This window comes from Amblyomma maculatum, chromosome 10 (genome assembly GCF_055883805.1).
Source record: "Amblyomma maculatum isolate TAMU_Amacu chromosome 10, ASM5588380v1, whole genome shotgun sequence".
NCBI lineage: Eukaryota > Metazoa > Arthropoda > Arachnida > Ixodida > Ixodidae > Amblyomma > Amblyomma maculatum.
Genome location: NC_139353.1, coordinates 1,018,367 through 1,090,455, shown reverse-complemented (window position 1 = coordinate 1,090,455; position 72,089 = coordinate 1,018,367). Strand labels below are relative to the sequence as shown.

Genomic DNA, 72,089 nt, shown 5'->3' with positions numbered 1-72,089 from the left:
ATAAGGGACAAGGCGGTGAACGTCATCACCAATATGGACAAGATAGTCAAAGTAGCCGAGGAGTTCTATACTGATCTCTACAGCAGCCAAAGTAGTCAGGACCGTAACGAGATTGGCGGCACAGGGAAAAACAGTCAGACGTTCCACCAGTGACGAAGGACGAGGTCAAGAAAGCATTAGAATCTATGAAAAGGGGGAAATCAGCTGGAGAGGATCAGATAACTACAGATTTGCTAAAGGACGGGGGGGGGGGGGGATATCGTGCTAGAAAAACTGGCCACCCTGTATACACAGTGCCTGGTGTCATCGACGGTACCGGAACCATGGAAGACTGCAAACATTATCCTCCAGAATGTTCAATCACCTTCTTTGCACCAATGGCTCCGCGCCAGCAATATATGGCCTCCCAAAAATTCATAAGACCGGAATTCCGTTACGACCCATAGTTGACTATACAAGATCGCCCCTTTACAAACTATTAGGGTACCTACACAAGATCCTTGCGACTTTGGTTGGAAAGACCGACACATATATTCGCAACACTGCTGATTTCATAAACAAGGTTGCCGGCACCGTTTCGGAGAACGTCGACGTACTGGTATCATTTGACGTGTGCTCCCTATTCACAAGCATTCCTGTCGGGCTTGCTATCGACACGTGTAGAGACCTTCTGTCAAAGGACGCATATTTCCAAGACCGTACACCATTTGATGTCACTGAGCTCTGCAACCTCTTAACCTTCTGCTTATAAGCAATACGTACTTCACGTATAATGGATCCATATATAAGCAAACATTCGGAACCGCTACGGGGGCATCCATCTCTGTTACTACGGCCAACCTGGTGATGGAGGCAATCGAAGGGAAAGCTTTGCAGACATTCCGACCTCAACCTAAAGTGTCCTTGAGGTATGTAGACGATTGCTTCTGCATTCTCAACAAGCAGCAACTACAACGTTTTTAGGATCACCTGAACAGTATAGAGGCCTCCATCGAATTCACTGTAGAAGAAGAAGCCAACGGAAGCATTTCATTTCTGGATGCCCTAGTGACATGCTCGCCGTCCGGCCTAAAGTTTAGCGTCTACAAAAAGCCCACCCACTCAGGAAGGTACCTCGACTTCAAATCGGCGCACCCATTAGCTCACAAACGCTCAGTAGTAGCATCACTCGTAAATCGGGCAGTACGCACGTGTTCCGATGAGCATATGCTCAAACAGGAATTGGAAGTTATATAACAACAGGCCTGCAACAGAACGGATATCCGAAAAAGTTTATTCAAAGGATAACCAGACGACAGATCGAAAAGCATTCCCAGCCGGAGCCCATACAAAATTCCAAGTCGTCATCTCGACCAAAACGCGCGCCCATCCCGTACATCCCAGGAATAAGAGAAGCCTTGGCACGTGTTTTCAAGAAGCACAATCTACATATTGCCCACGTGCCAACCAGCAAACTACGCGGCGATCTCGTCAATGTAAAAGACGCTTTGCCCCGTTCAAAGTTCCCGGGTATCATATATAAGATACCGTGTGACGATTGCAGCTCTGTCTACATCGGCGAGACTGGAAATCTGCCCAGGCGACTAAAAGAGCACCGCAATGATGTCGCCAAGAGCCTGACAGCGTCAAACGCTGTGGCAGAGCATGCGAAAATGGAAGGCCACGAAATTGCTTGGGATGACGTGGAAATCGTCGCTACCGAAAGAAACCTGTCAGCACGACTGCACCTGGAATCTTTTATTATCTAGTCAACGGCAAACACTATCAACAGAACAAAGGAAAACCTTCCCCCGGCTTACGCAAAATCATTACATCGCCTTTTTAAAGCTATTTAAGAGCCTCTTCTATCGCCTGGTTCTTCATTGTGAACAAGGAATCCGTAGGGGTTCCGAAACGACAACCATCTATTTTGAGAGTGGTCAGTGACCCTACAGATTTTTCAAGGAAAGGTGTTAGGCAAGGAGACACAATCTCCCCAGTACTATTCACAGCTTGCTTAGAGGAAGTATTCAGAGACTTGGAATGGGAGCAGTTAGGGATAAGGGTAGATGGAGAATACCTCAGTAATCTGCGATTTGCTGATGACATTGCCTTGCTAAGCAACTCGGGGGATGAACTGCAAATAATGATTGATGACCCAGACAGGAAAAGTAGAAAGATAGGCTTGAAAATCAATATGCAGAAGACTAAGGTAATGTTCAACAGCCTCGGGAAGGAACAGCAGTTTACATTAGGTAGCGAAGTACTGGAAGTAGTAGCCGATTATGTCTACTTAGGACAGGTAGTAACCGCAGATCCAGACCATGAAAAGGAAATAACAAGAAGAATAAGATTGGGATGGAGCGCATTTGGCAAGCACTCGTAGATTATGACTAGCAGCTTACCGGTATCCCTCAAGAGGAAAGTATACAACAGTTGCATCTTGCCTGTACTCACCTATGGTGCTGAAACGCGGAGGCTAACCAAGAAAGTTCTACTTAGGTTGAGGACAACCCAGAGGGCTATGGAACGCAAAATGGTAGGGGTATACATTAAGAGATTGAAAGCGTGCAGAGTGGGTCAGAGAAATAACTCATGTTAAGAAGAAGAAATGGGCATGGGCGGGACATGTAGTGCGAAGAGAGAATAACCGATGGTCACTATAGGGTAACAAACTGGATTCCAAGAGAAGGAAAGCGTAGCAGGGGGCGGCAGAAAGTTAGGTGGGCGGATGAGGTTAAGAAGCTCGCGGGGGTCAAGTGGATGCAGCTAGCACAGAACCGGGTTAAGTGGAGAAATATGGGAGAGGCCTTCGCCCTGCAGTGGGTATGGTCAGGCTGCTGCTGCTGCTGATGATGATAACATTGTCCCTTTCAACAAACTATTTGACCAGATTTGCATCTCTTTATAAATCAACGATAAAAATGGGTGATTCATTTTTCTTTTAAATTTTTCCAATTACATGTCGCCACTCATCATATGACATCAGATTGCAGAATAGGCTTGCATTACTAAAGTGCAGAACTAACTATTAGTTTTTGTATGTTCAGATTTATTGTGCCAAAGTTTCTAAATACCTCTCTCCTTCACCAAGTGAATATTATGTATTTTTCTGGCATTCGGAAAAGCTTTATTCAGCAATTATGCTACAGTGATATCAAGTGTTTGTACGTACTGTGCCACTCTCTGTTATAGCCTCACGGTCTTCTGCGTCTATTATTGTTGCCAGTTATGAGACATGTTTCTGTCAACCTTGTTCTGTAGATGCACTTGTATTTCTTTTTGTTTTGTTTTGTTTTTGCCATGTGCCGTAACCTAACAGGGGGTTCAGTTGCTTTTATAAGCTCAACTCTCCCTCACCTGAACACCACCCGACCCTACCTTACCGTACCAAATCAACTCTTGCCTTCGAACTGCAAGCTATCCTAAGTTCCATAGAAGAGTTACCTGCCGACCCTACGTTTAAACAAGTACACATAATGACTCACTCCAAAGAAGCCCTAAATCGTTTAAAGAAAGTCCACGGGACTCTTAGGGTCGCACAGACTATACATGCTGCTTGTCACCGTTACTCAGTGACTATAATCATTCACTTTGCTCAAGACAACACAAATTTGATTACCATTGCAGCAGACGTGCTTCCTCATGCAGCAGATGTGTCGCGACCTATTCATGATTCCTTGCCACCGGATCCACTTCTGACCCATTTGACATCATCAGCATCCCTCAGGCAGCATACACGTGCTCTAATTCCCCCGTGTACGTATTCTCTTCCCCCCAATCTAACAAGGAGGGACGAGGTATCTCTGAGACGGCTGAGAGTCGGAGTGGCCATTACACCGGCCGTTCGACATCAGTTGCGAAGTCCTACAATTCCTGTTCCCGACAAATGCTCACACTGCGAAGAACCCGCTTGCGACACCACTGCCCGGCATCTAATATGGACATGCCCAGGATCATCGCATATGCGCAACACCATTCTACAAAAAGCTGGACTTTCACTGACTAATGACTCTAATTTCCACTTATGAATAACGAACAGCATTTATGCACGCAGTTTATGTGACTTCTTGTACATGGCTGCACTCCACACATTTCTGTGACTCCACCACCATCTTTTACGCCGTGTGGCAAACTCAGCGCAATAAAAAAATAAATAATAGTTGCAATGTGGCAGTGAAACTGCTTTGTCACGCTGCAATGTGCGGATTCCTGAAATTCTAAAATTAATAATTTTTAGATATCTTCTTTCTCCGTAAGGGTCGCGGACGAAGTACTGATGCAGGTTTTTCGTATACTCGACAAACGTACACGTGCTCAATGAATGCGCGATGAAGCATGTATAGTATGTCAACGAATCCTCCGGGGAACATCTGTACACCGCAGCTGTACGATTATACTTTTTTATCCAGCTACAGCATGAAGTTCAGGAATCTGTGGCAATCAATTAATACACAATTTCGCTGTATTAGGGTAATCATGGGCCTTAGTCACAAAGTAAATAAGACACCTTCGACAACTTTAGAAATTTCTGTACTCCTCGCGTCACTTCGTGACACGGGATGTTTTTCGCTGCACCTTTGCAAGAGCTTTTACGTTGCTATTGCGTATCTTTGCTTATTTTCGGTCATGGCTTCACCTATGTCTTCTAATCATCTGTCATGTTTAATGTTTTATCCTGGTCGCTATTTTACCACGTTTCCGGGCATGTTTTTTTTTCTTTTTTATCGAATCTGTTTCTTTTTTACTGCGCAGTCTTTTATAACCCCTCCGCGCAAACGGACGCTATCGATGTCTGCACTGGCCACGTCCATGACTGCTTGTCATGCGTCCCGTTTCTCCACTCGAGCAGCCGCTGCGTCATGAAACATTCCGTTACCTCTTACAGGCCGCCGAGTGCACTGTACGTGACCACAGTACCGATCAAGGAGGACAACAGACAGTCCCTGTGTCCACGGCGGTGATGAAATGCGCCTTAAACAGCACATTCAAGTCCTCAACGATGGTCCAACCTTTTTGCATTGCACCATAATTTAACCGAAACCGCAGGTGAATATTTTTGCAGTCATTAGTCGAATAGAAAAACGTCCTGCATTGAGCACCTTTTAACAGTTAGCCCTGCTCGCTGCATTTTTGCAGACGTGAGGCTCTATAGTGCAGTCCCTGCTGTTTTGCCAGCTGCTGGTTTGGCCGAATTAGTAAGTCAGCGTGAATGCGCCGTCATAAATAAGCTCGCAAGCGCAATAAAGAAGCATTCACTCCTTAACAAACCGAGTTCGCCGTGAAAATGCCGGTCCTAAATGTTTAGACTGTCTTCACTGAGTACAGAGGGTGTGATGACTGTGTAAGAAGCATGCTTAATGGGCACATGCAGTTGACATATTCAAGCACTTCAGCGGCTAACAAGTGCTTGTCTTCTGTGCTGCCTAACCAAGTTCATTACCCTACAAGCCATATAACGTTCGGATCTATTAGGTACCTGAACTAACCCTATAGCCCAACGGGCGAGTTGGTGGAACATATTGGATGGAAAAACAGCGCGACAGACTCCATCCACGCTGTCGCGCTGTTTTTCCATCCAATATGTTCCACCAACTCGCCCGTTTGGCTATAGTGCTGAACTTAATTTCTTCTACTTCGGGCTCTATTATTTGTCCTCACCCCCATCTGGATAACTCGGCCGTTTTGGCTTCGCTAATAGCTGTATGTGTGTGCAAAGCTCGTGTTGCGTCGTGGTATGCAAGGCAAGGCCTGTGTCCACCGGATCTTCAGGTGATGTGTGGATTCCTGCAGCCGTCCAAGGGTCATGCCCGCCGCATGTACAAGATCTTTTCATCTGAGTGGTGGCATCAAAGTCGGTTCTTGAAGGACAGTCTTCGAGTTGCTTGTGAGAAATGCGGCGGACATCACGGCCACCCACGTATGTTCCAGGACTGGTGTGCAACGTCTGGAAAGTATACGGAGTTCCTGTACGTGGGCCACGGTAAGACGCCAACTACCAACGAGGACGAGAACTGCGCCACAGCCAGGAAAGGTGATCATTATAGGTGAAACACCAGTTCCAAAAAGGCACCAAGGTCTTCTAGAAATGGGACCGCAGTTCTGCGTGCAGCCGCATCTGCGAAAAGAGGAGAAGGTGACGCTCGCCCGGTCGATTTCTCGTCTTGCACAGGATGTGTTCCAACCGAGATGTGTTGAGGAGTGTACGGCAGTTTTGTCAACCACTCAGGTCGAGAACTATAGGCAGGGATACGGTTCTCTGGTTAATTTCCTGCATTCGAACAATTTGAGGCTGATGACAGCTGATAAAGAAGGTTGTTTCGTGGTCCTACCGAAAAGCATGTTTTCTTCTAAGGTGATGGAAGCGGTGCAGAAGAATTTTGTTCCCGTTTCGGCAACACTAGGAAAGGAAAAAGGCAGAGCTCCGCGCTTGTTGGAACGTTTGAACCTGGAACGTCTTAAAGCAGGTTTCAATAAGGCGAAAGGCCTGAATTTGAAAATTTTCTTTTCGGCAAAGACGCACAAAGAAGGCATGCCGTTTCGAGCTATTGTGACCGAGAGGAGTACATGGCAGTATGAAATTTCAGGGTATCTGCAGACACATTTGGCGTCGTTGACTATTAATGACCCATTCAGAGTTCGGAACTCTGAGGTAAATTTTCTTCGGGATGATAATCCAAGGTCGTGCACGGTGTTCAGTGTAGATGTGGTAGATTTGTTTTATTTTCTTCCCCATAATGAATTGATGAATGCTGTTTTAAAATGTATAACTCTGTATAATGATAAAGAACAGTTTATTAGACGGTGTGGTATTTCTGTATCTAGTTTCCTCGAGCTGCTCTCTTTGTACCTGAAGGCTATATTCGTTGAATGGGAAGGAGGGTTCAATACCCAAAGAGAGGGTGTTTTGCATCGGGTCTAGGGTAACGCCTGTGTTAAGTGATATTTTTTTGTCCTTTGTTGATCGTGAGCAGGACATGTAGTGCGAAGAGAGGATAGCCGATGGTCGCTTAGGGTAACAAACTGGATTCCAAGGGAAGGAAAGCGTAGCAGGGGGCGGCAGAAAGTTAGGTGGGCGGATGAGATTAAGAAGTTCGCAGGGGTCAAGTGGATGCAGCTAGCACAGAACCTGGTTAAGTGGAGAAATATGGGAGAGGCCTTCGCCCTGCAGTGGGCATAGTCAGGCTGATGATGATGATGATCGTGGCATTGAAAATCACACGTCGGGCATGGCTCTGCGCATATTTCGTTATGTTGATGACTTCCTAATTTTTGTTGAAAAAACTAACTTTTCAAGGCGCATGACTGATATATTTGAATTGTTTAAAGAAAATGCTCTTGGGGGTCTAACTTTCACCACTGAGGTCACCAGTGATAGCAAGCTACAGTTTTTGGATCTACGTTTGATTGTTGAGACGGGCCATATCTGCTGGGAATACCTACCTAGGGTAGAGAAACGATTGTTAAATTTTAAATCGCATCACTCTAAGATAGTAAAACAGGAATTGTGATCTCATCTCTGATGTCTGCTTTATCAAAATCTTGTAAGCATATGGTACTCGTCAGCTTCAATGATCAGATTGGAAGACTCAAGGCATCTGGCTACCTGGATGATATTTTATTGTTGAGTTGTAACAAGATAGCCAAAAAGCTTAAAAGTCCAGCCGTAGTAAATTGTGCGGAAAAAGTAAAGGAAAGGAAAAAGTTTGCCGTTCTACCTTATGTACACCGCCTGTCACACAATCTTAAAAATGTGGCAAAACGATATAGCATAGAGGTTGTTTTTTCTACACCTAAAAAGCTTAAAAGTGTTTGTGCTATTTTGGAAGGAAAAACTGAGCATCAGAATGAACATGAACCAACATCTAGGGTTAAGCATGAAACTAAGTGTGTGCCGTGTGCTGAAGGTGTAGTCTATAAAATCCCACTATCATGTGGACAAGTTTACATTGGGCAGACGGGGCGTTGCATTAATACACGTTTGAAAGAGCATGCAAATGACTTAGACGTTAACAAATCTACTAATCTCGTTGACCACGTACGTGACTGCGAATCTTGTTATCCTTCACTGCACTATTCTGATATCCTTTATAAGCACTCGGCCCGCTTAACACCTGAAATAATGGAGGCCTACCAAATGAGGAAAAAAACTAGGTTGTGTGTTAGTAAGCCATCCATTTATCTACATGAAAGTGAGATTGCGTGCCTGCATCCCACGTAGCAACACGTGTTCGTGCTTGTCCTTTTTTCCATATCTTGTGTTCCTCTCTTTAATAAACTTTCAGTTGTGAGTCAGCGCTCGTCTTATGTTCCTTTGCTGTGGTGTTCGTCTGTCGCGCTGTTTTTCCATCCTATACCTGAACTAGTTCCGCGTACCTCCTAACGTTACACAGACATTAGTTGGTTTCGGCCAAGTTACCTTATAAAGAATGACGAAGAAAGACATATGATGCACATTCTTTTGCACATCGATTGGCCTGAAGTACAGCTTTGTTCCAGTGGAAGATAAGAGAGGATGAAATTCTGCTGAGCCTTCAAGTTTTGATCACGACATTACATTGTAGGCAGACATCTCAAGCAACGGCGCTGCGGTGCGATGAGCCTGAGGTTGTCATCACTGGCCAATGTTTCGGAGGCAAAGAAGGGCTAGCTAATGTGTCCCATCATCTGAAACAACAGAAGACATCCGTGGCCGGTTCACTTTCGAAGAGCACAAGTTTCACAAGAACAAGGATGATTTCCAACTATGGATGCATAGCCCCACTATACTATTCCCTCCTTTCTTACAAAGAAGCCCGCTTTTGCAAGGAATTGAGACCGACTAAAGACCGGCTGAAGGAGCTATTCTGACTATCAGTTCTTCAGCCTGCTCGTTTTCTCACTTCAGAAAAAAAAATGAAAAGAGCAGACAGCGTGGAGATAAAAGTGAAAGAAAAGTAATGTCTTCAGAGCGCTTGTTGGTAGTCAGCCTGAGTATAGAGTGATAGCAGCCTACAATACTAAGATCAGAACTCATTAGTTACATAATGTCCCTCATATCCACGCTGACAATGTGTCAAGACTTGCGGCCGACTTTGGCTCCTCGCCACACATAGTTTTAGAGAGTGAAGACAGATACTGTGCGTCTACGCTTAAAGCTAAGATTGTGCGCCCCCTAAATCAAACCGTCAAATCGGGTGCGCCCTTGCTAAACCATGTAAAATCACGCTTAACAGACATTTCGCTCGTATAACTAGGTCGAAAACAGCATTCCATTCTTTTTCTTTACCTGAATTATGCGCAAACTGTCACCGTCCGGTATCGAAGTGTCCACCCCGACCGCAGAGCCAGTGGTTCATCGTTCCTCCTTGCGCTTACTCGATCGTCGTGCAATCGAACAGTCCATCGGCAAGTCATCATCTGCGGGGACATGTGTCTTCCTCTGGTCTAACCAGGGCGGCAAGTACACTTCATGATGAAGCTTGTCTATAGATGTCTCTGTGCATCTGGAACTCGAAGTGCGCGAAGAAGGCGGGGTGGGTGAATGCTTAAACTTGGCTCGCCTGGGGAGAACGCTACGACGACGACGGCGCTTCTCTTCTATCCTGGGCTGCGCAAAGCGGAGGAGAAAAGTCCGCGGCACTGCCTGATTATATCGCCGCTGCCGAAACCGCTCTCCTTCGCGTCTCGGCGGCGAATCACCTTCGTTTTCAGGGCGATCAGGCCGTTCGTATCAGGGCAAGGCAAAATAAACATCAAGACTCGTGTTCCTTTTCAAGCCCGATTACCTGTTGGCTTTCGTGTCACAAAGATAGCGACTCGCTTCGGCAAGTTTACTTGAGGCGGGGTTTGTGGCGTGGCACTGTTGTGATGTCTGGGACCCCCGCCCCTTTTTCATGTGTCTGTGTGCTCACAGGTGTGTTTATGCCTTTTATGTGCACTTACAGGCGCACTAATATCGAATCTGGCTGTGATCTGATGCGTTTTCTTCATTACCGCACGCACGCAGCCCTGATTTTTTTCTGGACCGAGTTATCTGTAAAGTGTACTTTTGGATGTCTTTCAATTGTCCAACCTCCTCTTCGTCTTAACCCATGTTTAGGCAGCGGACAAATGAGCATGTTGTTTGGAACCGAACGCAGCAGTTGTCGACGTTAAAGGATTGCCCTCGTGAGGGAATGCCTAAGGAGTGCATTTATACACGCGGTTGACGTTGATATCATCGCCCTTGTATTAGAAGGATATGCGGCACTACATTTTTGTCTGTCTTTTTCTGAGGGATGGGTGCTATAGATGGATGCCTCATAGCGGATGCTGTGTTATAAATGTTCAGCAGCTTTGCAAAACAGCCACGGGTTCATTTCGAGGCGGGGCTTGTACGCTGGTAGGCGCGCAGGAAGGTTCATTTGTTGAGAGCTATACTGTTATTCGTGCCACAGCATCGTCTAAATTTCCGCTCATAAACAAAAGAGGGTTTCAAAATTTCTAGCACTCAAAAATTGGGTTAGTGAGAGGTGAAATACTCTTTTCAATAAACTGTAAGTTAGCTGAAGCAAGAATCATAAAGTTAGGTGAAATTTGCTGCATACACTTGGACATTAGATATATTTCGTGTTCCTGATGGTGGTTAGACATATGGCAACCTTGGGTTACTCTGCAGCCCTTCTCCATCTGACGAATCTCTCACAACAGCCTTATCTAGGCATTCTTTGACCGCCTTCATATCAATATTTCGGTCTCTCTTGCCCGTTCATTTCCCCATCATAATAAAGGGAGTTCTTACTCCTTAGCACCGATACCCAAGTCTAGCATACGGCTACAGACGAAAGCTCAGTGTAGCCATGCCGTTATGCACAGCTTACAAAGGAGCGTCGCAATTTATCTACAAATTCGTCCTGGTCCGAGGTCTCCATCCTTCCCCTCCATGCCTCAGTTTTCTTTGTTTATGGTGCAAGTTCTTTGTGCATATATATTCTACAGTAAAAGGCGATGTGCTTGTGTCGTTACTATATTTAAGTTATGGCAGTCACGTGACTGAGCTAATTCCCGCTAATGTGCACAGCCGATGATACGCGGACAGTAGTTCTATTTTGCAAGAAAATAACGCCCCGGGAAAATGATGCGTTGTACTTGGCAATCTGATGCTGCCATGACGCTCGATTTCAAGATCGGCGTATCCGTTGCAAGGAAACCGAGCTCAGAGCATATTTTGTTACCTGCCTAAAGATAGAGCTGCTGAAAAACAACTATATCGGTGCTACCCGTACGGATAACCGCACATATTTGTTTATTCTGCACCTGCGTTAAAGAAAATACCATTTTAACAAGGAACAGGCGCATGTAAGAGACCAAAGTTTTAGCGCATACAGTTTAACGGTGAGATCGCAACAAGAGTTTGCTTCTTAAATATGGCGTCTTTATATTAAAGAGGAAATTTCTGTATACGACTAAAACGACCTGGCAGAGTTATGAATATCTGCTTGTTCTTTTTCTCCAAAACAGACGCTTACAAGCCCATGTTTTCTTTTATGGAACGATGAGCGCTCGGAATAAATTTGCCATTTGTGTACTTGAATTAAATCAATTGATGAGAGCAGTGTAAAAATATTTTTGTTCACTCTAGGCGATGCAGAAGTACAATGTGTGCTCATTTTTTTAATTATGCACATTTTGATAACAACAATAATAATACTTAAGCTTCTCTGTGCTTTCATTTTGCTTACTGAAAAGTCCTTTCCAGGCATGGGCGTGCAGTATACTCCTGAATGAATAAACAAGTTTTGTTACCATTTAACTTCTGTTCACATCAAAATCCATGCCAATCCTCTTTCTTCACATCTGCCCCATTCCACACTATATAGTTATGTAGGCAACGGGCATGTGCTGCAAGCCGCCGCGACCGCCTATTCCATCGCCACCTGAGCAGCGGCAAGAGCATTGTGGGATTTATCCGGCGCAGCAGACTGGGTAGCATAGCGCCAAAGCGAAGACATCGCAGAAAGCGTGCGACTAAATGGATCCTTCGGCACCGATTTATGCCTATTGTGTTTTTTTTTCCCAGTTATTTTATTGTTCAGAAAAAAAAAAAATTAAATGACGGGAGCGCTTTTTTTCAAGCGCGACGTTTGGTGAAGGAGGTGATATCAGCTCCTCTGGAAACACAGCAAATTTCACGCCTCCGGCGATCAGCGCGCGGCCGCAATCCCTCTTAATAAACGCTAGCATTAGGTGGGCTTACAGTTCTGCTTGTTTCTATGGGGTGTTTGCGCCTGGCTATAGGGTGGCCAGCGCCGTACGCGGGTCAGTTACCAAATGGCGACGCGGCATGATTTCGACGTTTCAACGGTGCAGTACCCGAACTTTCTATTCATGGTCGTCTTTTTAAGCAGTGATTTCGAACATGTCTCTGAAAGCAACCTAAACCGTGTTTCTGCTCAGTCGGAAGTCTGGGATGGGGATACTGAGGACACAAAATCATGCTGCGCCGCGTACCTGGCCGCGTATACACGCATAGGCCGCGATCCCGAAGTTGCCGCGTATTTAGCATATTTCTAGCACTATAATTCTATGACTTTGTGACGACGCCACAATACTCCCGGCGTCCTGAGGCAAGAACACCATAAATTCTACGGTTTTAGCGTAGTTAAACTGATCGAGTAGCACGAGCGAAAGCTTTTTCGCGGAGATTGAAGTTGACGACGTGCAATGAACGGCGCCAGAGTGTGTTGTATTCTGCACGCGGCCGGCTGCAGCGACAGCTACGGGACTTCATACCCGCTTCCCAGGAGAAACTCCTTGGTTCCAATCTACTCAGTTTTGACTGCCTTTTCCCCCTTGTGCTCGGCGCTTAACTTGACGCAAAATTCGCGGTTGGTTTTACCTTAAGTCTAGTCCAGCGCACTAAAAAAAATATGTGAACATGGTGTAGCTGTTGTACTACTCATCAAGACCGAACCAGCCAAGTCTGGCGTGTTTATGCAAGTATAAAAAATGTTCATCGGCGGAATTGTTTGACATATAGAGAGAATAGTATGCAAATGAAGAAAGCAGTTGCTAATTTATATCTGGCTTAGGTGAAACGAAATATTCCAAGTTGTCACATAGCTAACTCCAGCTGGACTAAGGCTGTAATAATTTTTTATTTACATGCATCCACCACTAAAGATATTTTAACTTTGCAGTAGACGGGTGATCATCATTTGGGACGATTTTTGTACTACTCTATCAATAAATAAAATAGTTATGCTTTTTCAAGCAGGGCAAAATAACCAGGCACGAGGGAAAACCTTCGTAAACTACTTTTTATTTTCGCAATTTCCTGGCGTGGCCCAAAGGTTTACCAACTGTTAATTTAGAGCACGCATGACGGGCTCAATAGCATGCTTCAGGTAAGATCTGTTAAAAGTCTTCCAAAAACGTTTACTGCTGCAAAGAAGTTTACTGCTTCAGCGGCTGCGTAGAGCGCTCGCACTTCCCCTTGGGTTCTATTCATAAGGATCCATATCCACTTCGGATCCATTTACACTGCTCTAAGTTACTTTGGGTGGGTGACAAAAGCCGAGGTGTTGAAGCATACACTACCTAGCCATCTTATTTCAACATGGCCTGCGTGACTCAGCCACCGGTTAGCCGGTGCGTGCCGGGAGTATCGATGAATGTCGTCAACGGCGGGAGATGCTATCCTGGAATTTCTGTGACCGGCCGGTGCGTTCGTCTGATGCTGCAGTCATGCTGAGTTCCGGCCAGATGAAACAGAAAATGAACAATTGACACTTATGGAATAGTGCCTTGTGCAATAATGTCCTATATAGTGACCTCAGCGAAAGTTGCTCTCATAAACAATTATTATAAATCTAATTTGTTATAATATTTATTACACATATTATCGGAAGCGAAATCTTACGAGATGCATGTTAAAAAAAGAGTATATTGTAGCGCTTTTTCTCTAAATAATAAGTTGACAACCAATTTATTGGGCATCGTTGTCTTTAAGTGGAACATGTTCTTTCATACTTTCACAAATCTGAGAAGACTGCTTCGAAGTAGTGTTTCTTCGCCAGGCATCTCGGTGAAGTTTTGCCGCAAAGATCGTCTGCTTGTTGCCCAACGGCTACCATTGCTGCATGGGTATTCAGTTTTACGTTTCCTTCTCTATAAACACAGTGGTTGGAACTCCCACGAAAGGGTGACAAAGCGAAACAGTTTCAGTTGGTTTTTGGTATTCAAGGGCCGCTCATCTTCACCTGGATTACAAGAGTAATAGCGCACAGCGACACTCGCACGCGCACCGCTGCTAATCTGTTTATACCTGTTAGGTGTCTGTTTCTGGTTGGTTTCATCTTGTTAATTCGAGCAACAAAGCAAAGAAAAAGATTTTTCTAGCTGCGGCACTTGTTAGCAGCTAAGCTGCGGCCGGAGAAAATGAAGAGACCAGGAAGGGGAAAGAAAGAAATGGGCGAAAAGAAGAAAGGACAAGGGTCGGGTACTAATAAAGCGTAGAAAATATATAATAACTGTAAAGATAGCGTATATCTCACATCAGTTGTGCAGCTTACACACTTTTAGGCTACTCAAGACGCTTTGTGGGCAAAAGAGTGTGTAGCGCGGCTGCTTCCTTCGTAGAATGCCATGCCGCGTCCACATACCAGAGTGGAGGAGTGGCGCTGCGATCTCCGGTTCGAGGCTGTTTTCCTCCTCGCCACGAAAATGGTCTATAGAAAACTAGGTTATGATCCCTCAGGCCGTCGTTTCTCTCAAACTAGACGTTCTTACTCTGATTGCGTAACCGAAACCAAACAATAAAATTTACAATGGTTATCACGATTGCTACCATATTTGAGTTTTTACCTAAGAAAGCCCCCATTATATCGAAAAAAACTTTACGAGTTGGTCAGTCTGCATGGCAAGGTGAACCTGCGTGTATGTACTAGGAAACTGGAGAATACGACACCTATGACGTTGTTAAACCCGCAAATAAATTACTTAAAAAATAATACCTTCAACGATAGGGCGTGACACTGCGAGAGAAGGATTTTGTGTCATGTACTAATCTTAATGGTATTTATTTTTTTATAAATAAATATGGTTACCTCAGTTCTGCCAAACGGTACCTTCTCTAATATGTTCGCTCTGTGTCTATGAATCTATCGCTCGCTAGTCAATCTCTTCAATGTACCTGGATTATGTGAGGCATATATGAAGTGTTTTGTCTTTCGCTGACTGACGTGCGCCAATCTAAACAACCAGCTTGAAAACGCTTGGTTGCTGTTCAATCTTTATGTCATTGCCGCATCCCACTTTGACAGTAATACATTCGCGAGAACCATAACGCTATTGTAAACTACCTGGCGTTACTTTGGGCTCGCTGCGTATTGGTTTTATCGCTAGCCTCAGAATCTGGAGGACTCGACTTTTACCCCTGAGTACCAACCTGGCACTGAAGGGTACAAGCCTCTTACCGAAGGAGTCTCAAAGCCTCGGCATGGGGGCTTGGGAGAAGGAAATGTCAAAGAATTGAAACATAATGGGTCGATCAGGTTACTCTTCGTTACCTACAATGTATTTAGTGAGGAAACCGCTAAAATGATCAGGACAATCTCATACTTTAACAAACTAAAGGAACATGCAAGCTGTCATAAAGCCTACTTGACGGGAGACCATATACGCACTATTAGTTACGATATTGGGACCACTTTAGGACGATGCAAAAGTTGAAAGTTATTACTGACATCCTGCTTCACGCCGAGTAGCCGCGAGCCACTGTCAGGTAGCGGCGAATGATTCTTGTAATGAAATAGCAGCTTTTAGAGCAAATATAACAGAGCGCTAACCAAGATGTTGCTCTAGTCACGACTACGCGCATTGTTTTCGTTTATAATAAACATTCTTTATTGTTCTTTCATTTGCAAAAATATAATATATATAGAAAAATGAGAATGACAAAAAGCTCCTTTCGGTCAAAAATATGAACAATAATTCAACGACAACACGTCGTTGCGTCCATTCTTATCGCACATTTTGTAACGATGAAAAAGCATTTGCTCAAACACTGCGCCACTCGAAAGCAATCAACAAGAAGCAAGAAAATACCCACAAACATCAGCTGGCACATTGAAGAACTAGACTTGGTATACCATTTTATGAGTTTTGCAAACAAATAGAAAAGAAACTAGGGAATAAGCATCGTTTTGGGAATACACCGGTATAGATTTCTTACTAAACTGGTTGTCCAGTATTTGTTTATTGCTTCGGGCCCGGTCTTCCTACATAAGTTTTGAACATTCTCACAGGTATACACGCACGCTCACAGGATGAACCATTAACAAGCAGCCAAACACAGTGACACATATATGAGCTGAGCCTTTATCGGGTACACTTATGTAACCATAACAAGAAATCAAAATAAAAAGAATCAGTTTTCACGTTAGCGGTGCGAACTCTTCTGAGCACTGCTGCAAAGATGTCTCGGTCTAAACTCTTTTCACGAGCAAACAGCTTCCGTGTAATTTGCGTGCACGAGTATTCTACTTTGTCTGGCTGAAGAAAAATAAACGCATCTTCCGGTACAATAGACGACAATTGCTCATTGAGACTCCTGTAAATGAACAGTTTTTATGGAATGATTCAGCTGTTTTATAAAAAGCATATATTGCATAATTGTCCTCGCACGCGCAGTTACGTTCGTTTATTCTGTATTCGACCCACGCGCTATTGTTGGTGGTCAGTTCTCTGGCTGCTCGGTTGTCTCCGTAGCTCTCGAGGGACGACAGATTTCGATATGTCATGTGCGATTACGAAAGTAAGGAAATGTGGTGACTCAGGTGACGAAAGTATACAGAAAGTAGTTTTGCTTGGAGCTATGAATTAGCTGCGCATAGGTTGAATGAACATAATACTCTTCCTTCCTTCTCTGGTCCTGTGCAACAGGCCGTGAATAGTCCAGATGTCTCAGCGCATCTGCAATTTATTCTTCAAAAATGCTTTATCAAAAACACAAGGCAATGGAAAAGTAATAATTTTGGTAGAGCTCATTGACACGAAGGCTGGGGCTACCAAGCGGATGTTTTTACTAAAACTGCTTTGTTTGTTTCTTTTCACCGTGCATCAAAATTCTAAAAAAACTCATTGAGCTTAACAGAAAAACCCGCTCTCAGTTGATCCTTCACCCTCACTCATTCATTTCATTCATTCTTATAATACAGAACGACAATACATATAACGTGCAGGATAGTCTCCAAGCGTTTGCCGGAAAACAGGGCAAAAAACTGCAGGCGGAGCATAACAACACAGCCTTCCTTTTGCATAAAAAAAATGAAATGTGTATCGAAATCCACGACCAGCGTGGTCTTTCCAAATGCGTGATCTTTCCAAATTCATGCTCATTCTGACCAAACGCACACGAAGACCTCCCTAGGATGCACTTTGTACAGTTCCTTCACCGGTGTGGAAATAGGGCCGTATGGCTGGAATGCGTAACCGAGTGGCTTATAGAAAGCACATCACCGCCACATTAACTGCAAACAGTCATCTGATCTAAGGTGTCCACATGCGGTGAATTCACCGGCTTAGCAATTATCGGAACGAAGTAAGCAGTGGAAATAATTCTTGTGACGCATAAGAAAGGAAATTTCAGCTGCCCCTGCGTGCTGCCTGAAACGCTAGTTGCCCTGGAAACGTCGAGCAAGTGTGTGTGCGGTTGTATATATATATATATATTAGACGCACTTTATAAGCTGTCACGACTCTTATTTATCTTTAACTGCGCTATTTCTCCCGTGCTTTCTGTTCCTTAAATAAAATTTTGAGCTGCCATGTTTCAGGCGACTGATGACGGAGTCAGAACAGAGAGTAGGATACTATCCATGTGGCAGATTTTCTAAGAACATGCTTGTTACCTTTGTTAGCCTTATTTTTTGAACAAATTAACTATTTATTTTCGAATGCCTTCTTGCAAAGAGTGAGCCTTGTTAACGTATGCACTTCTGCGCAACGTTCAAGATCTCGGCAGCAAAAGCATGCCACTGCTGTCAGAAAGCACACAACAAGAAAACGCTGGATGGAAAAAAAAAAAAACGCGAAATCATCCTCTAATTTAATCGTCATGCGCTTGTTACGTAAATTTTTTTGATGAATTTATATCATATCTTTTCTGTTTTTGAAGATACACAAACTTTTAGGACGGACTAGATTGTACATAAAACATGTGTGTTATTGAGCGTCGCGCATGTCTCGTGTGTCAATGGCACATGTTGATCAAGTTGCACACGTTCAGCTAATGTATGGCACGACTGAAGAATCCACTCTGCATGCACATGACCGTCTGTCGGTGAGGCTGCGCCAGGTTTCACTAGTATGAAAATGTTGTAAGAGAAAGCGCCAGAAAGTCAGAACAATGCGAGACAGTACAAGCAAGTGTTGCATAAATAGCAGTCGCTTAAGCTAAATAGCGTGAATTTCTTACAGAAATTCTAAGGCACTATAACATGACCCGACGGTTATGTCCTCAAAGAAAGAAACAAAAATTGTTGCTCTTTCTTTCACAACATTTGCCAAATAACAGCTTACAAAGCACCTTCTTAGAAGACGTTTGCCAAATAACAGCCTGCAAAGCACCGTCTTAGAAATATTCTTTCATTTTCGTTGGGATATCTGCTCCGGTCACACACCGCCGTCAGAAGATCCGGCTCCTGGGACAGTGGGCCGAACAACGCAATGTTCTTTCGGAGATGTCGTCGTCTGGGAAGAGTCCATGGATGACGTTCACAGCGGAAGCAAGACACAAATGTTTTCGCAGCATGTCTAAATGTTCTGGAAGCGCACGAAACACTGTTGGAGAAAGCTGCCTATCTACCTCGATGCTTGCTCTGCTGCGAATTTAGCACTAGCGTCAGCACTTTGAAGCACTTAATTGCAAAGAGAATCTCCGGTGCCTTGAACAAAGTGCCACTGTCTGCGAGAAGCACTGCGGCTCCTGCATTCGGTACACGTAACTTCATGGCGTCGGTGCGTCGCTGAGCTGGAGGCTCTCGCCGTCAGACTCGAGTATCATACCAACCAGGTCTGGTGGCATCAGGAGAGGGTCGTCGCCGAAATCAAGGCTCGACTCCAGAGAGTCGATGCTCTGAACCGAGTCGACCTCGGACACACTCTCTTCCGATTCGTTAGCTTCCCTCAGCACTTGCGTCAGTGCAGCAATGTAGTTGACCGCGAGCCTAAGAGTGGTGATCTTGGTCAGCTTGCTGTTGTCGCCGTTTTTGTCGGTCTGAATGCAGCTCTCCGGCAGCGCAGGAACAGCGGCCCGGAGTTCTTCGAAGGCCCTGTTGATCTCCTGCATGCGGCATCGTTCGCGAGCGTTGGCGGTCTTCCTCCGGTACTTGGACAGGGGCGGGGGCTTCTGCTTGGGCTTGGGCTCCTTCTTGTGGCTTTGCTTCTGCTGTATTCGCCGCTGCTCAGTCTCGATGCGAGCCTGAACCGACCGCGGCCTTAGGTTATAGTCTGGGTTTAGCCGACACGATCTCTGCGGACGTCCCGTAGACTGGGTCACCGGAGATGGCATCTTTACGGGGCTTTCCGAGACTGCGCCGACTGTGTCCACGGCTGGAACGGGCTGCGCCGTCGTCTGGAATGACAGAATGCCAGCTGGTGGCTGATGTGGAGCCGCTGTCGCATGAAGAGCACCATCTGTGGCGCTGAACGCTGGATATTCGATCGGTGAAGAGAAGCTGAGCTCCGACGGGAAGTTGAGCTCGAGAAAGGACTCGAGCGCTACGCTGTCGACATCCATGGTTGTCAGCTCTTTAGGACCGTCTTGTTTTGGTGGCGTTAACCTGCGAACTTTGAAAGAAGCACACGAAAAAAAACTCGTGAGTGGAGTCACTCAGCATGAACAAAGAAGCTGTGTTCGGTACATTAAGAAAATAGCGGAATAACACTGTTTTGAGGTTTGCGCAAGAAGTGGATAAACGTGTATGATCCTTAGCATCAAGTCCTAGTATAATGAAAAAAATAAACTATGGCGGATTGGAGTGAACATTCATTGAACGCGTAAACCAAATAAGTTCATCACCCTTTTGCTATTTTTTGTATACTGCTTATCATCATAACGTGTCCAATAATCGCCTAACTAACTTCCCTAAGCTCAGGATCATAACTGGCCAATCCAGTTTACCGTGGCCCTCAGTCACACAAACTGAAACTTTTCGCCCCTTCAGAGCGTCTGCAGTCCAAGCCGTCAGGGCTATAAATTCAAATTCAAATTCAAATGCAGTTTATTTCCCGTCAGAAAACAAATCAACGGAGGAGGCTCGAGCAAAAAGTGAAACATTTTCACTTGATTGCGCTCAAGCCCCCTAAAAAATGAACAGGCTAAAAAGCCTCCATTTAGCATTTTCCCAATCTAGAGGCCTTCACTGCATGCCTGAAACCTCTTGGTGACCCTGGAAGGACAAAACAGCGAGCAATGAAGCTGCAGCACTTGTTCTCGAAAACGTTGCCTCATAATGATTCCGCAGAGTACTACGAACTCGCCGTACTATTATGTTTGCCCACAGCAAAATAAGTTTCGGCAGTCGTATTTTCGTCTCGCGTGCCAGGTGTCCAAACGGGTATAACGTCCTTCGCTGAAACTCCGTGCAGAGACACCCGCCTCTGAGAGGGTGGAGCGACGGCTTCTCGACGCAAGATAGAGTGAGGCCACAGCCCACGTGTCGGGACGGCGAGACCGTGGGGGTGACCCCGGCGGCAGCATCGGCGCAAGTCCTGTCGCAGGGGCGCCGCTGGCGTCCCACGCCGTCCGCCACGCCGGCGCCTCGGAATCAATCGTTGGCGCCCGCCCTTCTGGCCAGCGAAACCCTTCATGTATCATTATTTTTATTTTTCGAAACGCGAGATTCCAATTCGCCGTTTCTGACTGACCGACGTGTGCTCCCGTCAGCCAAACGCGACTCTCTTCTATTCAGCTGTCGCGAACTCGCCGGTGAGGCGTAACGAGGCCGGGAAAGAAGATCCACTTCTGTGCGTAAATCTTGCATACAACAATGGGTTTCGAGCGGACAGTGCAGAGTAAACCCCAATGTTTTCCGACAAAACTGCGGATTGGTCAGCAAGGTAAGTCGTGATTGCACACAACATGACCTCAGGACATAAGCACCTTACACATGGTACAATAATGATATGTCACGGCACATTGCTCCTTTGTCTATACGTTCTTGACATCACACGGTATTGAAACTGATTAAAATTCGGAAAAAGTGCGATTTTAAGGTTGGAGCTTGAGAGCAACCTCATTATTACATGTAATAATAAAACGTACGTTAATTGTGGTGAAAAAGAAATCGGAGTAAGATGGGAATCGAATACGGCAACCTTGGGTCTCCAGTCAGATAAGATAAGATCAGAGCCCAGCATGTCGAGGCTGATTTGTTGGACTTGGTTGAACGGAGGTCTCTGTGCCTTGTGATAAATGAAAAGTAACACTAAAAGAACAGTTAGTGTCTGCGAAGTGGTTAACACTTAAAGCTAGAAGAGCTAGGAGATAACCGGCTCTTTCAAAATTGACAAAAATCCGAGCATGAGTCAGGATTGGATCGTAAACCATTTATTTGGTCGTCCTGAACACGTTCGAGGAGAAACATACTACATGGTGCTAGACCATGGCTGGCGGTGACCTCATTGGCCCGCTCGATGGCCCGTACTTGAATATTTGGGTCCGAGCTGTCCAGCACGGCCACGCACCACTCGGGAGAAAGGATCTGTGTTAATTCTGCCCCGGGCGGACCATTTGCGCAGTTCCAGAGTATGTGGCCACACGGGGCCCTTTCGCCACATTTGTTGCAGTTTGGGTTGTACTCGCCACGGCACATGAGGTCAAGCACCACCGGACTTAGAAGAGAGGAGTCAGGAGAAACTTTTTTGTGCTGAAACTGCTAGCACCTTGGAACAGGTATTAGTCGTTTTTTTGCAGCCATGAAGCATGATTGAGTAATTATTCGCTCTAGGCCTTTTAAAAACAGAAAATAGGAATCCAAATACTACAGCAACTACAAGTAAGGCGCCTGTTCTGGGATCGATTCGTTCTGCATTGTCGCCAGTGGAGGAACTTCGTAAACGCCCCAGGAACGTAGGAAGGGCTTCTTTCTCCTCTTCGCTGTTACCCTCATGCCCACGTCAAGGCGTCTTCTAATTTACATGCAGTGCGCAGTGTGCCCTCCCAGATCTCTTATTCTCGACGTCGTTCATGGAGGCGGGCTTGCAGCCCTTGCGGGGAACGAAAAGAAAGAAAAAATGGGCCGTCGATCCACTCGCCCCATATTCTCTTCCAGTGCATTGCATTTTGTCTAGCTTGCACCATTAGGGGCTTTTTTTTGTATTTCTCCCCGACGCTTGAAGATTCTTCCATCGAGACTTATTGGCTTCCTCGTTCTGCTTGAATCTTCGCTTTCATTCACTTGTATTAAAGTCGTCCGCTACGTTTTCGGGGTGCCTAATTTTCGGTGTGCGTACACTGTAAAAAATGTGTGTGAAATTACAGGTATTTTTAAAGAAACTTTCTGTGCCAGTACAGAGAATATCTGTTCTACTTCATTGACCGAAATACGTTCACGAAAAAAACAGTGATTTTCTCTTTTCCTGCCGAAAGTTTGAATGGAAGGCAAACAATTACATATATTTTTGCCGTGTTTTATTTTCTACCGCAAACTGATTTTTTTTTAATAGTAGGTAAATTTTGAATATAAAGCGAAATGGTATGACAACCTTGGAGACGCTGTTCGATGATCGGCTGCGTAGCAATTTTGATTCGAAAGCAGATAACTAGTGGCGCCACATTGAGGTACGTTTTTGGTTGGCTACAGTGTCATCTGCTACGCCTTGTTCTACTTGCATCTTTCCGGAGGCTAGGTAACGGCTGTTGCGAGGACAACCTTATGGGTGCCATCGAGTATTGCCGAGAGATATTCGTGAGATGTAGTTGGCTTTAGCCTTAAAATAGTGTTCCTTGAAGAAATTGGCGCCTAATGCAATTTTATTGCTGTTACAGACAGAAAACGGGAAATGAAAGACAAGTAAAAAAAGAAAGACATCTTTGCATCATTATTTACACTCCGACAGGAAAAAAAACATAAATAATAAACAAAAACGCGGTATAACAGAAACGTTTTGCCAATTTACAAAAATGTTCTATGATAATTGTAACAGAAAAAACTGTAAAATCACAGAAAAATTAAAAAAAAAACTGAAAACATAGCAGAACAGAAAATTTTTGGCAGGACAGCTGCCAGAAAATTTCTGTATTTTTCAACAAAATTTTTTTACAGTGTATAGTAAGATGGTTTTGCAGTACCAAAGCTCGCCGCAGTTTAGGTTTAAACAATTCATCGCACCAAAGAAGCAAGGTATGGCGCGGAAATGTCCCAATATAGCAATACTAATAGCACGCGCACTACACTGCATCAAACTAGTTTTGCTGATAAACAATTGTATTTGTTGTTGTATTTTGTGTTACAACTTGTATTTAACATTTTTCAATTTTGCTAATCCTGTTCTTTTTGCATATATTATGTATTCGGCCCTCCTGCTTGGGCCTACTGTAGGCCTGCAGTATGTTCTAAATAAAAAAAAGTTAAAAAATATATAGCTAACCTTGTCAGTCATTGAGTCAGTTTGATACTTCAGACACTGTTACAACAAAAGAGGGAACAGGAAAGGCCTGCGTACAAGTAAGCATTACAAGAAGATTTTGAGCGCAATAAGGGATATAGTAAGACAAAATATGCACCAGTGATGTAATTGAAGTGCTTCATCTCTCACAGTCGAGCATGGGACAAGATGCAGAAGCACACTCTTCGAATTCGTCGCTTTGCCGACGCGGAATCCTTGAAACCGGGATAACGGCACTTTACTGTCAACACCAAACAAACAGGAAAACTGTTGTTTCTCCGATGACTTGACAAGGCCCCGTTCTGTCAATGCCTCACAATGTCAACAAACAAGCATATTACCAATCGACGTTGTCACCGACTGAGCCACCGTTCCAGGCTCCGATAGTCGAGCCATCGGCAGATGTGTGTCCATGTCTGAAGGAGAGCCTCGTACACGCTGTAAACACATACTAACGTTGTATGGCTGAGATTTCTCCCTTTCGGCATACCAGCTTTTTCTTTTTTTCTTTTCACTGTGTCCTCGACAAATATTTGAGTGATGAATCTGTACAACCGCATTCAAAAACATACAACATAGTCTTAGGTTCCTTAGTTGTAGTTGACATACATCGTTGATGTTCGTATCTAACACCTGTAGATAGCATCAACCACCCGTTGGATTCGTAATTGTATTCAGCGCCGAGGGATTCAACAGCGGGGATAATATAGCCTTGTACGCATATTTGTGGCGTGCCTCTAAGGAAAGAAGCATTAGTGTCGTGCTGTCGTCGCTAGCAGCTTTAGTGCGATGGTGCGTGCATTACCATACACGAAGGCACCGTGCCATCGAAAATGCGGGCCCCGTAAGCGGCCGCACGGGATAATAAGCATGTGGAAGCAGCATAGGTATACAACACCACAAGTCGGCGGCGAACTGCCTTTGAAACCTGACTAATCGAGATTAAAAGCTAAAAAGAAACGGTTGCAAGAGAACAAGTACAGCGGCTCATCATGGTAGCAGAAAATAGCGCAGAAGACGGGACAAGACAGCGGCTCATTCCGAGGTGTCGCGCTCATCGGCAACGGTAGTAGTCTACGCATCGTTCGACGTAACACAGGACGTCGGTCACGCCTTCACCACTCGGAGCAGACAGCTCAGGCAGATGGAGGGAGGGAGGGCGTACGAAAGATGAAGCGCAATTTCATGGATCTCGTTTTCGCTGCCTGTCAAGTTGTGCTGGCCACCATGTTTCCTTTTTAATGTTGTCGAAAAAGGTGCTTTCGCATACCCATAGCAATTCGTAGAAAATCGTGTGGCAACACTCGAAAGCCAACGCGAAACTGGTTCCGTCTTTGGCTCGTCTTTCCGCTTGTTTTTAATTTCTTCCAACGTTCTATTTTTAAATTATTTTTCTTCTCTACTCCCTCGCCTTTTCTCTTTCCCTCAGCTTTTCTTTGCTAATCTTCACCTTTCTCTTTTTCTTTTTGTTTCTTTACATTTTTTGTGCGATTATTTTATTTCATATTCATATCTTTCTTGCTTCCTTACGCTCCTCGTTTCCTTCATTCTCGCGTTCTTGCTTCCTTTCATTCTTTTTTTGTTTCCTCTGTGTGCTTGACTGTGTGACGTGAGCACGGGAGCAGCTGCAAGATGCAGACGCATCTAAACCGTGTCCTCTTTTTCGTGCAGGCTTTTGTTGCGTGCGGCGGCCTTCTCCATGAAGGCACAGCTGGGCCAGAGTCACCATGCACCTACCATCGTGGACTGTGTGTGCCTGTATTGCCCATCGTCGATTGTCAAAGCTCAGCGTCGAATGCCAGTGATGTGAACTTATCGCAACTTTTCCGTGCGCGTCATGGTCATGCCAGAGCGACATCGACATCGTTGGACGCATCGAAACACGCCCTCCAAGCGTTTTTCGCCAGTGAGCAAGAGAGCAGCTGCAAGATGCAGACGCATCTAAACCGTGTCCTCTTTTTCGTGCAGGCTTTTGTTGCGTGCGGCGGCCTTCTTCATGAAGGCACAGCTGGGCCAGAGTCACCATGCACCTACCATCGTGGACTGTGTGTGCCTGTATTGCCCATCGTCGATTGTCAAAGCTCAGCGTCGAATGCCAGTGATGTGAACTTATCGCAACTTTTCCGTGCGCGTCATGGTCATGCCAGAGCGACATCGACATCGTTGGACGCATCGAAACACGCCCTCCAAGCGTTTTTCGCCAGTGAGCAAGAGAGCAGCTGCAAGATGCAGACGCATCTAAACCGTGTCCTCTTTTTCGTGCAGGCTTTTGTTGCGTGCGGCGGCCTTCTTCATGAAGGCACAGCTGGGCCAGAGTCACCATGCACCTACCATCGTGGACTGTGTGTGCCTGTATTGCCCATCGTCGATTGTCAAAGCTCAGCGTCGAATGCCAGTGATGTGAACTTATCGCAACTTTTCCGTGCGCGTCATGGTCATGCCAGAGCGACATCGACATCGTTGGACGCATCGAAACACGCCCTCCAAGCGTTTTTCGCCAGTGAGCAAGAGAGCAGCTGCAAGATGCAGACGCATCTAAACCGTGTCCTCTTTTTCGTGCAGGCTTTTGTTGCGTGCGGCGGCCTTCTTCATGAAGGCACAGCTGGGCCAGAGTCACCATGCACCTACCATCGTGGACTGTGTGTGCCTGTATTGCCCATCGTCGATTGTCAAAGCTCAGCGTCGAATGCCAGTGATGTGAACTTATCGCAACTTTTCCGTGCGCGTCATGGTCATGCCAGAGCGACATCGACATCGTTGGACGCATCGAAACACGCCCTCCAAGCGTTTTTCGCCAGTGAGCAAGAGAGCAGCTGCAAGATGCAGACGCATCTAAACCGTGTCCTCTTTTTCGTGCAGGCTTTTGTTGCGTGCGGCGGCCTTCTTCATGAAGGCACAGCTGGGCCAGAGTCACCATGCACCTACCATCGTGGACTGTGTGTGCCTGTATTGCCCATCGTCGATTGTCAAAGCTCAGCGTCAAATGCCAGTGATGTGAACTTATCGCAACTTTTCCGTGCGCGTCATGGTCATGCCAGAGCGACATCGACATCGTTGGACGCATCGAAACACGCCCTCCAAGCGTTTTTCGCCAGTGAGCAAGAGAGCAGCTGCAAGATGCAGACGCATCTAAACCGTGTCCTCTTTTTCGTGCAGGCTTTTGTTGCGTGCGGCGGCCTTCTTCATGAAGGCACAGCTGGGCCAGAGTCACCATGCACCTACCATCGTGGACTGTGTGTGCCTGTATTGCCCATCGTCGATTGTCAAAGCTCAGCGTCGAATGCCAGTGATGTGAACTTATCGCAACTTTTCCGTGCGCGTCATGGTCATGCCAGAGCGACATCGACATCGTTGGACGCATCGAAACACGCCCTCCAAGCGTTTTTCGCCAGTGAGCAAGAGAGCAGCTGCAAGATGCAGACGCATCTAAACCATCTCCTCTTTTTCGTGCGTGTCAGTAATAAGCAATGTCTTGAATTTAGGAGTGACTCGTTATGTTTGGTTGTGTTTCCTTGCTCAGAGGTGCTATGTAAGTGTGTGTCGGGTTCTTTTGACTCACTCTGCCTTCTGGGGCTTTTGCTAAGTGGAGATATAAAGACCAATCCAGGCCCCTTTACTGTGTCGGAGCAGCTGGAAACCATAATTGAAAATCAGAAAATGTCATCTAGTGAGCTAAAATGTATCAGGGAGAAGCCATATATCAGTCAAACCGAAGGCTGACTGCCATCGAAGAAAAAATTGAATCATTTGCACCAACAGTAAAGAGGGTAGAAGAATACGAAAGTTCAATTCTGGAGCTACAGGAGCAGATTTCATCACTGTGTAGCAAAGTTGAAGACCTAGAGTATCGCTCGCGGTGTAATAACTTGATTATCATCTTCGGGGTCAAGGAGGACAGCACAGAAACTTCGAAGAGCCTGAAGGATGCTGTGTTAACAGAAGTGTTTGAAGGAAAACTAGGGATTAAAGTTGGAAGTGCTGAACGCATACACCGTATCGGCAGGCAATCTGAGGATAAGAGACGACCAGTGATATGGTTCTCCGACTTTGATGAAAAAATGGACCTCCTCAGGAATGCGAAAAAACTAAAAGGTTCAGGAATTTCATTATCTGAGGACTACCCTCTTCGAATTCAAAAAGTACGAAAGCTACTTTGGTCTACCGTTAAAGATAATTGCAATCCCGAGGACAAGGTATACCTAAAACGTGACAAGCTAGTTATCAATGGGAACACGTATGTATAGGACGAGGAAAGAAAAGAAAGACGAATGCTTGCTACATTGAATGAACATAAAGATGATTCTGGTGGCCAAACTGGTGATAGTGACAGTGCTGCCTCATCATCGAGACGTGCAGTCACTTGACGTCGGAAACGAAATAATGATAATTGACGGGCCGAGAAGAGCAGTCCGTTGCGAATCATTTCTCTCAACGTACAAAGCATCGCAAATAAGACAGCTAACTTCGAAGCGCTCCTTTACGAACTGGACCCTCACGTTACGTAGACAGAAACCTGGCTACATTCTGACATCCCTGATGATGCAATTGTTCCCCCCGCCTACAGGATTTTGCGACGCGATAGGCCGACGCGCGGAGGAGGAGTCGCGATAGTACTTAAGGAAAGTTTACCTGTTGTACTTCTGCCTGGGATTCCCAATCATGAAAGTTTATTTTGTAAGATTGATTTCCGTGGCAGCACTATTGTATTGGGTGGAGTATATCGACCTCCTAATGCAGATGTCTCTTTTCTCGAAGACCTGTGTGATTACGTGCAACGCTTTCGTGGCGACCGAGTGAAGTCTATTTTAGCTGGTGGCTTTAACTTGCCTGATATCGATTGATCTCGCAAGGATGCTATGGGTGCCAATTCTGGTCATTCTGAGCTCCTTTTGCATGCTGACTCAGATTGTTTAGAGACCAACCAGAATATGTACCTCTGTATCCCACATTCTTGATTTAGTGTTCAGTAGCCATGCCCTTAAGTGCATTTCTGTTGAGGTTTTGAAAGGTGTATGTGACCGTAATCTCGTTTCGTGTGCTTTTTCACTGTCAGCTTATGTTGAATGTAAAAAACTACCCATTGTCGTGAAAAATTTTAATAGCGCTGATGATGCGGGAATCCTGGATTTTCTAGAGACACATTTTGACAATTTTAAGGCTGAGAAGAATGTAAATGTATTAAGGTGCGTGTTTAAAAAACTATGCCTTGATTGCTTGACAGTTGACAATGTATGTCCCTAATATTGTGAAGAAAAAGAAACATAACCCATGGATTACACAGGACATAATCCACACTAAACGTAAATTAAAGCGGATGCGGCGTTCTAGTAGACGGAATGAGGCAAATGTGAGCACGTTGGCAACCTATTAAGAAGTAATATCAAGCAAGCCCGAGACTCATTTTTTACTAATACGCTTGGTCGTTTTCTCAGAGAAGCTCCAGAAAAGTTCTGGCGTTACATAAATGGCACAAAACAACGCAATATGTCACTTATAGTCAATGGTTCACCTGTCACAGGACCAAAAAACATTGCTAACGTTTTCAATGAGTATTTTAAATCGGTGTATGCTGATAAAAACTCGAGGTTTCCTCCTAAGCCAGACGACTATTCCTCTTTAATGTCAGATGTTGTCATCACCTGCGAAGGTATGTTTAACCTGCTTTTGAAACTTCACGTCAAAAAGTCCAATGGGCCTGATAACATTCCACCAGCTTTTCTTCTCCGCTATGCAGAATGGTTGTCCCAGTATCTCTTTATCTTCAATGCCTGTTTGGCTCAGTGCGCAGCGCCGTCAGAATGGAAAACTGCACGTGTCGTACCAATCTTTAAGGGAAACAAGCCAACTGGTGTATCCAATTATCGCCCAATTTCTTTGCTCTCGATCAGTTGCAAAATGTTCGAACATGTGATCTGCCGTGCCTTGACAGAATTTTTGGAATCCAGCAATTTTCTTTCTAATGAAAAACATGGGTTTAGGCGTGTCTTATCAACAGTCTCACAACTGATTACCACTTGTCATTTTTGTATCGCAGTTAATAACAAACTACAAATGGACGCTGTTTTCCTAGATTTCGCCAAAGCCTTTGATTAGGTTCCGCACGCTAAACTCGTAGAACTTTACATTGCCGGAGTCAATCCTAATATTATTGACCTTATTAAAGCCTACCTAGAAGACAGATTTCAATATGTTAATGTTAACAATGAGCACTCTGATCCACTACCGGTTTCATCTGGTGCCCCACAAGGATCCCTTCTAGGACATATTCTATTTCTAATGTATGTAAACGACTTAATGAATATAGTTGACCCAGAAGTTAGAGTTAAATTATTTGCTAATGACTGCGTTCTATACTCTACAATTAACTCCACAGTAGACCAAATTAAACTTAGCAGTAATCTGCAGAAGATCTCTAATTGGTGCACCCAATGGGGCATGTTTCATAACATTAATAAATGCTTGGTCCTCAGAGTTTGTAAAAAGAAAACTGTCCTGACACATCCATATTGTATAGCTGGCGTAAAACTTCCAGAATCCGCGTCTGTAAAATACCTTGGCGTCCAGATAAGCAGTAACCTAAGTTGGAACGCCCACATCGATGTTATTTGCGGGAAAGCTCTGAAGACTCTCTGGTGTTTGCGGCGTAAACTGTCAAAGGCTCCAGCAAACGCGAAACTGGCAGCGTACAAGGCTTTAGTGCGTCCTCGTCTCGAATATGCATGTTGTCTATGGGACCCTTACACAGCCAATAATATTTCGAAATTAGAGTGCAAAGGATCGCAGCCCGTTTCATCTGTAACAAGCGCACAGATAGCGTTTCAGACATGATCAACTCCCTAGGTTTAGTCCCTTCAGGCAAGGCGCACTGAAGCAAGATTGAAATTTTTGTACCTAATATACAACAATCTGATTAAAATTAACTCCCATGATTACATTACTCCTGTTTCGAGCGCATGTACGCGTTCTAATCATGGAAAAATACTAGAATTGCGAGCATACTCTAATACAGTTAAGCATTCTTTTTTCTTTTTTTGGTCAAAACAATTGCAGAGTGGAATGATCTGCCGATGTATGTAGTGAACAGCCCGAATGTAGAAATGTTTATTGATAACTTAAGAGCCTCTCGCATGTGAAACCTTCGTTTGTTTTTTGCATCATCTGTATTCCCTTCCATGAAGCTCGTGTAATTTTGTTGTACCTTTTTTAATTGTATTTTTGCTAACCCCTGCTTGGAGTCAAAAGACTTCGCAGTATTATTAAATAAAAAAATAATGACTTCACCCGCCATATGGGCTCCGTTCGTAGTATCGGCTTTTTTGTCGGCTTCCTTTCGCGCACGTTGGAGCTGATGCACACTGCCAGGCCTGAAGGGTATACGGGAGGCCAATTGCAGCAACGCTGTCTTGTCTGCCTAACGGAGTGTGACCAATTCCGCGAAGGACGTTTAGCGTATAGGCGCGGCGAACCGTGCCTCACCCCACTGATCGACGGACGGAACGACGTGACGGTGGGGATATATCTCCAACATTTATCTGTTGTTTCTTTTTTTCGTACGCCAGTTGGACCGCCTACGGAGCCACGGATCTTTGTCATTTTGTCACTTTCTACTTACTTCATTTCTCTCTTTTTAATCAAGACCTGATCGCAGAGATTGGCAGACAAGTTTGTTTTTTTATCAAATAAACCCTTCATTGGCCCGTCGTCAATGCCTGCGTGCTCACATCTTAAATTTATTCTTCCATTCCTTTCTGCTGCCTCTCCACCTCCAAGCATTTTTTTTTTAGTATGACTATCGTCACTTGCTCCGCCAAACGTGCGAAGAGAGAACCTAACCTGTTTACCATTATTTTTTATAGATTTCAGTAAATGTGAGGAAGTGCTGTTTATGACAGAGCCGCATTTAACCTTAGGCTAGGCATAATATTTGCGTATTTGTTCCCACGACCATGGGTGATACGAATGTGCTGTCATCAGAGGAGCTAGTGGCACTCAGCCGAGATCTTTAAGAAAGATAGGTCAACTGCGCGCACAATCACAGATCGCGGCCAACACTGAGACACTGTGACGATCCGGAATTTCTTGATCACGCCAGTTTCGAGACCGTGTCAATGTCTGACGCCATTAGTGGGCCCAACTCGTAGGTTAGCAGGCTGTCACAGCTCATGCAACATTCATAACTACTACTTAGCGCTGCGGAAAATACAAATTAAGAGGAGAAACTACAGGGCGTCAACAATAGCTATGCTTACCTCATAGGCCGCGTCAGCGTACACGCAAAATCCGTTAGCTTGCTGCAATCGGTCATTACTCATGACTAGATTTTTTCTTCGCGTCTGCGGTTTGTGCACAGATCTGATGAAATTTATAACATTTCATGACAAAAACGCGATTTTTCTGGCACTAATTCTATTGTCAAGTGGAAGCGTTTGTTTTTAAGTTGTTTTTATATATATATATATATATATATATATATATATATATATATATATATATATATATATATATATATATATATATATATATATATATATACTTTCCTTCTTGCGGTAGGTGTGCGAACTAGAACCCCGCGGATTTCCCGCCGTTTTTGCCATGTAAAACCGCAGTGCTTTGCGCAGACGTGTATTGTAGTACCGAAAGGAGATTTTTCTTCGCACCGCGAATTATCAATCGGAGCCCTTAACTGGAGAAAATATTTATGGATTCTGTCACACAAGAATGGTGCGGAATAGACTAGAGATAGCTCGCAGAGCTATCATATCCAATGACTAAATTATAAATTGGAGTCATAAACTTTAGCCATAGTACAAGTAAAACGCGAAGAAACAGGACACACCCCGCTGGCATTCTATCGCTCATTAGCTCTTGCTCTTTGTATACCCCCGCATCCAATCTCAGCATCAATTCTACTTGCATCGATTCCACCTAGATTCTTCAGTTTCAGTTCGAGCAAATTATGACATAGGTGAAGGTGCAACCCTCGAACTGGTAAAACTCATAACCTGAAGGCGCAAAGAAACACAAATGCAGAAGTTTTCGGGCCTTGGGAACATAGTCGAGTGGCGCAGAGAGGCAGTTTGCCACATGTGCCGCGGTACCTAAATCTGCAGGTCAAAAAGGGTGCCTAAGTCTGTCATTTTGCCATTCTGGGTGCCTGTGTTGCCTTTTTTGTGTAAAACACAGCAGAGCGGGTGTAGAGGTGCTACCAAATTTGTGATTGGTAAACACTCTTTCCTCATTTAAACACCCTCGCTTTGGCCCCCTCTATAGTTTCAGCCTCTGAAGGTGATTGCAACATGTGCGAAGCACCCAGGACCACTTAGCGCGGTATGAAAAAGCCGCCACCATTTTTAATGACCTCCTTTCGCTAACATTTTTTTTTGTTCTTTATTTTTCTTTTCTTTGCCCTTGCAAATAACGTCTAGGGGGGGGGGGGGGGGGGGGAATGCTGGCGCTTGTTCGGACTTTATAGCGCTCAAATATCCCCGTGTAAACGACTCGCAGGACCTTTGCGCAAGTCACTCGGTCGGAGTATACGGAGAGGGAAGGAAGCAGCGAAGTACCTATTATGCGTCTTCTACCGGCACCCCGTGTAACTAGCTCGCGCGGCATTCATTTTTACACCGTACGCCACGAACTGCGTACGAATACCCGACGGTCTTCTCGTGAAACTGCCTGCAAGCGTTCATACTGTGCGGCATTGTGTTTGAGTTCCTATACCCGCACCTTCAGTGTCGCTCCGTAATGGTTCGTTTGTTTTGTGAGGAATAAAAAGGGAAAGAAAAAATAAAGACAATTTGCAGTTTTTTTCTTGTGCATTTTCTCCGTATGCGGGACTGCAGCTAGCGAAGAAGAAACCAACGGAAACGACGTCTGCGGCGCCAGAGTGGTTGAGCAAACGCGCGGAAGCGGCCGCTTAGTCAGGAGGAAGTAGATTGATGGCCGGTTTATCGCTGTGGCATGCCTGTGGGTTTAGGGTATTCCCGGCCACTAAGACAGCCTTTTTCCTCTCGACATGTTCGATAGACGGCACACCGTTGGCTCGGCTTTAGTGCTTGGTACGCTTTTACAACCAAAATAACATTCATGCAGTAATAAAACTACAATAGTTTCAATCGCGAATGAATTATTTTATAGTTTTTTAAGTTATGTTTAAAAATCATGGGACGGAATCGGTGCTAACGCGATTCTGTATTCCGCACCTTTAACAGTACAAGAGTGAGCATTTTGCCCGTTTAACCACGACATCAAGCAATCCAGCAATTTTAATTTGTCGCTAGCGAAAAAAGATGCTTTGACAAACTGTTACTTGTACTTCACCGGCATAGCCTTATCGGCATGGCCTGTGACTACGATAAAGCAATAAAATATTTACTTCGTGAATACCCTGTTTGTTGACCAGAGACAATGTTCACGTGGTGCACTATATATGGACCTCAAATCTTGCCTACTTTCGATGGACGAAATCCTCTGAAGGTGGCCACAGGTGCTTTTTCCAGCCCTAAGTACGAACATTAATACCAGCCCTTAGCGAATTTGGATGATTGCGATTTTACTCTTAACGATGAATTTGGTGCGCGACGGTTCAAGACGGTGCATGTTAAACATCGGAATCACGTCGGGACAACTCTGGGCCTCGTTTTTGGTCGCGGGCTCAAAGCCGCATTTACACGGGCCCATCAAAATTGTTCAAGCTACAGAGTTTGCTTTCGCGATTCGAAGCGCGGAGAATTTAATGCACGTGTAAATGTGGTAACTCTTATAAGGCGAGAAGAACCGTAGTACTAGCCTTGACTTCGAGGCATATAACGTTGCCGTGCATGCCGCATTACGCGGTTCGAAAGCAGGTTGAGTGTCCCGAGGAACTTTCATGAAGACTGTACGGGTGCCTTCAATGATGAATAGAAGTTGTACGCATTCAGTTAATGGTTAATCTATATTTGTGCCTAAAAAGCCCTATTTTTGCCTATCTTGGGACGTAATCTTTTTTCTTTTTTTTTTTTTTTTTACCATTGACATATAATACTTGGTCATGCTCATCTTCAGTAAATAAATAAATAAAAAAAATCATTATTTTTCTACAATCGGGTTGTCCCCTTCCGTGAAAGTCGTGTGCGTCCGCAAAATAATCTTCAAGTGCTGGCGCTATTGAGCACGCCCTGTTCGAGCTATTGCCACAGCGGAGAAGGATGTTTAATTAGCCACAAAATTGGCGGCGAGCGCACTAAACACACAAGGGCACGCTTCACAACGACGCTCATCAGCCTCCGAAGACGACCGATGCAGCTCGTTCAGATTTATGACTGTTGATTTAGCTCACGTGTTGAACAGCGCGCCTAACCAACATCGAGTCGCTTCTATTCCTGCTTCTTCTTCCAAGAACATTTCGTGCCAGCTTGCTTAACGCGCATGTTCCGATTTGGAATTACGTGAGCCAAACGACCTTTCTGGTTTTTACGGCCTCTGTAGCCAAGGAACCAGTGAGATCGTTGAGGAATTAGATGTACGAGTTGCGGGTGCACACGTAAGGGGGAAAGGTGGTGCCCCCCCCCCCCCCTCCAAAGAAAAAAAAAGAAGTAAAAAGTGGAATGAGGATGCGGCCTTACTTTGTGGGCTTTGCAGAGAGCATTATACGATCCAGTAAATGCTTGCGCGCGATAGACGGTTTGTTTCATTCTGCTTCACCTGAAAAGCATAATTGCAGCGAGATGCTTCCAGCGCGAGTGACACGCGAAAGTAGTTTTAAATTGTATTTATCGTAAAGAAGGATACGCTATCTGCCTCTACATCTTGTTTCTTTTACGCGAAGCGTATACAGTTCGCAAGGGTGGCAGAACAGGCTGGTTGGTAATTCATGTTTGGAAACAAATAGAGCACCCTTAAGAGATTGACAGTGAAAGGTAGGACGACCCAATATATATTGGAAAAGTGGGCGCGAAAACATGGGGAACAGTTGCTGGGTTTGTACGCACCAGAAAGGTAATGGTGAAAAAGACACGAGATAACAATGCTGTACCTGGGAACAAACAAAAATGACAAGGCGAATATCATTATGACGTCCATAGACAGTGAAATAGTAGCAAATAACAAAGTGCAATAGATAGATAGGGATATGAGCATGGAAGGCAGGGATGCTAACCAGAAAGGTCTCCGGTTGGCTACCCCACACTGGGGAAAAGGGATAAGGGTATTAAAGAGGGGAAGAGAAAGGGGACGTGGAGCATAGTTTGTCACACAAGCTTGTGGCCTGTGACGGTGTAAAGACTGTAAGCCGGAATATAAGCCGGTGAGAAAGAAAAATTCTAAGTCCCTTTATGAGCAAGCGGAAATATTATCAATCCATAAGGAATGACTTCAGTGCGAAATCACGGAGGCTTCTTACATTTCAAGACAAGGGAATACATGCGTAAGTGCACCGTTGATTTCTTTAACACAAAAAGAACTGGCATATCTAGACCACACATCGAACTAATCTCTTCTGTCGATTTCTTTTTGGCAATTGTTGTTCGCTATTGTGACTATGAAGTTCCTTGCTTTTACTCCTTATCTCAGTTAATAAGCACCCCCACCAGCTGTATCGTGACCTACACATAATGCTATCACGTTTGTTTTCTTCTGTTTTTAGTTTCATGAGATGAGGGGGGGGGGGGGGGGGGTATTCTGTGGTTTTCAATAAAAGATTCAGTTGCGAAAAAAACGCTCGTGTATTGTACTCCTTGGTCCACGTTTCTTTGCGCTACCTTAAATAGGAATAGGGTAGGAGGACCTAATTACTCTAACTGCACCTGGCTGAAATCACAAAATCTGCCCACATTCTATGGCAAGGAGAATATTGTGCAAGCACACTTCTGGTAGCTCTAACCAAACGGGAATTTAACTATTTGAGCCTGGTGCTGTTAGAGTAATTAGGTCGTCCTACCCTAATTTCGATACTTTAGTGTAGGATTCCTGATTTAATAATTTATCTATTATTGGCCTTTTTGGCGTAGGTTATTGTCGTCCTGCTTTTTTTACCTCTCTCATTACATATAATTTTAATTCTGATTTTAACTACCTTTCTTACTTTTTATTGTATTTTATTTCCATGCTCACTGCATATTTCCAAGAATACGGGATCGCATCGCGGCCGCGGAGGCCACTTTTCGATGGAGACAAAGAGTAAGGCTTCCTTGTGCTGTGCGATGCCAGCGCGCATTAAAGATCGATCCCTATGTGGTCAAAAATGATCCGTAGCCCTCCACTACGGCATCTATTTCTGTCTTCCCTCTTTCACTCCATCTGCTTCCCTTGCCGTACGGCGCAGTCAGGTGTCCACAAATCAAATGTGACAAATACCGTGCTTTTCATTTTTTACCTATTATTATTATTATTATTATTATTATTATTATTATTATTATTATTATTATTATTATTATTATTATTATTATTATTATTATTATTATTATTATTATTATTATTATTATTATTATTATTATTATTATTATTATTATTATTATTATTATTATTATTAATCTCCGTGGGCAATCCTACCCGTGAGGACCAGCCGTCTGTGGACTACTCCGCCGCTCTTCATCGAGGGATGACTCCCGGCGATATTACCTGTTCATCTTCTGCCTCTGCTCCTCCCCGTGCGGTTAACTCACCCAGTGCGATGAAGAAGCACCGAAGTCGAGCCATTACTGGCGCATCGAGCTCACCTGTCCTGAACGTTGCCATTTACCAAAAGAAGCGTCCGAAGACTATTTTCGTCTCTAAACTCAGTCCCGATACAACATCGGTAGACCTTACCAACCATCTAAAATCAGTTAATATTACCCCCATTTCCTGCCGGCAGCTGAAAACAAGGTACGACTCCTACTCGTCCTTCAATATTGAAGTTGATGAAGAATCCTACAGTAAGCTTGTTGAGCCTTCGATGTGGCCGATGGGTTGCATATACAAGGACTTTCGGGGGAAGCTTTACGACGATATGCTTCATCCCTCAGAACTGACGCAAAATTGCAGTGGCCCCTAATTTGGACATCTATTATCAAAACGCCCGAGGTCTTCGGATTAAGGGATCTGAATTTTTTTCTAGCGTCTTGTCCTCTTGTTATACCGCTGTTGTGGTTACCGAAACCTGGCTGTCAAGCGATATTCTTTCGAATGATTTCTTTCCAAATAATTACTCTGTTTTTCATAGCGACCGCCCTGAAACAGGTCCCAAATCAAGAGGTGGTGGAGTGCTCATTGCTATTGACAGTTTTGTGAAGTGTGTTCGACGTTCCGATCTGGAAACTGTTGAAGAATGTGTGTGGCTCGAGCTCACTTTAAATCGACATGAAAAACTTTTACTTGCAGCTTTCTGCATTCCTCCGAATCTTCCTCCTCCAGCCTATGATGATGTTCTGCTCTCAATCGAACATGTTATAACCCGTCATAACAAACACAAACTTCTTATTTTAGGCGATTTTAATACTCCTGGTATCAACTGGAACTCATTTATTTCTTCTCACAGCAATCATTACATATTAAGTAAGTGTAACGCTCTACTTGATTTTATAGCCTTTAACTCTTTGCAACAACACAATCTCATTGAAAATTGCTGTGGTAATATTCTTGACATCTGTCTGTCGAATTTTGAAAGTGTTCGAGTCTCGAGTTCAGACATACCGCTGACTCGCTGTGACAAATTTCACCCTCCGCTCCTAGTTACTACTGCTGTCTCTGCCTCATCTTCTACTAATTCAGATCGGGTGAGGAATTCGCCCCGTTTCGCGCACGCACGTGGTGATTATGTCGGTCTTTTCAATTTCTTCTCTTCCGTCGACTGGTCCCTTTTAAATGACATTAATAATTCAGATGGACAAGTCAGTCGTTTTACAGAAATAGTTCTTGATGGTATGCGTCGGTACATACCGTTGCATACTCCTACGCGTAGGAAGTACCCTTCCTGGTTTTCAAGGGAACTAATAACGGCGTTAAAACTCAAGGAACGGGCCCATCGTAAAGCGAAACGCCCTGGGTTTCACAATTGGGCATGAGTTTCGCCGTGTGCGTTCTCTTTGCAAACGCTTATACAAGCGGGACTACGACTCCTATCTTGAGTCTTCAGAGAGGAGTGCCTCAAATCGTCCTAGTCAGTTCTGGCGTTACGTTCGCAAGCGTTCCATTAAATCAGATTTAAGTATCAGCTTAGTTGACTCTCAGGGTTCGGAAATTCAGGATGTTGCCGATAGTTTTGCCCGACATTTTTCCTCCGTTTACAAACATCCACATTGTGATTCCGTTTGCCTCCCACCTGGTGCAATATCTAATTCCATTCTCTTTGACGAGGAGTTGATAACTGAGAGTCTTAAGCGTCTGAGACCATCTTTGTCTCCTGGACCCGATGGCATTCCAGCCGCCATAATAAAAGCCTTCAGTTATATCTTTCTACCAGTACTGACTGCCATATTTAATAACTGTTTAAAAAATGCTGCCTTTCCTCGCGTGTGGAAAATGGCACGCGTGTTTCCTGTCTTCAAGTCTGGAAACAAATCTGATGTTTCCAATTATCGTCCGATTTCTCTTCTATGTGCAACATCTAAGCTTTTCAAATTGGCTTTGCACAACGTACTTTCCTTCCATCTCAAACATATCATAGTACCGAATCAACATGGCTTCATGTCGGGTCGCTCTACTTCTGCCAACCTAGTCACATTTATGACGTATGCCTCTGCAGCAGTCCTTCAGAGAGGTCAGGCTAACACTATGTGCTGTGATTTGAGCAAAGCTTTCGACGTTGTTACTCACTCATTACTACTTGGAAAGCTTCTACTCTCTGGTGTCGAAGTCTCAATCATAGCCCTCCTACGTAACTATCTCCTTGATTGCTACTGCTTTGTCAGTGTCACTGGACAGACTTCCTTCGTTTATCCTGCAACCAGTGGAGTTCCTCAAGGTTCAGTACTAGGCCCGCTTCTCTTCTCCGTTTTCACTAATGACGTTTCCTCGGTAAAGAACTCCTCGTTTCTTCTTTATGCTGATATAAAAATATTCAAGGTCATACATTCTTTTCAAGATTGCTTGTTGTTGCAATCGGACATACCTGCTTTTTCTGATTGGTGTGCGAAGAATCGACTTACCTTCAATTCTTCCAAAACTAGGGTCGTCTCATTTACTCGTAAAACACACAGCTTTCTCTACCATTATTCTGTGAAATCTTTGCTGTTGGACGGAGTTGAAATTAATGACCTTGGTGTATTTTTTGACCGCACCCTCGGCTTCTCCTCTCACACTAAACGCATTGCTCAGCGGGCTATGCGGACACTCGGATTCGTCTGCAGACTTTCGAGAGAGTTCCGTACTCCACTTTCATTCCTAACGCTGTACCTGTCCATATGCTTGCCGCTTTTGGAGCACGCGTCGGTTGTTTGGAATGGCACTTGTAAATCGAACTAGAACAAGGTTGACACAGTACAAAAAAATTTTTTACGGATATTTCATTATCGCTTTCCTTGCGCATCTTCCCCCTCTCGCTCCACCAGGAGCGCCCAACTGAATCTTCCTTCTCTTAACTGCCGTCGTGTCAGAGTAGATATAATTTTTCTGTACAAACTCCTTCATGGCCACATTATGTGCCCTCAGCTCATAGAGTACATCCTTCTGCGTGTTCCGCGAAAGAGCATGAGGGAATTCAGACTGTTTCAAGTGTCTCCGTTTCTTCATTCCCATTCCCCTCTTGACAGAATGGAGATGTTGTTTAACTCTTTTTGTCTTCACCTTGACATCTTCCAAAACTCGCTCTCTTCATTTATATTAGACGTTCGTAGCTTTTTATTCTAAACTTTATTTATCACATATAACTTCCACTTTCTAGCCTAAGTATTGTATTTAATTTACTTCACGTTTTGCGTTTTCTCCTGTTCAGTGCTGCTTAAAGTATCTTGTACTGCTTTTTATGCGTTTCTTATTTATATTTTAACTTTAAACTTTATTTTCGAATCTTACTGTCCCGCGTTCAATTCTTTTTTTTTCTTGTATTTTCCTGTATTTCTAGCCTGTGTTTTATAAGTGCCACGCACTTGTTGCGCCTGGAATGGTTGTTTATTTTATGTATATTTCTATTACTATAATCAATGTCGGTTATTTCTTTTTGTTTTCTCTATTTTTTTTCGTGATGTGCTCTACAATTCTCTGTTTACATAAGACATGCTACTCATTGATTTGTTTCTTTCCGTGACACTTTTCGTCTCAGTTTCCTTTCATGTGTTATTTGTTTCTTCTTTTGTGTTCTATCTATGTGTGTAAAACTTGTGCGTGCATTTTCATTTTTTTTTTTTTTTTGTGCTGCAGCACGAAGACCACTTGGTTGTTCGTGCGCACATTGAATTAAGATCGATTGATTGAATTTTATTCTTCTTCTTATTATTATTATTATTTATTTAATAATGTAACAGTATTCGTGGGATCAAAAAGCGGTGTAAGGCGAAGCTTGAGCATTCCAGTCATTTTTTTTCAATTACCGCAGAGAAGATGTGAGAAGAGACAAACGCAAACAAACCCCCCTTTTTTTCACAGTCCAATTCTTTTACTACCCGGCAAGTGGCAAGAATTATGAATGGGTTTGAAAATTTTTCCTTTCTTAGCAATTGATCGCGACTTTCAATGAACGCCATACATCAGATACGTCTAAATATATTATACACCTAGATTATAGCATGATAAACCCAGCTGTTCAGATACGCAATGTCTTATGCGGAATAAGGTGCACAGAATCGGGCTCCTTGCAAGCAGATAATGCTTAGTGGTTCATCATGGTGCTCGTTCTCGCAAAATAACTTAACGCTGAGGTTAATGACGAGCTAAATATACCACGCGGAGCCTCATCGACAGATTCAACGGGAAAAGATCGGTGAAAACGGATGGCTGTTGGGAAACCCCAAGAGTTTTTTCTATAACGTGGCAGTGCATGCCTTTTTTGGTATCATCGACACATTTCCCTTACATGCACATAGCAAGTATAGGCATAATCAACTCGATGAGTGTGTCACAGGTTTTGGCACTCTCAAAGGAGTAGAAGAGCGAGTGAGCCGCCAGCAATCCGTATATGTAACCAATAAAACTGCTTTATTCTGCTGTTGCCACGGTGTCTACATGTTAGTACGTGTGCGAGGCTAATGAAGGGCAAAGTCACACTGACTTCCTGATGTCTGCTTTTCTCGTAGAACTTTCACTTCCATAGACCTAAGCTTTGATACGGCTTCAAGCGTTAAGGATTTACAGGGTTTTCATTTGTTAAACTTATAACGTAATGCCTGAGTAGGGAAATCTGGGACTAAACATGACATGGGGAGAAAAGCAACATTTTGTTACAGAGCGATTCACATATAGCTGCGCATTTATATTTGGCGGATATATTTGCCTTAACTGGCCACCCCTTGAGCACTATAAATCACCTTCGGACTGACAAGCCCAAATTTTTCCTCAAAGAGTAAAGATTCAAAGCTTAGCTTCGGTCTACGAGAAACAAGTAAAAACATAAAGTAGCAACTTTTTTGCGGGCATTTTGTTCAGAACTGCACACATCAACCAAAAAATTATAGATTCGATTAAACCTGCTCTTCTATATTCACTAAGCGCAACGTCAGGATGGAAGCACCCTGCAATATATGTTTGTTGATATCTGGAAAAATGAAGATATATTTGCAGTTTTGTAGCGTCTTGCCCCCACTGGTTCCTATTTCTACACAATTGTTCGCACGCTGCTTTCTAATTCCAGTAAAGGAAAAGACAGTCACCGTCGAACGAAATGCGCACGGCTTCCGGCTCTTGCAATGCTCCTGGATACGGTAAAAAGAAAAGTTAATCGTATAGGTAGTTTTCGAAAGTCTTCGTGCCACAGGAGTCCTCCTATAGCAAGCATCGAATAACGGCAAATATACAGCCAGACCTCACATTGTAAAGAGCGTCGCGTCGTGTTCCATTCGTCTGCTACCTGAGAGAATACAATTATTTATAGTGTAGTGTGGTAATCTTCATCGATATAACCACTGACATGCGTCGCGTGCTGCCGCTCTCAAGGACGAAGAAGTTGTTCGCTGCCTTGCTCTTTCGCCACGCCTGACGCTTCGCTGCGAGTCTCCCCTGAGCGGCTGGAATCACCTGGGTTCACCGAATAAACACACCCCTACAATTGGTGCAGGTGCTGCTGGGTACGTTCCCATCCATCCTGGAACTTAGAAGCCGCACGTTGACCACTGCTTCCACCATGCCAGACGAGACCACCTCGACATCGGCGCCCCTACCAACCACGGTACTGTGTTCTGGCGTTCTACGGCAGCGTGATCCATGCCTCTTCAGTGGCACGGCTGACCAAGACGTCGACGACTGGTTGTCGGCGTATGAACGTGTCAGCAGTTATAACAGATGGGACGACACTATTAAGCTAGGTAACGTAATCTTTTACCTGACCGACGTGGCGAACCTCTGGTTTCGCAACCATGAGGCAGACCTGCCATCTTGGTCTGCATTTAAGAAGAATTTTTCGGAAGTGTTTGGCCGTCCTGCAGTTCGCAAACTCCGAGCAGAACAACGCTTGCGTGAGCGCACACAGCATGCCGAAGAGTCATTCACAAGTTATATAGAGGACATCGTTGACCTGTGCAAACGTGTCGACCCAGTAATGTCCGAAGCGGCTAAGATCGGACACATCTTGAAAGGTATCTCCGAGGACGCGTGTCAGATGCTCTGGCTGAAAAATCCTGCCTCCGTCAGTGAAGTGATTAAACTCTGCCAGAGCTACGACGAGCTTCGAAAGCAGCGCGCTTCTACCCGGCGGTCCGGTTTTAGAGACGACACCATTTCTACACTAGCACTGGGTGGTTCTACTTCATCTGAGGACAGCCCTTTGATTCAACAGATAAAAGCCTTCATTCGCGAAGAGGTCGCCCGCCAGCTATCCCTGGTCCCTCAATTACAAGACACTGGTCGCCTTGTTCCTGACATGGCTCCGTCTTTGGCCCCTACCATACGGCGTGCCGTGCAAGACCATATCGCTGATGTGCTTTCGCCCAGTTCCGTGCTCTCGCCCAGCCCAGTGCTTCCGACCAGCCCCGTGCCACCGCAAGTAACGGCACCACTAACGTACGCCCAAGTTGCGGCCAGGCCGCTAATGCCAACCGCACCTGTTTCCTACCAGGCCGCCCCTTCCAACCATCCTTCACCATCGCCTGGGTCGGCGTTCCATGTCCGTATTCCAAGGGTACGCCAACGCCCTACGAACCCTTGGCGCACCGCAGACAACCGGCCAATTTGCTACTCTTGTGGGCTGCCGGGCCATGTAGCCCGTCTTTGCCGCCAACGCCTTCCACCTTCTTGCCCTGACCCCTGGAACTACACGTACGACGCCGACCAGCCCTCTCTGAGAACTCAACCCGGTTCCGAGTTCGTTCCTCGGGACAATCAAACGTATACCTCTCGCCGATCATCTTCCCCTCGTCGCCGTTCACCATCACCGCTTCCCCGACGTTCTAACGGCGCTGTTGAGGGAAACTAACAGTCGCAGTTCCCGGGGCAAGAACTGCGCTTGGTTCGAACTCTTCAAGTCCTCCGTCTTCTCCCGCAAACGTAATACAAGTGTTCATCGACGGTGTCGCAATACTCGCTCTTGTTGACACGGGCGCTGCCGTATCCGTCATCAGTGAATCTCTTTGCCGTCGTCTTCGCAAGGTGACCACCGCACTACCCGACTTTTCGCTTCGCACCGCTTCATCCCAGCGCATTCATCCCTCAGCATCGTGCACGGCCCGTGTTCTCATCGAAGACGTCTTATACACCATCGAGTTTATTGTACTGGCTCACTGCTCACACGACATCATCCTGGGCTACGATTTCCTTTCCGCTCATCATGCCGTTATTGACTGCGCCCGCGCGGAAGTTTTCTTTTTACCTCTTTGTGATACCGTCTTGTGTGACGTCCCTACCCGGCCTGCAAAACTCCTCGTCGCCAGTGATACAGACATTCCTCCATTTTCTGCTGCCCTCGTTCCACTCTCCTGTGAAAGCGTTATTAGTTCGACTGTCTTCTTCACACCTTCCGACGCCGCTTCACGCCATCCCTGCCTCCTGCTTCCATTTGCTGTCCTCAAGTTCGAAGATGGCCTTAGTGCAATGTACGTCTCAAATCCATTTTCGTCCCCGTCCGTCCTGCTACGCGGCGAGTGCCTCGGTCGTATTGAAGAACTTGATCCCGAGCTTGTAAATACTCTTCCTGCAACGCCTACTTCATTAGACGTTAATGTGCTCAGCTCTTGCGATACAGCGACCGCTTCGACACCACCCGATGTTCTTCAACAAGCTATTGACGCAGATCTCCCACCCGCACAACGCGATCAACTCGCTGCTCTTCTACAGAACTTCACTTCTGCCTTCGACCTTCCTCACACTGCTCTGGGTCGCACGTCTGTCGTTACGCACGCAATCGACACTGGTACAAACGCACCTTTACGACAGCGTCCTTATCGCGTGTCGGCCTCTGAGCGCCAAGTCATTGCTGACAACGTGGACGACATGCTTCGCCGGGGCGTCATACAGCCATCTAACAGTCCATGGGCTTCTCCGGTTGTTTTGGTCACCAAGAAAGATGGTTCCATCCGGTTTTGCGTCGATTACCGTAGGCTTAACAAAATCACGCGCAAAGATGTCTATCCTTTGCCGCGAATCGACGACGCCTTGGACTGTTTACAGGGAGCCGAGTATTTCTCCTCTTTGGATTTGCGCTCCGGCTACTGGCAAGTACCGATGGCTGATAATGACCGCTCGAAAACTGCCTTTATAACACCGGATGGATTATACGAGTTCAACGTTATGCCCTTTGGCCTCTGCAATGCCCCGGCTACTTTCGAGCGCCTGATGGACACTGTTCTTCGTGGACTCAAGTGGCAGACCTGTCTTTGTTATCTGGACGACATCGTAGTTTTTTCTGCCGACTTTTCTTCTCACCTTCTCCGCCTAAAGGATGTCCTCACGTGTCTCGCCGGCGCTGGGCTTCAGCTGAATTTGAAGAAGTGCCACTTTGCCGCCCGAAAACTCACAATTTTAGGCCACGTAGTTTCTAAGGACGGCATTCTTCCCGACCCCACCAAACTTCGTGCAGTTGCAGAGTTCCCGAAGCCAACCTCCCTGAAGCAGCTTCGGAGCTTTATCGGCCTCTGCTCCTACTTTCGACGTTTCATCTTGAACTTCGCCTCTATCATCGCTCCTCTGACCCAGCTCCTTGCCGGCAGCTCCGACCTTTCCGCCTGGACTCCAGCCTGCGATAAAGCCTTCGACACTTTACGCCGCCTTTTGGTTTCGCCGCCCATTCTACGCCACTTTGATCCGGCTGCGCCTACGGAGATCCACACTGATGCCAGCGGTATTGGGCTTGGTGCCGTCCTTACCCAACGTAAGCCTGGTTACAGCGAGTATGTTGTGGCATACGCCAGCCGAACATTGACAAAGGCAGAATCTAATTATTCAGTCACAGAAAGGGAATGTTTGGCCATTATTTGGGCTATCGGAAAATTTCGTCCTTATGTGTATGGTCGACCGTTTTACGTTGTGACCGATCACCACGCTTTGTGCTGGCTTGCCTCTCTGAAAGACCCATCCGGTCGCCTTGCTCGCTGGGCTCTTCGTCTCCAGGAGTTTGACATTCATGTCATTTATCGATCAGGCCTAAAGCATACGGACGCGGATGCTCTTTCCCGCTCGCCATTGCCTAGAGATAATTCGTCTGACCACGTCTGTGCCTACGATTTGTCGACTCTTACAACTATCGACATGGCTACCGAGCAGCGGAATGACCCCTGGATCAATGCACTTTTGGATTTTCTCTCAAGTCCTACTCCCGGTCATTCATCCAAAGCGCTCGTCCGCCAAGCCCACCACTTCTCCATTCGTGACGGTCTTCTCTATCGCCGCAATTATTTGCTTGATGGACGGAAGTGGCTTCTAGTCATCCCGCGTCATCTCCGTGCCGACATTTGTGCTGCGTACCATGGTGACCCACAATGTGCTCACGGTGGCGTATTGAAAACCTACACGCGCCTACGTCTGCGATTTTACTGGCGTGGAATGTACCGCTTCGTAAGACATTTCGTGCGCGCTTGCGAATCTTGTCAACGCCGAAAAACTCCTCAGAAGTCCTCTGTTTCGTTGCAGCCGTTACCCTGCCCTGCTCGTCCGTTTGACCGCGTTGGCATAGATCTCTATGGCCCTCTTCCGACTACTCCTGCTGGAAACCGGTGGATTATTGTGGCAGTAGACCATCTGACTCGCTACACTGAAACATCACCGTTACCCTCTGCCTCTGCAAGAGACGTTGCTTTGTTCATTCTCAACAACTTGATTCTTCGCCACGGGACTCCGAAGGAACTGCTCAGTGACCGCGGACGCGTTTTCTTGTGCGACGCTCTCGAGGCCCTACTGAAAGAATGTCGCATCATTCATCGCACCGCTACTTCTTACCACCCTCAGACGAATGGCCTGACAGAACGCTTCAACCGTACTCTGAGTGACATGCTGGCCATGTACGTCAACGACGCTCATTCCAACTGGGACCACGTTCTTCCCTTCGTAACCTACGCGTACAACACTGCGATACAGACCACCACCGGATTTTCTCCCTTTTTTCTTCTTTACGGGCGCGAGCCAACCTGCACAATGGACGCGCTTTTTCCCTACCGCCCCGATGTTTCTGAATCGACGCCACTCTCGGACGCCGCCCAGTACGCAGAAGAATGCCGTCAGCTCGCTCGTTCGCTTACAAAGGAAAATCAGTGGCAACAAAAACACCATCGTAACACTGGTGAGGCGCCTTCATATGCGCCCAACTCCCTGGTGTGGCTCTGGGTTCCTGCCACAACCTCCGGCCTGTCAAAGAAGCTTCTTGCTCGGTATCACGGTCCATACCGAGTCCTTCAAAAAACATCTCCTGTGAACTACGTAGTTGAGCCGGTTACGCCATCTGCGGACTTGCGTCGCCGTGGACGCGAAATAGTTCATGTGGACCGAATCAAGCCCTACTACGATCCGTCTGTCCTTTCGGCACCATGAGTCGCCAGGATGGCTCCTTCTCTGCCCGGGGGGAAACTGTAGTGTGGTAATCTTCATCGATATAACCACTGACATGCGTCGCGTGCTGCCGCTCTCAAGGACGAAGAAGTTGTTCGCTGCCTTGCTCTTTCGCCACGCCTGACGCTTCGCTGCGAGTCTCCCCTGAGCGGCTGGAATCACCTGGGTTCACCGAATAAACACACCCCTACAATAGAAACAGTTCTGGTTTCACTCTACGACCTATAAAAAAAAAGAACCCTTTTTATTTGTTCACTTCTACTGCTACTACTATATGTACCGCCTTCTGCAACTTCAGCGGTCATTATTATGAGACGACTCATTCGCGTACTGATTCAATGCCAGGCCTTCGATATGAGGCACATGCGCAACGGAATAGCGGCTAGTCGAAAAGGCTCGTCCGACATCATTCTTCACAGCCTCTCCTCGAACGGCTCTCGATACATTTGGCGGTCTTGCCTTTAGCGGGCGCCACCCTGCGTCGCCGCCACTATGAGACGCTGTTTTACACCGCAACCCGAGGCAGCGTGTATCTGCGCTTCACGTGCTTTCAAAGTCATGGGCGCCGAGGCAAACCAGTTTTTGCCGAGCTCCGCTCAGTTCGCGTGCCACCGTGTGCGGCATCTGCCGTCGGCCTGTATTCGCAGAGTTCTAGAAGGTGAGTCATCGCGTCAGTTGTTGAGTGCGTCATAATTGGAATCGCGAAAAAGAAAACATAACGAAATAATTATTCGAACCGGAAAATAGGGCACCCTAACTGTGCATTGGAGAGAACAGAACGCACTGAAGGGTATGGTTTTCGGCTGGTTCATCCCATTAGACCCATTTTCAGCTAACAGAGCGAACCGACTCTTATTAGGAACTGAGTACCTGAAAAGTCTAAGGACTGTTTTTTTTTTTTTTTTTCTCTCTCTGTCGCCTGCTGCTTTTTAACACCCGCGCTTAGACCCTAATGCGTCGCAGTGTTTGGATGATAAAGAAGCAGGCGCCGTCACCGTGACAGGGAAGCAAGCTTGAGATGGAGGGTGGCAATTGGGGCTAGTTGGTCTAGATGGTGGTTCATTGTTTCAGTTTCGCGCTTCACATGGCAGTGTCAGCACTGCCATGTCAAGAGTCGAAACGATACCAGAGCTACCGAGCCGCTTATTTGCATTCAGTAATGCAACACCAATAGTGCTACAATAGTGATTACAAAGAAATCCTCAGATGTATTGTAGGTTTGAAGTAAAACAGTAATTGCTCAATAGCATTCGCCCAAGCTCCTGTTGAAAGGTCGAAGGGTATTATGTTGAGCACTGGGCTGGGCTTGCAGCACGCTGCACTAGGAAAAAAACAAACAAATAAAAGAAAAAAGATTCCTTTAAGGGAAGTGATGACGAATTTGCACTGGTGATGGGATCAAACTAGCAATGACTGCCCATCTGTCGCGCTACGAGCCGAGCCGAATAGGATTGCTAAAGCGACTGTTGTTCGTTTTTTTTTTTCTTTAACCACAGAGTTGCCTTGAAACCTGAATAGCTTTCCTATGTAGTCGTAAGAATGAGGTTGGCTGGACGCTAATGAGTAACCGCTTGTTTCTTCAATTCTTCCCTGTTGCTGGCGACCGCCTGAATGTAAGAATATGATGGAAAGGCTAATTAAAACTTCACATCTAATGTGTTCAACTCAGAAATGTAACTTTTAAATGCGTGAAGCGGGTCTGGACTGGGCGTGCGCGGGATAACGTTTGAGTGAATTTGAATGCTGTATTTAAATATTCGACTATCCGGTTCGAGGAACTGGTAACAAAGAGACTTTGTACTTGCTGCTTGGGTTTTTATTATTCAGACAAACGCAAGGGACGAAACCGTCGACTTGTTGTTCAAATGATTCAAGCGACCTTCACAAAAGGGGAAAGTAAGCAAAGCAGTTATTAGGAAATAAGCCCTAAAGATTACGGCACCACAAAAACATGCAACACGAAATCGACGCCGTAACTTTCCCATCTTTAGATTTTTTTTAGTCGGCACACAATCGCAGAGACATGTTTGCGAAAAACATTGCGTGCAGCCCTCTATAGTTCAGGTGCTGCTTGACGCGAGATTAATTTCGCTCATTGAAAATGCGCATGCAGAACAGTGACTTTACGCTATATCAGATCTGGAAACGCTGCCAGTTGCCAACACTTGATGAAGCTCGTTACAACTTCGTTCATGTAAAGTGAATTGTTGCGAAACTGCCGATGAATTAATTATCTCTGCAGTCGATTCCGATTTCTCTTCGGAACCTGCACTAAAAGCCATAAAGGACTGCATATTAGTCGTACGTTCGCAAGTGTAGTTACTCAAGCTAATAGTTTATCTAAAGGAAGTCACAAGTCACTATTCTCAGGCTAATGGAAGTTAGATCTCATCTGAAGACTAACTAGTTCGACTCAAGTAAGCATGATTTTGTCCCCGTTAATCTTAGAAACATAATGAACGAACGCGCGTTGTAATAGTGCACAATCTTTAACTGCAAAGAACATGTAAAAGCGACTTTACTTGCCATCACGTAAGTGTTCATTGACCAGAACAAGTCTTCGACAAGATCTCTACAATACACAGCCAGCGCTGCCATGCCTTCAAAATGTCTCTCACAGAGTCGAAGGTTCAGTGGCCGTTACCTTGAAGTGTTCTCGAACCAGGCACGAGCGCCATCCTCAAGGCTGAAGTAGACGTTCCTTTGTTTGGCAGCATCGTCCCACTGCATGGTTAACAGCAGCGACACGTTCAAACTGAAGGAAACAGTCCTCCACATCCTCAAAGATGTCCCCATGGAAAGACTTCGGTACCCAAGGGGCCTGCAAGGTGTAGTTAGAGGCCGGTGCGACGCCCGTTACTTGCTGAGCAGAAGCACTGGATGTCATGGCGGCGGCTAATGCCTGAAGCTCCGGAGACAGTCCCTGGAGCCATCGACTAAAGCGATGCACTGGGGTGTCCAATGGCACAGGGCTGGCGCGACGTCTTTCAGATGGACTCTTGCATAGGTGATCGTTTTACCCAGCAGCTCTACCAGAATGTCACGTACACGGTGATTAAGGATACCAAGGATAGCAGGGGGGTTGAAGCAGTGCCCTACTTTTTGAAGCTAGATCAGGGTGCCTTAGAACACGCAGCTACAAAAAGAAATCTAACAATGAAGATGACGCATGTGCTGTGTGTGGTAACTCCAGTGAAACAATTAACCATAGTGTCTCACAGAGTCGAAGGTTCGGTGGCCGTTACCTTGAAGTGTTTGTCTTTTTTTCTTTAACTTATAAATTAGCCTTCTACATGCAAAAAAAAAGGGGGAAAAATATTCGTGGTCGTTATCCCTAGCTTCATTGCTTATACCTCTTAAAGAGCAAGGCGAGTGTGCAGACGTTCCTCTTCTGTTGCTTTTCGTTTCCTTTTATTTCTCTGGCCGTCCCCGTCTCAAGCTAGAGTCTCCCAACATCGTTCGCCGAAAAGTCGGTGCCATTTACGACCTTGGCGCCGTAGTCCTTCATTTTCTTAGTTTTTCTTCATTGCAGTGGCTGAAGCAGTCTTTCTCGGGCGTAACCCGACGAGGTTAATACTTCTGTCACACGGGCAAGTCTCAACTCCCTCGAACTTCTTTTCCATAAAGGACCACGCAGGGAGTTCAGCCCCAAAGGAGTTGTCGCCGTGTCATACGGCTAAGAACGAGCTCTTCAAAGACGCCGTCAGGGTCCCATTAGGCGCTGTTCGTTTTGTGTATGCATATAAAATAATCAAGTTAGAAACATGTAAATTAATTTTTATCTGCTTTCTTTTCAACAGTTTGAATTGAATTTAAAATATAAATGTGCCTTCATTCACATGAAAGGAATGCGCTGTTACTTCTACTAGCATAGCGGGTTTGTCCGTTCTGCTGGCCACAATGTGCTTGCAAAATTCTTGCGTGTATGCTTGGATATTACCGCATTTTCTTTTTTCCATGCTCTAAGTTGTGCTACAGTATTAAAATTAGTTAAAAACGCAAAATTAATGCTTAAGTGCTTCTTTTAAAACCTGCACTAAAGCTCACGGGGAACCAGAGTACTCCCTTTACCTGATCGAGGGAGATGATTGGAACTCCTTACGCTAGGAACATCCTTAAACTTCCTTTCATAAAGGACTGCCATGTGACACGGTGCGTATCTCCATTGGGATAAAGACTACCTTGGTTGAAGGGAGTTAAAAGGAGTTCAGCCGTGCCCGTGAGACAGCAGTATAACTCAGTGCACGCGACATCTTTCTCCTCACACCGCGAGCACGGAGAGGCATGCTGACACGTCGTAACGACCTGCTCGTATTTGTGGACTGGTGTGTGTGTGTGTGTGTGTGTGTGTGTGTGTGTGTGTGTGTGTGTGTGTGTGTGTGTGTGTGTGTGTGTGTGTGTGTGTGTGTGTGTGTGTGTGTGTGTGTGTGTGTGTGTGTGTGTGTGTGTGTGTGTGTGTGTGTGTGTGTGTGTGTGTGTGTGTGTGTGTGTGTGTGTGTGTGTGTGTGTGTGTGTGTGTGTGTGTGTGTGTGTGTGTGTGTGTGTGTGTGTGTGTGTGTGTGTGTGTGTGTGTGTGTGTGTGTGGCAGAGGGGACGCGTGCTCTGACATCCCCTGCTGTTACGGGCGACTTTGTTTTATTTTGTTTTTCTTCGCCCCGCGTAATGAGAGGATCGAATTGGCCGAGATATCAAAGCTAATCAATAAGCGCATGGTGGCTGATATAAGGAAGTATAACATGAATAAAATCGAGCATGCTGCAAAGAACGGGGGAAGCCTTAAAGCGGTAAAGAAGAAATTGGGCATAGGCAAAAACCAGATGTATGCGATAAGGGACAAGGCGGGCAACGTCGTCACCAATATGGACAAGATAGTCAAAGTAGCCGAGGAGTTCTATACTCATCTCTACAGCAGCCAAAGTAGTCAGGATCGTAACGAGATTGGCGGCAGGGAAAAACAGTCAGACATTCCACCAGTGACGAAGGACGAGGTCAAGAAAGCATTAGAATCTATGAAAAGGGGGAAATCAGCTGGAGAGGATCAGATAACTACAGATTTGCTAAAGGACGGGGGGGATATCGTGCTAGAAAAACTGACCTCCCTGTATACGCAGTGCCTGGTGCCATCGACGGTACCGGAACCATGGCAGAATGCAAAAATTATCCTCATTCATAAGAAAGGGGACTCTAAGTACCTTAAAAATTACACACCAATCAGCTTACTGTCTGTTACGTATAAGTATTTACTAAGGTGATCTCTAATAGAATCAGGACAACCTTAGACTGCCACCAAGCAAAGGATCAAGCAGGTTTTCGGAAACGGTACTCTACTATCGATCATATCCATACCATCAATCAGGTGATAGAAAAATGCTCGGAATATAACCAGCCCTTATACATAGCATTCATTGATTACGAAAAAGCATTTGACTCAGTTGAAACATCGGCGGTGATGCAGGCATTGCGAAATCAGGGGGTAGACGAGCCGTACGTGAAAGTGCTGGAATATATAGGTATATAGTGGCTGCACAGCAACCATTTCTGCATAAAGAAAGTAACAAAATTCCCATAAGGTAAGATGTTAGGCAAGGAGACACAATCTCCCCAGCACTATTCACAGCTTGCTTAGAGGAAGTATTCAGAGACTTGGAATGGGAGCAGTTAGGGATAAGGGTAGATGGAGAATACCTCAGTAATCTGCGATTTGCTGATGACATTGCCGTGCTAAGCAACTCGGGAGGTGAACTGCAAATAATGATTGATGACCTAGACAGGAAAAGTAGAAAGATAGGCTTGAAAATCAATATGCAGAAGACTAAGGTAATGTTCAACAGCCTCGGGAAGGAACAGCAGTTTACATTAGGTAGCGAAGTACTGGAAGTAGTAGCCGATTACGTCTACTTAGGACAGGTAGTAACCGCAGATCCGGACCATAAAAAGGAAATAACAAGAAGAATAAGATTGGGATGGAGCGCATTTGTCAAGCACTCGCAGATTATGACTAGCAGCTTACCGGTATCCCTCAAGAGGAAAGTATACAACAGTTCCATCTTACCTGTACTCACCTATGGGGCTGAAACGTGGAGGCTAACCAAGAAAGTTCTACTTAAGGTGTGGACAACCCAGCGGGCTATGGAACGCAAAATGATAGGGGTAACATTAAGAGATAGGAAGCGTGCAGAGTGGGTCAGAGAAATAACTCAAGTTACCGACATTATAGTGGAAATTAAGAAGAAATGGGCATGGGCGGGACATGTAGTGCGAAGAGAGGATAACCGATGGTCGCTTAGGGTAACAAACTGGATTCCAAGAGAAGGAAAGCGTAGCAGGGGGCGGCAGAAAGTTAGGTGGGCGGATGAGGTTAAGAAGTTCGCGGGGATAAAGTGGATGCAGCTAGCACAGAACCGGGTTAAGTGGAGAAATATGGGAGAGGCCTTCGCCCTGCAGTGGGTATAGTCAGGCTGATGATGATGATGACGATGAATGCGAGGAACGTACACCTATCTATAGGCTTGTGGCTGAAATATCTATGTGCAATAAGTAAGCCGGTCAAAAATCAAGCAGGCCTGAACGCGTATTCGATTGGCGAAAGCGTGAGCAAGTAAGCGTTGTTCGCTTCTCGCGTTGATGGAGAGGGGGTAGTGAAAGTGCTGAGCCCAGCGCCAGTTCGGCAATGACGCCGCCCATGCTGCATGCTATGGGCTTTGAAGAGTCAGGTCGTCCTCATAAAGCAAGGGGCGTTGCAGCGCATGAATTCTTCTTTCTTCTAATATTTTTATAGTTGCAGTAAAGCTCGCGCACTTTTATCATTATGACCGCTGGAACTATGTGCGCGGGCACATTGCCCACACCTTTTTCTTTTTTTTTTTTTTTTCCATTTCATCTACTTTTTTTTTTTTTTTTTTTGTTCCAAATGCTGCGATTGATGACACTCCGGAGCTCTCCAGCGGCGTCGCGTACAATCTTATGAACTGTGAAGTGGAAGGTAATCTATGGCAATAGTGCTTCAAAGAGCGCGCGCAAAAATAATACATTTTAGGAACTCTCTCGCACTCAGCGCTTTTCTTTCCTCACCAATATACACAATGACAACGATCTCGTTTCCTAGTGTTAGCCTAAACTGACTGGTTTCCTTATTCCTTACTACGCACTGCCACTGAAGAAATTGCTTTCAAGAGGTCATCAAGTATCCCACACGCCTGCTAGCCAGGGTAATCTTTAGTCGTTATGGCACACATGCCCAACGTTCTGTCGGCGTTTTCTTGTATATTGTGAGTTTTTGAGCAGTATTCTGTTTTTGCAATGATAAATATTCCTTTGCGCACACTAAACTTCCGTCATCTGAATATACTGTTTAAGCCTTGTAACGCCTTTGCTCGTTAAGCATTCTAGGTGTCATAAAATAAAGAGCATATATTTCAGTTCCGTTTCTTGCACGCCCTTTACACTCTACCACGTCAAACGAATCATTTGAGCAAATACTACGTTCTTTGTAAACGCCACGTGCTATAGCCGTTTATGAACAAAAATAAAAGCTAAGGATACTTAAATTGGTTTCAGAGCTGAACGCCACTATCAAATAAATCGAGTTGTTTTGGGTACAGAACGCGAGCTTCAATAGTTTTTATGGCTCGAAAGGACGTACTGCAGTATCGACGCCAATAAACATTAAACCATTGGAAGGCAAACAAGCGAACCTAGCATCGCATATGAATGCAGGGTAGACTATTTTGAGTCAGGGACATTATGCAAGAGCACACGGTCGTCATTCTGGACTTGAGCTTTACCGCCGCGTGCAAGTAGGCACAGCGAGGTCTGGGAAACCAATTGACCTCTTGTCTTACATGGATAAAGCCGATAAGACACGCCACGCAAGAGGAGAGAATTAAGGAGGCAGATGAAAACGGGCATACCTGGCTGTCTGCACGCAGTCTCTGAAAAGAAATAAATAGAAGACTGGTCGGAGTGTTCTCCGGTTCCACGAAGAAGAGCGCTGCTCGGAGAAGCTACGAGCACCCACAGCTACCGAAAAAAAAAAAGCGTTTACGATCATTTGCGGTCCTGGCTTCTTTTATCCCTTCACCCGCAAATAAGAGAGGAACGGCTTTCCCCCTGGAATAAGGCTCATAAGGTATGCGTCGTTAACAAGCGACGCGAGTTCGCTTAATATCTAATTGTCGTTTTGCTTTTACGATCATCCCTGCGGACACTGGCTGCTCGCCTCCGCGAGCCCTGCTCGTACCTACCATACAAGCATGTACCTGGCGTTTCCCTGTCCCAAGGCAGACAATGTCGCCTCTTGTCTCCCTCCAGCTCTGTTCGCGTGCGCGAATGTGAATTACTTCAAAATATAGCGATGACATGATATACTGCCGTGTATAATATATAAGCACGGACGGTGGACCGTCCTCCTTCAAGGACGGTCCACCGTCCGAAACTGTTGGAATAAAATAGATAATCGGGAAAGTTGTGACACCTTGGTTGTGTGACATCTTCTTTGAATTTAACTCTGGCCCATTAGTAACAAGCAAACCATGTCTCTGTGTATATATATATATATATATATATATATATATATATATATATATATATATATATAACTGAGGAGCGTCCGAACACGCTCTAAACCAAAGATCTGTATAACTGCAGCAATCTGGATTTGCTGAAGTAATGAGACTATATTGCAGGATGAAATTAGGACCTAAGGGGACAAACTCCGAATACTGGTTTGCAGCTGTGTTCTTATCGTCCCAAACACCAACCAATCCGTTGATTTTTCTTTCCTTTCCTTTCCACTCAACGAACATATATCATTCAGGTAAAAAGAGAGCAACTCGAGGATGCTAGATACAGAAATACCACACTTTCTAATAAACTGTTCTTCATCATTATCCAGTGCTATACATTTTAAAACAGCATTCATCAATTCATTATAGGGTAGAGAATAAAACAAATCTACCACATCTACACAGTGCACGACCTTGGATTATCATGCCGAAGGAAATTTACCACAGCCTCAGAGTTCCCAACTCTGAATGGATCCTTAATAGTCAACGAAGTCAAATGTGTCTGCAAATACCCTGAAATTTCATACTGCCATCTCCTTCCCAATGGCTCGAAACGGCATGCCTTCTTTGTGCGTCTTTGGTGAAAAAAAAATTTTCAAATTCAGGCCTTTCGCCATATTGAAACCCGCTTTAAGACACGTTCCAGGTTCAAACGTTCCAACAAGCGCAGAGCTCTGCCTTTTTCCTTTCCTAGTATTGCCGAAACGGGAACAAAATTCTTCTGCACCGCTTCCATTACCTTAGAAGAAAACATGCTTTTCGTTAGGACCACGAAACAACCTTCTTTATCAGCTGTCATCAGCCTCAAATTGTTCGAATGCAGGAAATTAACCAGAGAACCGTATCCCTGCCTATAGTTCTCAACCTGAGTGGCTGACAAAACTGCCGTACACTCCTCAACACATCTCGATTGGAACACATCCTGTGCAAGACGAGAAATCGACCGGGCGAGCGTCACCTTCTCCTCTTTTCGCAGATGCGGCTGCACGCAGAACTGCGGTCCCATTTCTAGAAGACCTTGGTGCCTTTTTGGAACTGGTGTTTCACCTATAATGATCACCTTTCCTTGCTGTGGCGCTGTTCTCGTCCTCGTTGGTAGTTGGCGTCTTACCGTGGCCCACGTACAGGAACTCCGTATACTTTCCAGACGTTGCACACCAGTCCTGGAACATACGTGGGTGGCCGTGATGTCCGCCGCATTTCTCACAAGCAACTCGAAGACTGTCCTTCAAGAACCGACTTTGATGCCACCACTCAGATGAAAAGATCTTGTACATGCGGCGGGCATGACCCTTGGATGGCTGCAGGAATCCACACATCACCTGAAGATCCGGTGGACACAGTCCTTGTCTTGCATACCACGACGCAACACGAGCTTTGCACACACAGACAGCTACTAGCGGAGCCAAAACGGCTGAGTTATCCAGATGGGGGTGAGGACAAATAATAGAGCCTGAAGTAGAAAAAATGAAGTTCAACACTATAGCCAAACGGGCGAGTTGGTGGAACATATTGGCAAAAACAGCGCAAACGACAAGCACCAGAGCAAAGAAACACAAGACGAGCGCTGACTCACAACTGAAAGTTTATTCAAAGAGGGAACACATTATATGGAAAAGTGAGCACACTATCAAGAAGTGGACAAGCAAAAACACGTGTTGCTACATAGGATGAAGGCACGCAATCTCGCTTTCATGCAGAAAAATGGATGGATGGAGAGAACAAGCTTGTCCACACTAAGGCTGACTGGTGCGGGGTCTGCCTTGTCAGCTAATCTTTAAATGCTTGTTCTGTTAGTGTTGGATACTAATAGTTGCGGAAGTCCAGTTGGTCTCTAGATGATTTTTCCCCACCCTGTGACCAGTATATCCCCATAGATTGGAGAGTACATTCTAACCAAAAAAGGTTAGTAGCGGTACACAAATATGTCATTTCGCAATTAACAACTTTTAGTACGTTTAAAGACCAATCAGGACGCACAAAAATGTCAGGCCTGATAGTCTGTTGGCATTGCTGTATTAAAATTTTTTGCGTGAAAAGACGAACTACAGTGGCATCACCAGCATACAATTAGCCCGCACAGACCAGCCCTGCGCACAATAGCTATAGTGTAGTCAGTATCGTACTGATTGCACTATAGTTATTATTTGTGCGCAGGGCTAATTGTATACTGGTGATGCCTTTGTAGTTCGTCTCACCGGCAAATGGCATTTTAGCCGCTTTCGGCCGAGAGCGTAGCATGTTATAAAGCAAACGACACAATCTCCTCTATATTTAAGGCACACCTTCAAAGGCTGTTCAAGGTAGAGCAGCATACATAGAGAAAAGATGCGTTCATCGTTGGACCCCTTCTGCGGCTGCCGTTCTATGCAGAGAAGGCACAAGGAGCGAGCGCTGCCTCTTCTCTCGGTTCGCCGCCTTGTCTCCAGCGTGAGCGCGGCAATTTGAAAAGGTAATGAAGCGGTGACGACCGACCGAGCTCCAGCGCGTGCTGTTCGTTGATTTACGATGCGTGCTATCTCGTCTCTGCTGTTGTGCCGTTCTGCTTTTCACCGTCGTCTTTTGCATGCGTGTCACCATCTCGAATATTGTGATGAGAGAAGGCTTTTTTTATTTCGTCTAACTTGAGGAACCTCGGTGCTTTTTTGAAGGCGTCTCAGTGCAGGTGTGATGAAACTTTTGCGCACACACTTTGTGACTGTCCTCAAGCAATGTAAGAAGATCGGTTGTTCGGCGAAAGGCCCACGGCTGTCAGGTGCCGGCTTCAGCGCAGGGCAAACTCACAACAAGTGGTGAATACCTGTCTCATTATTTTGTGAGTTACAGACAGGACACCCTGGACGTAGATGTAAACATCGGTATTGACTATCTTCGCCGGCGTATAGTTTCCTTCACGCAATAGTACTGCGTCCCTGGTTACGCCGAGCAAGAAGAGAATTTAATGTTGTCTGGGTTTTGCTGCCATGTTGTGAAGTTTCTCAATACGCTTTATGAAATCTTGACCGGTAACAAGAGTTAAAGTGTAGGCTAGTGAGGTACTGATTACATTCTGGTTTGGTTTATGGAGTGGCGACCGTGTGCTGTGCGATGTCAGCGCACGTTAAAGATCCCCAAGTAGTCTAAATTACTCCGGAGCCCTCCACTACGGCACCCTTTTCTTTCTTTCCGCTTTCACTCCCTTCTTCATCCCCTCCCTTACGGCGCGGTCCAGGTGCCCACAGAACACGTGTGACAGATACTGCGCCTTTCCTTTCCCGTGAAATTATTATTATTATTATTATTATTATTATTATTATTATTATTATTATTATTATTATTATTATTATTATTATTAACGTCCCATGGTGACTAGGGTTATGAAAGACGCCCCAGTGGAGGGCTCCGGAAATTTCGACCTTCGTTAACGTGAACTGACTTTGCGCAGCACACGGGGGCACCTTGCTTTTCGCGTATACAGAAAAGCGGCCGCTGAGGCCGGGTTTCGATGTCGCTTCCTTGGGCTCAGGAGTCGAGCATATCTTTTTTTATCAGCTTAAACTCACTCGTTTTTTTCCCTGACGTCGTTGACGTCAACTCTGCGTTAGGATTTCTTTTATGGCCACTGCGGATATGCGGACACCTGAGGGCGTTCTAGGTAACAGCGCAATATTTGTTGATTAAAAGTCAGCCTCCTCTGCCAAAAAAAAAAATTATTGTCGTGCTGGGCTATATTACAGAGAGGCTCAGTATTGTAAAGCGTGAACCGATTGGTGTCTTTTTGTAATTAAAGAGACTTAGCTGCAATTACTTTGCCACAGCGACTTTAAACCAAGCTCGCGGAGATGTGGTGTGTATTTGTGGCCTGGCCTGCCTCCGAGTAACGCGTCTGTAACGAGCGCGTGATGATCTATTGCATGGGAACAGCTGAAATGTTCGAACAATTGTTCGTATTTCTATAGCGAACCACATCCACGAATCTTAGAAGAAGCGGCCGCGCCCAGTACGCTCTCACTTTTCAGTAACCACCGAGATATATATGGCGGTTTATAGGGATAATCGCTCAACGCGAGAGCAAGAGAATATCAGCATCTTGGCAACTGCTCACCCGACACTGCAAGAATGTTTATTCGTTGGCCGGAAAGATTTTTCAGAATTCACCCCCCCCCCCCCCCCTCCCATACACACGCGCACACTCCCCCGAGTATGAGTTAATCCACGCAACTCTTTTCTTACGCACTATGTATACTCAAGCGTCGCTAAGTGAAAGGTATCTCTCCCGAATAGAACACAAGATTACGTCATTCGGATGAGGATGAGTAATAGCAGGTACTTAGGATAATTAGAAACGTAATTAACTCTCAAGAGGAAAATCAGACATAAAGAAGGATGCCATCGAAAGTATGCAGCTTCGGACACTTGGACGGCGCCCAGACTGCATAAATGTCGCTTCTTTAAAATATACCAACTAACGAAAAAGACACTCGATGCAAAGCAACTTTTTTCAAATTTGCCACACTTCCCCGCTTTAGTGCACTTCTTTGTCGCATGAACATTCCTCTTTGGAACCTATCTTGACACGAGACCATGACACGCCGTCCGTTGTCTTTTCGAGGTTCTCTTTACAGAACTGCAGGCGAGGAAGAGAAAGAAGAACTCTTTGCTAAAGTCGGATACAACGGAAGAATGAAGCCCTTAAGGGAGGCATTCGAGCCATTGGCGTCGGTCGTTACTCATGAAGTCGTGCTAAAATGTCTGTGAACCTCTTAGAATGATATCGCAAGTAGCTGATATGAGCAAGGGGATTAATCGTGTTTATTAGCAGAATTACCATCACGTGAGGTGAATACTATTAGACGTCTGTTCTATACGTTTCCGCTATGCGAAATCTCTCTATTGAGTGAAGGGAGTCGGCTCTGGGGCCGCTTCACTATTGAGTTGCGTCCGACTGCATAGTTCGGATCTGAAGCGAAGATGTCTGAGTTGTAAGGTACAACTACATGCTTGCTTGCACCTCACGAGAGCCCATAAAAGGCTTGGTCAACTGACCGCCCAAGTCGCATGACACAGCTCACGTCATCTCCTGCAATTCTTTTCAGTATATATCATATAGTATATAGAAAGTGCACAATGTATGTACTGATTTTTTTTTTTTTGGCCCAGGACACTTGCTTGGCCAGCATGGCGAAAGGGTTTCGACTTTCCAGTCGCAGAAAATCCCTAGTGCAACTATCCCAAGCCAAACCGCGCACATACGGTGATTCCAATATGCTTTCCTGCATGAATTTTATTAAATTCTCAGGTATGTTTTATACGGTATGCCACACAGATACATAACACACAGAATATATTCGTATTACCCGAATAGGCAGGAATACAAATTATGTCCGTGTGAGGACGAGCAAATCCTGCTTCAGTGACCCGGTGTAAAACGCATGGAAAGCAGACAATATGAAGTTGCGCATATTCTTGAGGTCATACGAACTTCGTGTTCTCCAATACAGAAGGCTTTTAAAATGAACCTTTGCAAAACGCGACAAACACGTATAGGAAAGCGAACAATTAACCTTATCTTCCCGTCTTCTGCGTGCATATGCGGAAATTTTCACTTTTGATCGCCCCCGCCGTTTTACTGTCGAGGACTCTTAAGTGCTTTTTGGCACACCAGGTTTCTTGCAGCCATGTCATTGCAGCAACCAAATAGGCAAAACTAGCATCAAATGCCAAATGGTCAAAGATCCGACCGATAGATATCGGCTTAGTGCATATGAAGATTCTGCGCTCAAATAGCTGCTTCCAGAAAACATGTGATCACATGACAGGTGTAACTAACCGCAAGAATCCTTCATGCCGCTTTAGGGGGCACGTTTAAAAAAAAAAAAAAAGCTGTATCCACGAATCCTCGCAATTGTCTGCGGTGTGACAACTATGCTGTTAGAAAAAAAAAAAAAATCTAGATTCGCTTTAGCTGGCTAAAAAATCACAACTTCCCATATATTAGTTAATGGCAACTGAAAAATGAAATCAACAAGTGTTCGATGGCACGTCGCTGGTTTCTCATGCCTGAGATGCAAATGTGACAGAACGGTCTTGAAACCCTGGTATTTATTTTATTCATATACCACAACATAGATTTCATGATTTAGCATTGCTTTGTCTTTTTTTCCCCCATGAAAAAAAATTGCGCATGCGCGAAAAAAATATTTAATGACCTTATAAGCCCGCAGAGGACGCGAAGAAGAAAATTGTGAAGAACGGTGTGCAAATAAGCGGCGTATAGGGCTGCTTATAGGCCGATGAACTAATTTCCACGACGCCAAAAACGACAACCTCATCTATCGAAGAATATATAGTTGGTCTTTCGCCTATGTGCCCAGCCCCGGTGCTAGAGGCTCGTAGGGCAGGCGAAATTCTATCCGCTTGTATGAGGACTTCTCTCCGCCATCCCTCGGGCCCCCTCCAATCCTTGAAAGCCGCGTAATACTTGCACGTCCTGGAATGGGCATATGCGGAAGTCGTTTCCGCGGTCCTATCATACTGGCGCGTATAATTGCGCGTGAACTAGAACGCGCGGATAAAAAAAGTATGAATAGAGAGCGCAAGCGTCGGCAGTGCTTGCCTAGGCCTTAAGCTTCCACCCCGCTCTTCCCCGCTTGCGGCGGCGCCTTCCTCGGCTGCTAGGCCTAGTTCTAGGCCTAGCGCAGTCGAGCACGGTACAACTGGCACACTGGCTCTATTCTGTCATTTTCGTTCCTGTAATGTGCGCGAGCATTGCTGTTCATAACGCACGGCTACTTTCGAAGGCTTTAGGAAATGAACCGGTCATACGGGAGGGAGATTTATGGGGCACTGGTTGTTTCATTCCGTTGTCTTTTTCAGCTTGTATTCCTATTCGGCTTCTATGTTCTCTGCGGCGTGGCCACCGCATACCACGCGCGGCGAAACTTCTTCTGACGGGTCGCGTAATGGACGCGGATAAAAATGATCGACTACCGTCGAGCACACGGTTACGTCCGCAGCGCGCGCTACTCCGTCGTTGCGACCGGCGCACTATACGACTTCCAAGGACGCTGCGAATGTACACCTCTTCCGAGCGGGTCCGCGTCTTTCCAAGCGCTCCACTGTCGGCCCAACCGTGTGTAGCACGTATACCGCGTGCGCGCTGTGTATATACGTAGTACACTCGGCGGAAAAGAGAAGTTACGCACAGCTCATCGAGCTGCGTACCCCTTTCTAAGCCTTATACAATGCATACATAGACTTCGCATGTCTTGAGAAGAACGCTTGTTCATGCGTGCATAATGATGTTAACGGCTGCTCTGTTCGCGATAGCATGCATTTACGGTCGAACACAAGCACGTCAAGAACCGGGGGTACGTAAAAGAGACCGCCCAATAATTCTTGTCGCGACCTTTCACCCTCCTAGGTCATCAGCTGATGTCCCGAAATTGGCAAAGAACACTCAAGAAAAGACGAAATGACAAGAACTTAGAAGCTCGTGTCTGAAACATCCGCTTCTCCGGCTTAACAAACATGGCTTTGCAAAGGGGAGGAAAAACATTTATTTAAATCCAGTGGGTTTCGGAAATTTAGTAGCGAAGGCAGCCGTCTTCGAAGAGGATAGAAAAAAATCTTGTTTGAAAAAAGTGCCGCAGCGAGATCGGCCACTGAAGGCATGTCTCGCTAGAAACACGTACTGCTGAGAATTTCTCGGACGACAAAACATAAATGCTCGGTGGGCGCATTACTCTCGTGCAGTTATAAACTGCACATATGTTTTATACTATAAACGTGATTCGATGTAGTTGGCTCCTGTTACCGGCGAAACCAAGACAAAGGACCTGCGCAAGTTTCTCCCTTGCTCATAAGTTGAACACAGCGAATGCCGATTAAATGACTCCCGTGCGCTGACATTGATGCACAACTGTCAACTACACACGAGCTAATGTAAACTTTCGTCACGCATGTCGCGCAGCCGAGGAAACCTGGCGTGTTAAAATAGATTACTGGTTAGGGCGCACCGATGCGTGTAACACGTAGCCATCGACCGGCCGCCCTGTTCTCGCACACCTCATTCATTAATTGCGCCAGGCAACAAAGAGTGATTGAGGGCCATGCACGCACGTTCGACACTTCCTCTTGGACCGTGGCCCTGTTGTAGCGCATACAGCGGCCATGCATATATATATATAAGCACACGTCAAGTGGTTCACCTTGGTTTGGGTCAGGGCATCGTTATCAATTTCGTTCGCTCGTCGCTACATGCCTGGTGCTAATTACTTCCTAAGGCTATAATTTTTCGGATAATGAAGCACGCCCAGCAGACAATGCATTTCGGGACATGCGTGCACATAGCAGCGAGGATACTCGTACGAATAGAAAAGAAGTTAGCGCTGTTAAGTGCGTAACTAACGGGCGTAAGCGTGCCATTCTTTGTACGTTAGCGGCGGTTTATTCTTCGCAGGTGATCGAAAATCGATTTACCAGTCACGCGCGCCATTTGAGATAATTGCTGCTGTGCACGCCAGCGTGAAAGCACGCTGGAACTATTCAGAAGTTCGCAGGCCAGTGCGAGGATCCTGGAAGCTCGTTCTCCTTAATCAACGGCATGCCGCAACTCCCGGGAAACACACTTTACTGGAACAGTGGAGTGGTTCAGAACGCCACCATGAGACGGGCGGAACATTTTCTGCGTAAACGTAACCTATATCACCAAAGCTACAAGATAATATATGCTTGTAAAACACTGCATACACACGATACGAACACCACAGGTGTGGGCACGTCAAGTCAGTTATTACGGTTGCCAAACCTTAGTCCTATAGCGCCGTTCTACAGATCCCGTGTATTTCGACGAGAAAGCTATCTCATCGCAAGATTCGTCTGTGAATGCGCCAGCATTTCTATATCTGCATACATACCCGTCATATGGTTCCTAAAGCGCGATACAGACAGTTTGGGCATAATATTAGTAATCTATTTAAATCTACAGTGCTTAGGCATTCCGCGCCAATATACTGATAGTCGCGGTGCATTCGATCTCCAAAGAGATGATGATTGCTCTTTGAGGGAGTGATATTTGAGTTAATAAAGGCAGTTAGTCCCAGAAGAAGAGTGTCCCTGACTGAAATATTTTTGCGATAAAAGCAGAGGAAGAAACTATGGAGTAGGGCATAGCGTGACTGCTTAAGTAACCTTTATTTGCACGTGATATGTGTCGAAATATCCTTCATCGTATGCGAGCAAGTACAAAGGATCAGGACAACGTGGAAAGTTACTATGGCCGTACTCCCCAGTGGGCCTTCAAAAGCATTTGGGCTTTCAAAAGCATTACGGTGAGTTGTGTGCAAGAAAGATGCTCTGGATTAACGAATTTCGTTTTGCTGAAAGCAATGGAATACAGCTAAAGTCGCTATGACTTGCAACAAATTAGCTTGCAAGTTAAACTAAAGCATTTGGATTATGAACTTTTTGTTATTAAATATGAACCTTGAATCCGAGTGCACATTGAGGATGTATTCAGTCATAATGGCACATACCCACGGCGAGGGATTAGCCGGATTAGTCAGAGTGCATTGCAGATACAAAAGATCTGTGGAGAAGTAGAAGAACATTTAGGCCATAAACAAGCTGTCGCGTTGCTTCTTCTCTCGCTGTTGTGTTTTTCGCTATTTAATAATTTACAAAAAATTTACAGAAACATTTTTTGCGCTTAATTTTTCTGTCGGTAGGTGTGACTGAGAAATGTACACTTAGTGTGCTTGTGCCTAAATTTTCGAGTGTGTATGCGTTCAACCAGAAGCGTTCGATCATGCGGATTAATCCAGACGGGCAGAGGTTGCGTGTACATTCATGCTGCTGTGGAAGCTGGAGAAACTTGTCTGTAAAGCGGTAAACGCTAAAGCTGCTTAGCAGGAGTCTGCTTCGAACTCATTTATAGTTTTAGGCAGACAGAAAAGGAAACTAAAATGCCTGAAAAAAAAAAATCCCCTTAAAGTCGCTGGAAGAAAGGTGTTGCGCTATAGTCACTAAATGTGACGTCCTTCATTGAAACATACACGATCCAAGCGGGATATGCCTTCAGGCAAAATTTGACCAATGAGAACGATTTAAACTGAAGAACTCTGTCGCTCCTTTCCTGCCAACCAGTCGCGCGTTAACTGGCGCACATGTATATGCATGTGCAGGAATACGTATGGGAAGAATGCGGTCGCAGCTGTTAAGGCAATACATTTCTGCGTTTCAAGGACTCCTGTACATAGCGATAGCAACTCTGCCTGGGAGAGGATTTCACAGCTAGACCAAACAGTAGTATCAAATGAAGGAAACTGAGCTTGCCCGGTGGTATTCAAGTCCTAATGCATTTGACTTGAATACCAGCGGGCAAGCTCAGTTTCCTTCATTTGATACTACTGTTTGGTCTAGCTGTGAAATCCTCTCCCAGGCAGAGTTGCTATCGCTATCTATTTCAAACGCAATAAAGCTGTTCTTACTCCAAGGTAACAAATGCTCGTGTTTAGCTTTTGGCCAAAAGTTTCGATTGGTATAGTTCCATATTTACACGAGACAACTGGAAAAATGGACGCTTTGCGTGGTGAAATGTGATACATAGAAACGAAAACTACCAAATGCACTTCAGATGCCAAATATTTCGTCTCCCAATGCGACGCTGTAACACTCAGCAGCGGCCACATGCATAAAAGACACGGTGGCAAGAATGAAATGAACAAATATGCAAAATGCAAGGAAAAACATTTGCGTCATCCCCTGATACACATCCGTGTTCGGTTTTTCATAAATCAATAGTAGGGAACTACTGTATCCTGTAGCAGGGCGGCTGCTTGTTGGCCCATGAGCTTTTGACTAAAGGCGTAAAACGCTACCCTCAAAGTTGAGCAGCGTACTCACCTGTGTGAGACAGCTGTTCCGGCTGCCAACGCAGCAGGCTGTTGGGTTACTCTCTGTCAGCCCCCAGTCCTCTTTTTATCCAGGACAGAAAAAAATAAAATAGTCCTTTGTGGCAGAAGTCGCGGTCTGTCAGTCCGGGTCACAGCAGCAGCCGAATAAAAATCCTTGCTCGGCGGCACAGTGGGGCAGAGCCGAATGATAGAAGGCGACGAGCAAGATACGCCGTTGGTATCCAATGCCGCGGTGCGCCGGCGAATAGTCCTCGCACCACCGATCTGCAGGCGTCTGAGCGCACGCGCGCACTGAGCGCTTCTGAGACCTCGCGGGAGTCCGCGTTTGGGACGACCGATGTGAAGAGGGGCACGCACGCTCCCCCCGCCCGCTGTTACACACGCCCGTGTAGCGAAGACCAGCGGCACGCACACACACACAGCCCTTTCCTGGGACGCAACGACGCGACGACGTCTACGGCTTGTCTGATCGAACGGACAGCAGCGACGCGTGGCTGCGTTTTATAGAGGGCGGGGACCGGCCAATGGTTGCCTTCCATTTTCGTGACGTCTCTAAAAGAGGCGGGTGTGTGGAGGGGGGGCTGAAGCAAACGCAGCGAGGGCGAAAGGGGGAGAAGAGAAGACAAGAGCTAAAACGAAAAAAGAGAACCTGCTGCGCTTCGCCGTCGCTCGATTTATTCTTGCCTGCTTTCCATGCCGGTGGAGGTAGTGGGGTAGTGGCTCCTTTTCCTTGATGTGTTTCTTCGCCTCAATATCTTTTATTTCTCCGCGGGCTTCCATGATTTTTGTAGCTTCCACGCAATGCTCATATCGCGTTTTAGAGAACTACAGGAAAAGGTCTATTGTATGTCTTTCCTTTGTCTTGTCCTTTGTTTATTTTGCGTTGTTTCATGCTATCGAAACCCACGTTTTCGTTAAGAATGGGACACGTAAACGTATTTTAGCTAGAAATTTTGGATGAGAAAATTTTCTTTTCAACCGCCAGTTGTTTATTAACATTTTTATATCGCAAGATCTCACAAAAAGAATAAATATATCTGCAGATCCTTCCCTGGAAATCATAGTTTTCACCTCAAGAACTCAATCCACTGTTTTTCAATGGCCATCACCACTCTTAATGCGAGTTCAATAAAATATTTAAAAGCAAGGTTATCCTGCGCAGCAGAAGGGTAGGATGTTTCTATTGGATATTGAAAACAGTGTCTAGCGATAACTCATGGTTGCCTGAGAATTAAAAATCAATGTGCATTTACGCCTATGGGTGCTAATGACGCGTTTTTTTTTGTTTTTCTTTTATTATTTTGTATACGTTTAAAAGGAATGCAAAGCTCTTCGCACTTGAGAGGCACTTCACTCGCTTGGTTTCAGTGGTGTTCTGCTGAACTATATGTACAGTGCTCTGCAATTTTATCGGAACTGTTTTGAAAAATTCTCACGTCTCAACCGGAGGCATGCATGCTTGCTGTGAAACCATGCAGCAAGCTTACGCGTTGTTGACCTTTTTGTTGTGTAGTATGTCTTACAGTGATGCTTACCTGATTTGGTCCCGCATGATGAGAAACCAGAACCTTCTGCGACGAGTTTGAAGGAACAAAAGACTCGAACGCCAATTTTCCGGCGAAGATTGCGATGGCGCCATCTAGCATCACCAGGACGAACGTGCCACGCACGCTTGCCTTGGTGCTTAGGAAATGAGGCGCTTTTTTCCAGCGACGCCAGAGCACGCCACAATTGCCTCTTGCCTAGGGTGCCTCGATGTAGCGCGCCGCCGGCGGCGCTGGTATCGAGGCACCCTCTTTCGAAGTACGGGAAGCTCAGAGTAAAATACTATATGAGGAACGCCTGAGGAAACTGGACAGTAACAGATGGGCAGCTAAAGTATTTAAATACCTGTACTTAAAAAGCGTTGACTCACAATGGAGGAGAAGAACCAGGAAACTAACTAGTAAGCATGCTATCACAAGGAAGGAGAAATAAAGAGCATTAAGCAACAGGTGAAAAACGCAGAAGGTAAAAATTGGATAAATTTGATGAAGAAACAGAGTGTGGTATTATACCGAAAGTGGAAAATGCAGATCAGGAAGAAAGCTTTCTTTGATAACTCAAGAGGCAGTGCCCTATACTTTTTGAAGCTAGATCAGGATGCCTTAGAACACGCCGCTACAAAAAGAAATTTAACAATGAAGATGACGCATGTGCTGTATGTGGTAACTCCAGTAAAACAATTGACCATATTGTCACGTAGTGGTGACAAGGCCGTACACATCAAAAGAAAACACAGACGTGATGGTACTGAAATAACTCTTTATTTGAGCTGACTTGCGCCCACAAAAGAACTAAGCAACTCGGCGGCGGCGATAGCAACAAACGCGCTCGTCGGTCGTCGAGCAAAGAATGCCCGTCACACTCGGCAACGCTCAATTTAAAGGCTGCACAGAACTATATGGGGGGGGGGGGGGGGGGGGAGAACTTCGCGTCTTATTTGCAATGTTTGATTCCTGTTCTCCTGCATTCAGTTGGTGAGTCTGTTGAACGCTATTTAATAATAATAAGCAATCAATCCATGTTTATTTAATGTGCGCAGGAACAACCACATGGTATTCGTACTGCAGCACAAATAATAATAATAACTACATCAGCAATAACAATAATAATAATCAATCAATTAATCTTTATTTAATGTGCGCAGGAATAACCATATGGTCTTTGTGCTGCAGCACAAATAAGGGAAAAATGCACACGCAAATTCTACACACACAGATATATAAGACAAAAGAGACAAATAACACATGAAATGAAATGGAGACAAAAACAGTACCGAAGAGAATGAAATCAGTGAGTAGCATGTCTTGCAGACACGGTGTAAGAATTGTAGAGCACATAGAAAAAAAAAACGATAGAGAAAAATCACAAGGAACAGTCATTGATTATAGCAATACAGAAATATACAAAATAAACAACTATTCCAGGTGCAACAAGTGTGTGGTACCTAAAACACGGGGAAGTACAATAAAGAAATACTATCGAACCCGGCTAATTGGAGAAATATGGGAGAGGCCTTCGTCCTGCAGTGGGTATAGTCAGGCTGATGATGATGATGATTGAACGCGGCACAATAAGATTCAAATATAAAGTTTGTAGGATTCTCTACGGGGCTGCGGCTCCGCTAGCTCAGACCACAGTGGTGGACCCAAGAACAACACGAACAGCGAGGACCAAAGGGTTAACCATTTAATGGGCTTCCTCGGCCGCGCACGCGCGATCAAGCAACGCAGTGTTCACCTGAGCAGTCCGTCTCTCCCGGGACGCGTCCGTCCGCTTGGCCTGTCCGGTCCGCACTGTCGAGCTGGTTACACCCACCACGTTTCCCGGAAACCACACACAGCGCGCGCCACCCTCGCCACAGTAGTCGAGGAAGAGAGGGGGAAGGAGACTGCCACGTGACCTGGAAAGGAGAGGCCGCGCTTCACCCTCGCCGCCGCGTCGTAGCCAGGAAGGGAAGGAGCCGTTATATGTGCCCTCCCACACCCCTCCTACCTCGGGCTCCGTGGTCTGGCTCCTCGGCAGTTTCCTGCCGCTGGACACTAGGTTGTGCCCCGGAGAGGCAGGCTCTGCATCTGGGACCGCGGTTCGAAATCTGGAATCGTGGTGCACCGCCCGCTTCAGGCAGCGTCAGCGCCCTGGAATTGTCAACCAGGGCGAGAGGTGGGGTTCGTTCATCTTCTCCAGCCAGAGTTGAACAGGCGTACTGGAGTCCGGGAAAGCCCAGACGGCGGCGGGAGAGGCCAAAGTGCAATGGTAGCTCCTCGCCCTCCCGTTCGTGAGTTATTCTAGCTCAAATGCGAGCTTCTCCGTGAACGAGCTCGAATTCGAGCTTTTCCGGGGACCACTGTATGCCTGCGCAGCCATTGGGCTGGTAGACTAAACATCACCTTCGTCGCTACCCGCCGCCTGAATGCAGACAGCGTGGCCCATGCGCCCGGAGTGCCGGTGTAATAAATAAGGCCAGTCGGCGGGCTAGGTCCCTCTGAACGTGCTCAGAACAGGCTTCGCGTACAGGAACACTGTCGGCTTGTGTATCGCCACGCGCCGGATAAACACGATACCTCTCATGACCTTGCGGTTGACATTAGGTGACTTCGCCTACCTTCCGCAATGTAGCATCGCGGAAAGGACTGCCTATCCCTTGTATGCGCTCGCGCGAGAACTCGCTCGTCTGGCGTTCCTACATGAACAGCTCGGATGCGAATCGTGCAAGCAAGGACCGCGTTTGGGGCCTGCATGAGCGCTCTCACACATGCGGCCTCAACGATTTCGCTGGCTGCGGGTGTCATAGCGATACCGGTAGAGACTGCTCTCAGCATTGTCCGCCTCGGCGCTCTCAGTGAGCGAGAGGTGTTTCGGCTTCCACAGCATCTCTCTGGAAATACTGCTTCAGCTCTCCCACATGAATGGGTCCGCTTATTCGGCCCAACTGCGGGTCTTTCAGTCGGTAAATCAGCCGCGACTGTTTCTCCGCGATCACAAAGGGCCCGACCCATCGGGGCGTAAGGCCGGCCGCGAATCCCGCGGATGCATCGCTGAGAACATGATTTCATCCTCAGAACCGTATCTCCCAACTGGAACTCAAAGCCCCTAAGGGCTTGGTCGTATCTCGCCTTCTGGCTTGCCCTAGCCTTCTCACGGCTGCGGCTCGCCTCCCTTATGGCACTGGCCAAACGCTCTCGTAATCGCCGTGCGTAGTCGTCGACATTGGCCTCGACCTTGCGAACATCGTCCGGCCTATGAGTCAGGACCGTGTCCGTTGGCGTGTTCAGCTGCCTGCCAAACATGAGAAAAGCCGGCGTGAAGCCGGTCGAGTGATTTACACTCGTGCGCAGAGCGAAGGATATGGCGTCCAAGTGCTTATCCCAATCATTATGCGACCGCGCATACGCGC

The 72,089-nt window shown here is 45.7% G+C and overlaps 1 protein-coding gene across 1 annotated transcript; it reads right to left on the bottom strand.

Moving 5' to 3' along the window:
- Positions 1-15,859: 15,859 nt before the first annotated feature.
- On the bottom strand, positions 15,860-67,566 carry LOC146175353 (uncharacterized). The gene is made up of 2 exons (XM_084581695.1): positions 67,140-67,566; positions 15,860-19,791 (listed from the first exon to the last, which is right to left on the bottom strand). Exon 2 carries the CDS (start codon positions 19,739-19,741, stop codon positions 18,950-18,952), a length of 792 nt encoding a protein of 263 aa, XP_084437821.1. The 5' UTR covers positions 19,742-19,791; positions 67,140-67,566; the 3' UTR covers positions 15,860-18,949.
- Positions 67,567-72,089: the final 4,523 nt, after the last annotated feature.

Bases quoted from the DNA above. Each gene is read 5' to 3' on its own strand.
- LOC146175353 (XM_084581695.1), bottom strand. From the start codon at position 19,741: ATGGATGTCGACAGCGTAGCGCTCGAGTCCTTTCTCGAGCTCAACTTC.